The following is a 60,948-nucleotide window of genomic DNA, read 5'->3' on the forward strand; positions in this document are numbered from 1 at the left end:
CGAAGATGGTGAAGGGCCTGGAGGGGAAGACATATGAGGAGCGGCTGAGGTCACTGGGCCTGTTCAGCCTGGAAGAGGAGGCTGAGGGGGGACCTCATCGCAGTCTACAACTTCCTCACGAGGGGGAGTGGAGAGGCAGGTGGCCTATTCTCCGTAATCACCAGTGATAGGACCCGTGGGAACAGCGTTAAGCTGAGGCAGGGGAAGTTTAGGCTGGACATCAGGAAGAGGTTCTTCACCAAGAGGGTGGTCGCACACCGGAACAGGCTCCCCAGTGAAGTAGTCACTGCACCAAGCCTGTCTGAATTTAAGAAGTGATTGGACTGTGCACTTAGTCACATGGTCTAAAATTTTGGGTAGACCTGTGCGGTGCCTGGAGTTGGACTTGATGATCCTTATGGGTCCCTTCCAACTCGGGATATTCTATGATTCTATGATACTATGACTCTGCATGAGGGGTGAAGGTACAATGAGGTTAGAGGGATGTGTGTGAGAAGGAGAAGAATCTGGGCTGAGGAGTCTGGGCTTTGTAATGATATTAATTGAATATAAGAACTTAAATTAAGTAGAGTTGAAGTTTTATTCATTTGTAAAAGCTTCTGTCTCTGTAGTTAGTTTGCATGAACTGTCAGACTCTTCACTAGCATAAAAAACTGCAGTAGGCTGATAATGAGGTTTTATTACAGATCTTTATTTGGTTAAAAAAAAAAAAAAAATCTCTAGAACTGCCTAGAATTGTGCCTAGTATCAGCCAGAGAACTTTTTTCAATGGTTTTCACATTTCACTGAAAGTTTAGGATCACATTTCTTCCTATCACCACTAATAGCAAGAAATACGAACACATACTAGCATATGAAAAATATGACAGCATTTTCTTAACATTGGCTATTTAGAGCTCTTCAGAAGACAAAATCCTCAATAAAAGCTGTGAAATGAAAATTGGTAGAATGAATATTCATTCGTGCTTGCTCTTCTTTTGTCCTTCCTTTTATACTGTCTTTCCTGTTCATTTTTTTTTCCAGCTTCTTTAAGAAAAGCTTTCAGGTTAATTACTTTGTATTTCTTGCCTCTTTTCCTCATTATGGGAAGCCATATACCAAATTTTGTTTTTGCCCAAATGGCTACCCAAATGCACAGAACACAAGAGGCTGGGGAAAAAGAAAAACAAAACCAACCAGACAAGCAAACAACAAAAGAAAAACTATCAGAAGCGCTGCATAATACTGAGAGGAACAATCTGCACACCGGACACCTACATGTTCTGTAGTCTAAGCAGGCAGGAAACATAAATAATCAAGGTGCTCACTGGGTTAATAAATACGTGTTTGTTGAGTATGTGATGAGTATCATTCCTTATAAAAGGGTCATTATTCGAGTATAATAGTTTATACAGGCTAAAGTGCTCAAAATTAATGAGACATTTGTTATCAGGGAAGTACCTTGCTAAGAAAAGGCTTTTTTTATTATTATTATTCACTTTTTCTTAAAAAAAAAAAAAATAAATCACAAGGACTAATTAATACCAAATGACCTCATTTTTGCAAGAATGTGTTTTGCTTTTCTTCTGAAATCTGCCCCTGTAGTCTATACAGAGTCTTTATAACTAAGGAATTGTTTAATAACTATGGTACATCAAACAACTGATCTGCGTTGACAGCTACAGAGACCCATTTACTTCTGTGAAGCTGTACAGTTTGTAGCTAGAGTGAAAGAGCTTTAAAGTGCTAAAAGTTTAAAGTCACTTCTCTGACTCGGAAAGTACAAGACAGACAAAGAGTCATAAAATGTTTGGACTGGAAGCAGGGCTTGGCTTAGCTTTGAAAATTAAGTTGCCTGAAATGTTATGTCCTTTAGAGGTATAGGAGCCAGAAGCTTCAAGTAGAGAATGAGACATTTGCTGTTAGCAGCTCATCTCTGTAAGAACCCCCCCGCTCAGCACCAGAGACATAAGTAGGGTGCACTCCTGAAGTGTGGGACAAAGATTAACAAACATGGAGAGAAGGATGGAGAAGGTACCCTGGAAAAGAAAATCTGCAGACACCTGTTCACGATTTGATTTCCACTCTACATGCCTCTCTCTAGAAGCCAGTAAATGAAAATATGAACACCATACAACTACCAAATGGATAATTTACTTGCTACACTTAAACATAGTATTAGTTATGTTCAATTCCTAGAAGAAAGCAGCAAAACAGTTCCTTATTCATTGTTCAATCTAATGGATTCGGCCCCTAATAGTTAACATTGAGTAAGTCCCCTCTGAAAATGTAGAAAGAAAGCCTATGAGGAAGAATTTTCCCAGAACAAGGTTGGTGAACTCTCTCATGTACTTTCCATCTTACAAAACAAAGCAAAATATATATATTCAGAGCTGGAATACAACAGTCTTCAGCCCTGACTCGATCAAAATAAATAGGATTATCTCATGTTCCTTGCTTCAAAACTATTCCTAGAATAGTTTCTATAATACTGTCATTCTTTGCTCTTTCAGAATAATAACTCCCAAGTCTCTGGTGAGTGCACAGCCCAGTACTCTCATTTCATGCAATAACCATCAGACTTTGCAAGATAAAATTCTTGAACCATTATCTGTGTGGACATTTTCTGGATCTCTCCCTGTGTTATGCAGCCAGGAATATCCTCCTCAGGGCAGGTAACAGGTCATTGCTTATTCCTCAGGAATGACAAATTCAGGGTTTTGACTTCCATCCCAATGTAAACTTGGCCCTGGCCCACCAGCTCCAGACAGAGGTCTGATGTTCTGCTTTGTCCCAGTAGCTGCCCACCCATCACTGTGGTCTGAGAGCACAGTTTATCAGCTGCAGGAAGATAACCACCTCTTGTGTCCAGCGGGTGGTGTCTGTACCTCAGATTTGAAGTCAGTCTCAAAAGCTTAGCCATTCAAGCATATGCCAAATTACATTTGACAATGTGGGAGTGAGGAAGGCACTCATACTAATTCCAATCAGATATTCTGCCAAAGTGAAAAAAAAAAAAAAATTGAGAGAGCTGATGAAGCTTGGTTCCTCATGCATATCCCAATCCCTCAGTCTCTCACTGTCATTCATGTCTTGGTTCATTTGCATCTTGGATATAATTATATTCAGAGCAAGATCACAGTGCATGAATTCATTCCATATTTACCTTTCGGTCCCAGAAGGGTCACCAGTTCACATACTGGGGGCAGCTTTAAAAGTGCTGGTGCTTCATCACCTCTGTGTCAGGTTTCTTTTCACCCTGTAGTAATTCTGCAGGGACTTGGGGTTTTGTCAGTATGAGATTGTCAAACATCTCTGTATAGCTGCAATTATGAAGCTATTTACTTAGAACAGTTTTTGACATGCATTTTCTAATTTATAGATGTCTTGAAGATAATTGCTTAATTTTCTTAATACTAAATCTGAAATGGGAATACACTGGACTGCTACAGTGGTCATATTTCACTTCAATGAAAAGAGATATGGACATGTTTTAGAAGTAAACAAACTATGGAGATTTAATGAGTATGGCCACTTAGGCTGATTGAAAAATGAATGAAAATTGGTCTCACTAATGTGGGCAAAAGTGTCTTCCTTCTTGAAAAATAATTATGTTTTTCTGTTCAACTGCATCAAAGTAGGTGGGAAGCTTCGATTGTTTTGTTTTGTCCAAAGATAACAAGGATATGGCGGTAGATCTGTACATTTAATTTGGGTTATTTATTTAAATTATAAAATGCCATCTTGAAAAAAAGCCAAAGTTGAATTCAAATTCGCTGAGATGTCATGTTCAGATATTTTAATATTTTCCTTCACTTTTTGTGGCCAAAAATATTTATCAGATAGAATCTGAACTGGAAAAGCAGCTTATTTCTCTCCCTACAGCCCAGTTTTTATTTGAATCTATTACTCCTAAAAAACAATATCATTCTTTATATTGAATTTCACTCGTGTTTGAGCAGGGGGGTTGGACCAGGTGACCACCAAAGGTCCCTTCCAACCCCAACCATTCTGTGTTTCTGTGATTCTGTGATTCTGAAATTCTGTGATTCTGCCTCTATTAAGAGCATAAATAAATCACTTAAAATTCATTGTGTTCATCAGTTATACAACCATACTACATTTTACTATGAAAGGCATAAACTATTATTCTCCAGGGATATGGCATCAAATGGCCAGGCTGTCTTGCAAAATCAGAACACGATAATAGCCCATCCTTCTCAAGTAGTTGGGAGTAAAGTTATTATCTGTACTTGCCCTTTTGTTGTCATCATTTTTTGATCATATTTATTTCTATTCCAAGCAGTTTGGACAGGGAATATTTTATATTGAGGCCTGTCTTTTTCTACACCCTGAGTAAATGCTAAACAAGATTATGTCTTGCTCCAAGAATTTACAAAATAGATGAGACACAGTGGAAGGAGAAATTGCTCTAAGAGACTAGGAGACATGGCAGGTCAGTGGCTGAGAAATGTGTCCTTGTCTCCTGACTTGCCAGCCTGGTATCCCATAGTACCTCGTCTTACTGCAGGCTGTCTTCCTTCCTATTTGTCAGCACTGGACTAGAGGATTTCAGGTTGAAATCCAGATAGTCTGTCTCTGTAGCAGCTATAAAAAGAGAAAAAATAACCAGAAAACTACACAAGTGAAAATGCTGAAATGGGCTATGAAAAAATTGCCACTCTGCTGTCCCAATGGTATATTAATGACCATTTGATGCAGCATCTCACGGCTAAGTTCCTCATTTTGAATGGGGTTGAAGCTGAATTAATCAGTTTAAATATAAAGGAATTATAAATGATTTCAAAAGATTCTCTAAGGCCAACATACCTGAATATACTGGGAAAGATTTTAAATTGCTCCAAGCAGAATGTGAACTTTGTAGGGTTGTTTGATCATGATAGTTATCTTACATTTATAATCTGACTTCCCTCACCAAGGCCCATTTAAAATGCCATGGAGGATCTAAAATGTCTTGATATTAATATCAAGAGAAAATGAGCATTGAGAGGTCACCAGAGGTATACAGCTGTGACAGTGTGCTGACCTCTGGAATATGTTACTTGAAATCATAAGATAAGCCATTGTCACATCAGAATTGAATGCTCGGTTAACATGGATGTAAACAAAGAAAGCACTGTAAAAAATTGTTTATTGAGCAAATGATGAGCATAAGCTTGTTTGAGGGAAGCCACCATTCTGTCCTCCCCACTGGAAGGTATTAAATGCATCAAACTGCGCATCATTTAGCTCTCTACTGTAGCAGAGGCAATGCTGCACCTTCAGGTAGCATCCCAGTGATTGCTCATTTTAGACATCAGAGCCCTGATCTTGCACTATGGGACCCACTGCAGTATAAAACTTGGTACAACCATAATTGAAAGGAAATCTGGGGACAGAGGGGAGAAGAAAGCAAGCAAGCAAGCAAGCAAGAAAGAAAAATACTCAACCTTTCCAGAATTAGATGTCCCAGTCTAACCAGAGTCCCTGCAAAGGGACAGATCCCACAGCACTGGGAAGAAAGGTTCTGTCTGGGTTGGAAGACCCAGGTGATTTTTTACATCTGTGACTGTCTTGTTCTGAATCTTCCAACTCACTGTCCACAACTACCCAAAAATCCAACCATAAAACCCTTGGCCAATACATCCAATAAGCACAGAAACTGGAATTTCTACAGGTAGGATGAAGATGAAACAACATGCCAAATAGATGTTGAAACTGGAGATGTCTTGTGGGGAAGAACATAACTATGGTAATTGAAGTGGTATCACAATACATATACATGCATTAGTGAAATGAAGCTTTTATGAGTAGTTTTAATTCTGGAATGTCCTAGGTTTTTGTGCTTCTCTTTGCCATCTTCAAACTCTTTTAATGTTTTTTATTTTAAAGCAAAATAATACTTTCATTTATAGTTATCCATCAAACAATTAATATTATTTTCTGAGTGACCTCCATATGTAGGGCACCCCTCAACGTTTCGGTATCACTTACTTAAGAAAAAATAAGGTGATTACAAAGGTCTTCAAAACATGACAGTGAAGGCACTGAAATCCTAATTTGTGGAGTTCTGGGAGATCCGTGCTCTCTCTGAACTGAGTGGAGCAATACAAATGAAGTGAAATTGGAGAGCATTTCATGCTTTATGGGTTTAAAAGTATTTTTAAATGCAGGGATTTTAACAAGTATTAATATAGGAAATAAAATCAATCTTCTTTTATATTAGACGTGATATGGTCAACTGAAATTATTGAATGTAAAAACATGACCAGACTGCAAGACTGCTGAATGGCCATTGCCAATAGAAGGTTTATAGCTTCTAAGACTTACAGCAACATAGATGAAATGACATCTTGAAAGAAAATATCTTCCATCTTCACACAGGTTCGTGAAGCTTGCCAGGATGCTCATGTTTAACTGAGTATGAAGAGCAAAATTCTTTCAGAAGGAGGAAATGTAACTATTCTCAGAATATATTTGACCTAAAGGTTTAAGAAAAATACCAAAATGTTTCATCTCCATTGACACAAGAATGTAAAGATATCACATAATCAAATTTAATTGCCTTTTAGTTTTTAAGTTGCTCTTCAGGTATGAAATCAGTAACATCCATTCTAAATTAAAAAAAAAATGAACTAAGCATACATTTAGACAAGCATATCTGAGTCTGCTAGAAAAGTTATAGGAGAAGAGAGGGATGCCTTGTAGATAGCAACTTTACCTTATTGTACATCAGATAATCAGCAACACTGTACATCTCACATGCCTACAGTACTCTTTTTCTTCATATAAGTCATGCCTGACCAGCTGGAATAATCTTCCTGTGATAGAATGCTATTGTCCAATTCTGTGAAGACTATGGCTTAATATTGCTGGACAAGAGCTCCAAAATAAAGATACTGAAATACTTGCTGAACAAATTTCTCGTGGCAAAACACAGTGGATTATGTAATACTTGCACTTCAGAGTTACCGAAGGGATTTATCACTGAAAGTCAATGCTGAATATATGATCTTGTCACTTATTCATGGTTCACTCTCTACAGCGTATGTAAGGTGAATGCCAGTATTATGGAACTAGTATTCTGTTCCTCTTCAGGAGGAAGATCTCCTTGCCATAGAGGAAACTGCTATTGTATAATCTTTTGCAACCCTATATGTGAAAATAATTTTAGTTTTCAGTCCTTTCTGACTTCACAAATACTAATCAGTATTAGCAAATTAATCACTCGTATCCTCATAAGAAGCAATGGCTGGATCTCAATACAACAGTTGTTCTGGTAATTAAATTTAAATAAATAAATAAATCATTTAAATATACAAACTAACAGATACTAAAAGTAAGATGCCTTCTTTCTGCGGTCTTCACTGCTAAAGCCAGCCCTCAGGAATTCCTGACCAAGGAGACCAGGGACAAAGCCTGGAGAAAGGAATATTTTTCTCTAGGTAGAGGAGGATCAGGTTAGAAATCATTTAGGCAAACTTAACATCCACAAGTCCACGGGTACTGATGGGATGCACCCACAAGTGCTGAGGGAGCTGGTGGACATCATTGCTAGGCCACTCTCAATCATCTTTGAAAGGTCATGGCTAATCAGGAGAGGTGCCCGAGGAATGGAAAAAAGCAAATGTCATCCCAGTATTCAAAATGGGTAAGAAGGAGCACCCAGGGCCAGTCAACATCACCTCAGTCTCTGGAAAGATGATGGAACAGCTCATTCTGGAGACCATCTCTAGACATGTAGAGGAGAAGAAGGTGATCAGGAATAGTCATCATGGATTCGCCAAAGAGAAATCATGCTTAACCAACCTGATTGCCCTCTATGATGGGACAGCTGGTTGGACAGTTGAGGGGAGAGCAGTGGATGTTGTCTACCTGGACTTCAGCAAGGTTTTTGACACTGTCTTCCATGATATCCTCAAAGGTAAGGTCAGGAAGTGCAGGCTTCTGTCTGAACGTAAGGGAAAATCTTCTTTACTGTGAGGATGACAGAGCACTGGAACAGATTGCCCAGAGAGGTTCTGGAGTCTCCCTCCCTGGAGATATTCAAAAGCTCTCTGGACACAGTCTCGAGTAATGTGCTCTAAGGGACCCTGCCTGAGAAGGGAGGTTGGACTAGATGATCTCCAGAGGTCCCTTCCAACCTCAACCATTCTGTGATCCTGTGATTCTGTGATTTTGAAACTCACTTCTGCACTGCAAGGGACACCAAGGCCTGCCTCTATGCAGTGCTCAGATCCCGTGTCACCCCCTCAGTTCCCTTGATGCTGCGGGTGCCCTGATAATTTGGAAATACAGCCCTCACATGCTCATCTCAAATATACAGCCAAAAGGAGTGGAATCAGCATAGCAACACTTTAGTGTCCAGTGAGCAACCAACGCAAGGTCCGATCCCAAGAACTGGTACCTCCCTGGGCTCCATCCATACATTTGGTTAGGCTTTGGAACGGGTTGCCCAGGGAGGTGGTGGAGTCACCATCCCTGGGGGTGTTTAAGGAAGGGTTGGATGTGGTACTTGGGGATATGGTTTAGTGGGTAATATTGGTGGTAGAGAGACGGTTGGACCAGATGATCTTGGAGGTCTTTTCCAACCTTAATGATTCTATGATTTCTTGCACTTCCCCAGCTGATGGTCAAACAACAGGACAAACATTTAGGTAAAAAAGTCTGTATAAGAGCTGCACTTGCTCAGTTCTCTGGTGCAGTGTATCAGCAGGGATTATGTCTGTGGACAGTACAGTCCTAGAGTAGTAGTATTCGAAATAAATAAGATATTTACCCATCAGTCCATCATTTGAAGATTTAAAACCAGTCTCAGCTGGCCTCTCTTACATCCTACAGCACCTTCTGTGAATGGATGTATCAAAGTAATAACAAAAAGCAGGTAATCACAAATGTCATTGCCTTGTCAGAACATAGTGCGACTGCAAAGCTGCACTGCACCCATTTTAGTCTTAACATCTTGAGAGAAAAAGGGCCTTGTGAAGGTCAGACACATATGCCTCTATATGTAACCCTATAAACTGACTTGCTTAAATGTGTCTTACTGACTTTGTCTGAAAGCTATAATGCAGCAATATTTACTGAATGATACCTGGAAGAGGGGAACTGTTCACACTTGCTTATTTTGCTCAAAAGCCCACGGGTTTAGAGGATGATCCTAACAGCTCTGTAAATTAAACAGCAGATGTGATTTGATTGAAATGGCTCAAGTAATTTAACCAACCACTAAAGCTGTTTATTAGAATAACAAAGCAACAAAGATAATCTTTGGCTGGCGACAGGCTGTGATATTTTAAAAGATTCAGCATGACCAAGAGGCCAGAAAATGGGTCTATTCTCCCTCTCCTAATCTGTCTGGTGTATGCAGTACTCATGATGGATAATATCTATTCAGAAAATATCTGATCTGTCTGCATCTGTCCTAAAGATCTCTTCTATTTCACAAATGAGTTTTTTAGTTCAGTCAAAGGAAGAACATTTGTGAAATGTAATTTCTAAGAACAAGTTCTCTCCCCTTCACAGTGACAACTACAGAAATGGGAAACAAGAAATAGATTACCCTGGTAAACCCTCCCCACATCGTGCAGCCCCCCAGCAGTACTTCAAATGTGGCTTCACCCTCTCTTATAAAATGTGCTCATTTTGGTTAACAATCTTCTTCATTTTGCAGTATAATTCATTATTCTGTTCACATTTGAACTAACACATGAGATATTTTAGTCTCCTATTTTCCCTACAAGATAAATGCTTTTCTATCACTTATTCCCAGGTGACTCCACTGGTAGCTAAGAAGACACTTCTGATTTTTGCTCACATATATAAGAAAAAAAATCAGAATCAGACTCATAATTTCCTCAATATTGTTAGATTTATGAGCTCTTTTGTTCTCTGAATATTTCTACTTGGCTTTTATCCATTATTGCTTTAAATCTGTTATTGCTACAATATCATCCTCCCAGGAAGACAAATAGAAAGGAAGTCAGGAATGTCCTGTTTGGCCATTCACACACAGCTTTAATAACATTCTCTAATTTTTACTCAATATCACCATTAAAGATATAGTTTCTTTGATGTAGGTTGCTTCTAGAAAACAAAGCTACTCTTTATTACAACACAAGATAATGATTTATTTTCTGCTGTAAGTCAGGGCACATAAAATATTAAAAACATTTTTCCCTTCTAAGTGCTAAGGCATTTTGTTAATCTTCTGCAGTTTTGTAGTGATTTAAAAAGGTCACAGTCTTCTTTATAATACAGCGCACTGGCATCTTTCCATCATCCAGTACAGTGCAGCCTTCTCTGAAGTCAAGTGGAGCAACTCTTCTTTCTACAAAACATTAGGGTCTCTTTCCTATGAGAATTACTGTTCTTTATCTCTCTCATTTTGGGTGTTTGGTATCTCTTTTTTTTATATTATTCTCTGCTCCATTTTAATGGAACAGTAAGGGAGATACTGTCAATGCAGAATATCTCTCTACTAATAAATAGAAAGAATTTGTCATTTTGTTTAGCTATTACACCTTGATATTTCTGTGCTGAGGGAGTAATAACAATTTCTCCATATGGCCAAAGTAGCTTCTTAATAGAGATTTCCTAAGGAGAGAGTTTTATCTTTCTCATTGGGATTATATTGCCTATGAGTTTTGTTTTCTCTTTTGGTTTCATGCCAAGAACTTTTAAAGTCAGAGCAAAATACCACAGAGGAAAAAAAAATTAAGTGTATCTAACATACCCTCCATTCTAATATAGAAGTATTTACAACAAAAATCAATTCATTCAAGTAAAAAGGAACTGTGTATGACAAGAGTATATGATAAAATATACCACAAATTAAGACCTAATAGGTGACTTATTATGTTATTTTTATGATGTGCTGTCAGCCAGTGCTCCACTGTCTTTGTACTGTATGCTGAACATATACAGAGTAGCTCTAAAACCCTGACTGCAAATGTTATGTCAGCTTCAGTGGAAGAAACAAGTAGACTTCCTGGCCACAAGACAAGCAGGGCTATGCAGTTTGATAACCAACACTTATTTGTGTAGAACAGAAGGAAGACCAGGACTGTCTCCTTGCAAACCTGACACCCCTCCACTCTGCTGGGAATTACCTTGCAGCTCACATGGCCGCAGGACCCCATGGATGGAGCAGGAAGGTCCCAACCTCAGGGCCACTGAGGTGGTGTACAGCTGCCCCTTGCCTGATACAAGGCTGGGTTTCTCCAGCTCCTCCTAAAGAAAGAAGATCAGTGGAGCAGAAGCTGAAACCTTGCTAAAATAAATAAATAAATAAATAAATAAGTAGAACCACTTTGAGGGGAATCATGGGTCTGGCAAGTTGGCAAGTGCAAACTTCTCAGCAATTTTTGGACCATGCCTAGCTCCTACTGAAGACAGGAATGAGAGCAAGAACAACCCCAGGATCCCACTGATCTTGTTTTGCTGAAACATTCCACTTGAATTTCCCAGATCTTCTGTCAATAACACTGTTTGAGCAAGAGAGGTTTTAACTGAACCTCTGCTCTGCTCTCGTCAGACCCCACCTGGAGCCCTGCGATCAGCTGTGGGTCCCCCAGCACAAGAAGGACTTGGATGTATTAGAGAGTGTCCAGAAGAGGGCCACAAGGACAAGCAAAGGGCTGGAGCACCTCTCCTATGAAGACAGGCTGAGGGAGCTGGGGTTGTTCAGCCTGGAGAAGAGAAGGCTCCAGAGAGATCTTACGGTGCCTTAAGGGGGCTACAGGAAAGCTGGGGAGGGACTCTTTTTCAGGGGGTGCAGTGATAGGACAAGGGGGAAATGACTTTAAACTAAAGAGGGGAGATTTAGACTAGATGTTAGGAGGAAATTCTTCTCTCAAAGGGTGGTGAGGCACTGGAACAGGTTGCCCAGAGAGGCTGTGGATGCCCCATCCCTGGAAGTGCCCAGGGCCAGGCTGGATGGGGCTTTGGGCAACCTGGGCTGGTGGGAGGTGTCCCTGTCCATGGCAGAGGGGTTGGAACTGGGTGGTTTTTAAGTTCCCTTACAATTGCAACCATTCTATGATTTTATGAATCTATCATCTTGCACATAGTAGCCTTGGTGATGAGTTGGGTCTCCTCTTTTCTAGGACTTCCACTTAAAACAAAAAAAAAAAAAGATGGTCACTGCTCCAGGAATTTAGAACCATTGTGTTACATTAGGGATGAAAGACAAAAACATGCCTGGTGCAGACATTTGAAAACAATAAAACAATACAGTCAGCAAATGAGATGGCAGCTTCTGCCTGTCAGTGGTCCAACCCTCAGTGGGTTTCAGGAATAAACAGCTGAGATGTGTTCATGAAAGGTCCCTGGGCATCACATAACTAGGGGTGGCTTACACTACTTAACTCACCAGTAGCTCAGCATAAACACTGAATTCTGAACGCTATGTTACAAACACAGGGAAGAAAACTACCATACTGCCAAATACATGGCAATCATTTGCAAAAATGATGACATGGGTAAGGAAGGCCTTTATGAAAAAAAAAAAAAAAATGTCCAGCAAAAACAGCTGTGAGTAGCTTAGTATTAAAACCTGCACAGGAGGAAGGATGGATTAAAGCAAGCTGTCATCACAGAACTGTTTACCACAGATAGTTTCTCAAGCTCCCAAGGATCATAAGGTTTGGTTCATTGGTGAGAAATGAGTTTGCAGGCTTGACTAATGTAAATGACTACAAAACATAAATTGAATTGAATTCAATAAATTGAATTTGGGAGACACTTCTCTGAAATGGCAGAAGGAAATGCAGCGGCTGCATTTCATCAACAAAACCCTTGCTTAACCTTTCTAATTAGCAGATAACAGAGAGGCAATGAGCCACATGGAAAAAAAATACATTTGGGGATTATATGCTCTGATAGTTAACTGTCTTGCTAATTGAAACAAAAACTATGGTCGACACGGAAAGGGTGAACTCGCCTACATCAGTGGCATGAAAGCAGGAATGTGAGGGAATTAGCATACCTACTCCATAACATTTTGCTTACTGCAGAATTCTTAGTGCCACAGAAGGTAATGACATTTTAAAAGATTTCAACAACAAATCTGAAACAAAAAGCTATGTAGCAGCTTCCAGAAACAGCTGAATGCGATGTTTTGTGGGTGATGTGTGAATGCTGTCCCTCTGGATCTGTTTATTAATCCGAAAGAGAAATTGCAGAGCTGAATGAAACCTACAGAAATAAGTTCCTGAATGGCCTAATCAAAGCCCATCAAGGTGGATATGAAAGACTGCCATTTCCTTTAGTAGCCTTGCCATGAGGCACTAAATGAATTTGTTCTGTGTGCCTGTTCTTGTGTTTATCTGCTACAAATATTCTAGCTATTCTATGACTGAAAAATGGGGTAAGAAAATATTCAAAGAAAGCAAATTGCAAATCTGTAATATATGTTCCACAGGTACTCAATTTTAATACTAAAAATGTATTCCTTTTAATTAGAGAATGTGGAGAAAAAGTTTGAGATATGTCTGATAACATAAAAATTGTATTAAGAAATCAGAAAACATTTATTAGCTGCCTCTGGGTAGAGACAACATTCAGCATATAATTTTGTATTTATATTGAGGCCAATGATATGTTCATCTACAATCCATAAACAGAAAATACGTTGCTGCTTACTCTGACCTATTTTCCTTCTTTACGTAATTATTTGACCCGTCCTTAGCATTTTAGTTTGTCCAGTATGAGTCATATTATATTACTATGGTTAGAGCAAGTACAGATGTTGCTCTTGACACTTCTGGCTCTCCAAATCACACATATTCATTTTAAGACTTTCTTGCTGAAGGTATTACTGTAGCTGAAAAATAAAGAATTTACCACACCATATGATTATGAACCTAAAGAAGAACAAATATATATATATATATATTTCACAACATCCTTTGTGAAAAGGGGAGATTAAAGATAATACATATTTAATGATAAAAAATGAGGAGGCTATGGAATCTGATATATAATAGATTTTCTCTGACCAATACCTGGGGTGGTAGAAGGTCATTTTTAGTGTCACTGGCTGTAGGGCTTCACAAGCTCCTGTGTTAATATGCAATCAATAGATGCATCTCTGCCTTCCAGAAGAATAGTATTTTTTATCCCTGCAAGAAATATGTTATGAAATGTGAACAGCTGTTTTCTCAGCTGATAGGAAAAAGCAGGCTAACATTTCTATTCTAGTCTTGCTGTCTGGTTGAGGGATGAAGATTTAATGCAATTTTTCCCTATGGCAAAAGGCATATTTGCATCACTATGCAAGTCCAATGATCAATAAATTGGGGAACAGCTGTACATATAGAAATAACTTATCTTAAATACCTGGCAAATGCTGCAACATCACTCTCCATCCACTTTGTTATTGTAGTGTATTTTAATACCTTAATTGCATCATCATGATTCACTCAATTAGGTATTATTTTTGCTGTTATGGGAATAATACATCATCCGCTACACTCCTGGAAATAATGTTGCCATGAGTGCATTGGGAAGAACACATTTTACAAGCCAGCAAACTCTGCTCAGCACTTTCCAAAATCTCTGCTGCGTAAAGGTCTCCTTTGACCATGATTGAGACTCTTTATCCTCTTATTAACTGCAGAATGGCATGCTTGCAGTTGGGAAAACGGTAACCACTACAGGAAGTGCTCACTGAAGAAACTGGGCATTCCTCCCATATTTCAAATCCTTGGGTCACTGAAACAGGCCTAAATTAACCTGCATCTCCACAACACCACAACTGAGGATCCAAGAAGGGATCAATGCTTCTTTGACTTAAGCACTCACAGCAGCAGCTTCCTATTCTGCAGAGGAGGAAAAAAGTCCTAGAAAGCACTTTCCCCTCCCTTTGCTCCCTTTGGTCTTGTTTTATAAAATAAACTGTTGCTTTTTTTGGAAAGCTTTGTGTAACAGTGAAGGTAGGTGCAAAGAAAATTATCATGGGGACCGTGGAGAGCAGACTCTCTCCCATAAGCCCCACAGCACAATGTGTATTGAAAGAGGATTTTCCAGACCGTGAGGAAGGATGCTGAGCACTGTGCTTGCACCCTTCCTCCTCAACCTACCGTAGAGACACTGCCAACAGCATCCCATTGCACACCAGCTGAAGATTATTCACGTTCATGCCCACCTTGAAGTCATGAAAACAGGAAAGAGGAAGGGAATTAAACATTTGGAAGCAAATTCTCTTAAGAAAATAGAATCACCACCTTCAATGAAATTTTATCATCACTGGAGCTCTCAAAAAATACATGCAGAGTTAGAGACTGTGCATCACCTCAGAGGCTGCTGGAAGTAATGAATGATGCTGCAAAACATGCGGGAAGAAATGTCAACTCAAACAGGAATAAAAAGATATGTAAAGAGGTTGTATGCAAATGTATTTTAATCTTGTTGGGTTTTGTTTTTTTGGTTTTTTTTTATGCAGAAGAAAAGCAGTGGGGAGGACAATTAACAAAATCATATATATATATATATAATAATATTAAAAAAAGCCAACCAGAAAAAAATTACTTCCTGATACATCTTTCATTTTGTTCTGAAAGATTTCTCCTAGTGAAAAGAGTCTATGGCATGGAGTATACCTATTTTAAGTGCCTGCAGTATTAAGAGTTGAAAAGTGATATCTGGGAGAAAAAGAAAAAAAAAAAGGAAAATTTCACTGGTTTAGAAATACATATTTTACTTACTTATGCATTATTCATTAGCAAAAGCTTGCCTGTCTTTGGGCTGCAGTGGTTTCAAGTGGGATGCTAATCCCATGCCTATTATTATTTTCCAGGAAAATCAATGGTCAGAATAATAAATTAGATATCCTGAGTTGTCCAGGCAGAAGTGGAGGCTTTGGCAAAGCCAGTATTTCCTCGCCCCAGGAAGGTATGGTAGACTGGGTACCAACTCTGCTCTGGGTCCCCAGCCATATTTGATTTTCCTGAGTGACCAGGCACTTAGTAACTACATAAAGCCAATATCTACCATGCTCTGGAAAAAGTGCCTCCTTCTGCAATACCTCAGTCATGTGCCCACTTTCCATGGCAGAATAACATCTTTCTGATCACCTGTATAATTTGACCATGAGATCTAGGTTTGGTGCTCTCTCAAAGCAGCATATAAGTGGTACACTTCAGCCAGGCTAAGATAAAGATCTAGGTGAGCCAGTTACAGCTGCCTCTTCAGTTCTGTCATCTTTCATATCTTACTCTTTTCTCCCTCCTACAGTTTTCTTCCAGGTGAAATGAAGGATGTTCCCTACAGGGAGGGAGAGACCTCAAGGGACAAGATTAAGTGCAGGAGAACTGCTCCATTAGTAGCTTCCTGGGTGGACAAGTTACTGAGGCAAAAAAAGCAGCTGCAGTTTTCATTACAGCTTTGCTAACCACCTTTGTAACGTGCATTGCCCTCAAAAAGCACTGGATAAAATATAGGTGCCATATAGGTGCTACTATTTCCTGCTAGCTGCCCCGAGGTACATATAAATGTGGCCCTAAATTTGTCAGGCACCTTTTTATACATCCAGTATATCTTCAATTGCTTGTAGCAATTGAAGCTAGCTTACCACTCAGAGATACCACCTGGAAATTTCTATTCCCACATAAAACAGCTTATATGAAGGTAGGAACAAAGGTAAGAAGGAAGAGTGGTACAGAGAGATATGCAGTGCATCACTGGCATAGACACTGATTTGCATAACAAAGAGCTTGGTGCCTCTTATGAAAAGTGAAAAACATGAAAGACAAACAATTTTAACCCTACCAGCTATAACATTTCTTTTAAACAGTACATGTTAACTTAGGTAAATGACTTTGAAGGAGTGAGAGCCTTGTGAGTCTCATCACTTATTTGTGGGGGTGGCAGACTGCAAGACACTGCTATGCTACAACAGAATGAAGGATGAACTCCTCTTCACAGCTACAAAATAAAAAATATGTATTGCATTCAAATATGATTTTCTTGGAAGATTAGCAAACTTATTACGTAATGAGACACTTGAATGTGCATTTTAATAGGATAAAAAATAACAGTGGTGAATGCACCTTGGTCTGCTAGAAAACACTTATTGCAAAAGAATTCAGAAAAATATAAAAAAGAAAAAGAATTTAGGAACTGCCATACAATTTATCAATCTCTTCCAGCATCACTGCTCTGAAAGGAACTAGTTTCAGAGCCTTCAAATTAAACAGTTTCAGTCTTCAGATTAAACTATATCTACAGTGTGATTTACCCAGATGCTCTACTGTAATGCTAGACCTAGTTGATATATATGAGTGATAAATTTATACTGTTATAGTTAGATATCTAGACATAAAGTGATATACTGAAATACAGGCAGCAGATAGATATCTATCTGCAGCAAGTAGCTAGCCAGCCCCGAGGGTTTATCTCCTCCCAAACATTTGTACAACCTCCTTCTGTGGGATATTCCATTACAGACTCCAACAGGAGTTAAATTTTGTATAAGAAAAATAAGGGGGAGTGAAGGAAGACTGATTATTCTAATTAGCAGCCAGCTAGGACAGTGCTAAGCCTTAAGATTTCCATGAAGATGGCCAACATGGGCAAGAATCTGTCAGAGGCCATGACATGCAGAGAGAACCATAAGGCTTTGACTGACAGAGCAACAGTGATGTCCTGGGCTGCAGGAAAAGGTGAATGGAAGCGTTCAGAACTACTGGAACCACTCGCATTGCTTGGGTAGTCATGGCCATTGGGTGAGCCTCTGTTCTAGCTCTTCCACACTACATTTCTACACATTAGCTACATGATCTCAAGACACTTAACCATGTAAAGCACTACCAGTCACCACTGCTTTGTGGCCATTTCTCCCATTGACTCCTTCTCTTGACCTATGTAAAACTCTGCTGCATCTCTGCCAGTGCCCTCTGATCATGTTTTTCTAATTAAAGCCCTCTGAAGTATGTATTTACTCAAAAAAAAAAAATGTGTTCTAATGCATCTATCTTATTTATCCATACTAGAGCGTGTTTACCAGTATTTCTACTTGGCAGCTGTGTGTACATTTTCAAAATTAATATCAAAAAACAAATAGCTGAGACAGGTCATTGCCCTGGAAAGATTAAATAGAAAGAAATTCGAACTGATAGGACATCGTGACAGACTTTAATTTTTGCTGTAATATGTTTTAAATGTAATACAAAGAACAATCTACAATGAAATCTAAGAAGACAAAAGAGTGACCTATTCTGTGTAGCTACCTGACTTAAGTTTCAAAGCTAGTAATTTTATGGTTAAAAGAAATACTTCTTACATAAAATGTTCTTGGAACTACATTGTTCACTGGTTCAAATAAATAAATAAATAAAATTTTATTTCTCTCTTGAAATTCTCTGGTTTTATCCTTCAAACCTTGGATCTTGTTATGTCTTTCTCTGCTAGATTACAGTCACCTACAATCAGACAGTTTCTCTCACATAGGTACATATTGACTTTAACCTTCTTCTGGATAAACTGAATAGATGAACTTTTGCATCTTTTCACAGTCATCTGTTGTGAATCAATATATTGTGGAGGGATAAGGTGAAGCTGGAAAAGAAGATAAGTGAAAGGTGATTTCTGAAGATCAGAGGTTAATGTTTTGTAAGGAAACAGGAGCTGCTTCTTTCATCATTAGTCCTGTGTTGGTGTAAAATACTCGGTCCCAGTTCACTGACGTGGCCATATCTGCATAGCTCTCTTCTGCCCCACTCCCAGTAAAGCTTGCTTTGGCTGTAACCTATCTCCAAACATAGGCTGATGGGCCCCCCTCTGGTTTCTTCATAAACTGCTGACACACCACAACAGCAAATAATTCCTTGCTTGTGAGAAATGTGTGATAAATACTACTGGAGATGTAAAGCATATTAATGTACAGAAGTATTTGCAGTATTGGACAAAATGCCCAAGGAATGTCAGTTTGCATCATACCTGATATACAAAATATATCATAAGAAAGGAGCATCACCTTGGCTGCTCAGCAGTCACAGAACCATGTATCACACCACTTCTTCAAGTTTATAAATAAAGCACATCTGTATGGATAACACGTTAGTGTGCCATATAAGACCCTTCATCTCCCACTAAAATCAACAGAAAGAGTCTTTTATATTTGACAGATCTCATAACAGTATTAGGTTTTGTGCACTTTGACCTGGAGTCACATTCTCTTGAATTCATATTAACACAAGCCAACATTACCCAACAAGAAGGGAAGGGGAGGGGAGGGGAGGGGAGGGGAGGGGAGGGGAGGGGAGGGGAGGGGAGGGGAGGGGAGGGGAGGGGAGGGGAGGGGAGGGGAGGGGAGGGGAGGGGAGGGGAGGGGAGGGGAGGGGAGGGGAGGGGAGGGGAGGGGAGGGGAGGGGAGGGGAGGGGAGGGGAGGGGAGGGGAGGGGAGGGGAGGGAAGGGAAGGGAAGGGAAGGGAAGGGAAGGGAAGGGAAGGGAAGGGAAGGGAAGGGAAGGGAAGGGAAGGGAAGGGAAGGGAAGGGAAGGGAAGGGAAGGGAAGGGAAGGGAAGGGAAGGGAAGGGAAGGGAAGGGAAGGGAAGGGAAGGGAAGGGAAGGGAAGGGAAGGGAAGGGAAGGGAAGGGAAGGGAAGGGAAGGGAAGGGAAGGGAAGGGAAGGGAAGGGAAGGGAAGGGAAGGGAAGGGAAGGGAAGGGAAGGGAAGGGAAGGGAAGGGAAGGGAAGGGAAGGGAAGGGAAGGGAAGGGAAGGGAAGGGAAGGGAAGGGAAGGGAAGGGAAGGGAAGGGAAGGGAAGGGAAGGGAAGGGAAGGGAAGGGAAGGGAAGGGAAGGGAAGGGAAGGGAAGGGAAGGGAAGGGAAGAAGAATGTGAATCCCCAAGAAGAATGTGAATCCCCAAGGAACTGAAAACCAAGCCAAATGGGAAAGAATGCAGATCACTATCTATACTGAAAAGTAGAATTCCTAAGCTTCCTAACAAAAATACTGCTAAGTTATTTAAAGAAGGCTTTTCTTTTACTAATATTTCCATTCCCTTCAAAACTTTTCAGCTAGGAATAGATGAGTGTTTTATTTTTTTAACTGATGTTTCTGTCTTATTTTAAATGGGCGACTACATTTCCAGATACAGATAGAGAACAATTTATTCTGAAATATTTATTGGAGAATATTTACTGTCTTCCAAGTAGTCAAACTTCCTGTTACTTGTGAATACAGTGCATCTCACAAACCAGGCCCTGTCCCTTGACTGTAGTACTAAACATTGCTATAGAACAAGCAATAAATAACACCAGCAGCTTACTTTCCATATCTCTGCATGTATTTTCACTTTATACACCTAACTATATAACTCACAGTTTTATGGTGCTGTGCAAAGGATTAACTGGAAAATTAAAGTCCCAGTCTAAGCACTCAAATACTCATATATTTTCTTGTAGAGCCAGAGCCCTATCTGGGAACTGATGTGATCTCATTATGATTTCATAAAACTTTAGATTTTTACAAAGCATCCAAACAGCAGTTGTGAGTCAGCATTTTCTTGTATTTAGTACCATTTGTGACAATTCAAGTAATTTTGTACAATATTTGTTCCCCAGTGATATACCCACAGGATGGGAGAGACAGTGTTTGTGCCATACGGTTATACATGAATGTTGAATCTTCCTTAGAGGGAAACTTGGTTACAGCTCTGCAGGAGATTATAGATGAAACTGCAGAGATCAATGTCAGAATCAGAACAAACATACGAGGCTGTCACACCTCAGGAACAGGGAAAGGGCTTTTAGAGAAAAATAAAGTTAAACTTCTAATTGAGTTTCTCCATATGTAACGCTATATCTGCCTTCCACAATAAAACCATTAACAGGTCAGCAGTGACAGCTCTCTGAAAATCATTTCCAGAATCATCTGTTATTCTCTGCCCTAAACCTTTCACTTTTGACTTGAGTCTTGTGAGACTATTTCAAGTGGTCTAATTCAAACCAGGAATAAGATAATATTACCACGGTACAGTCACAGTAATTTTATTTTCTGAAAACTGTTATTTCCAGAATAATGTTTCTAGACTTTTGGGAGAAAGTATAAAACCTCCAACTTCAAACCTGATAAATGAAAATATTACTCTAGTTAAGTCCTTCTCTGTGACTGTCATTCTGTATGTTTGTTCTATGCATTTGGGATTATCTGACTAATACTGTGCTGTATCTTGATGTTTGCTTTATCTTCTCAGATATTTCAACATCGTGGCAGGTTCCTCTGCTACAGCGTTTGCTTCCAGGATAATTTATTGTGGCTGAAAATCCTGGAATGAAATGACCATCTAAATGACCATCTATTAACACCAGTGAGAAAGTTGCCACAGTCTTCATCAAGACCAGAATTTCATATTCATCTCCTCTGAAGAAGAAATATTGGTTGCACCTAAAAAAAAAAAAGAAAAAAGAAAAAAAAAATTTTGAATGAGATCAAGGTAGTACGAAACGTAGTATTGAATGAGATCAAAGATCTGCGTGGCATAGTATTCTGTTTCCACAGCAGACAGATACAAAATTCAGTACAGGGATGTTTTTCCCTCATTTTCCAGGTTCCAACTATCCAGTTTAGGGGATTCCTGGGCTATACATGTTTTTCTGTGTGTTTACTTAGTGTCAGTGAAGCTTCCATGAAATTGTCCAGTCTCCCTCTGTGCCTATGATATATTCAAGCCCTTTGAATTCATGCTAAAGGAGCCACAACATCCTGGACAATGATGTTCAAAGGTCTTCAACCAGACCTGTGAAGAATCACTTCTTCCTCTCTGATTAGAACACAGTTCTCATAATTTTCATTCAGGCTTCCTACTTCTTGTATAAAGAGCCAGAGAAGAGTCTCCATCTTATTTCTCCAAGCCTGCTGCGATTTTGTGGCTTTCAGCCTTACCTTCTCTATTCTAGTCAGATTACGCCTTTGATTCTTATTTGCCTTCCCTGAACTCCATCATGACAAACTCTGATCTTCCCACTGAGTGTTAATGCCAGTTTGGAGCCCATTATGTGAAGTTCATACAACTTTTTTCTATGTTCATCAATTTATCTGCACCTAATTCTATCTGACATTCTGTGACTGAATGACTTCTTTGTTCTTTCTGCCATTCCTCACAGTCACCTAGCACTTCAGTATGAACTATCATGAATACCTCTCCAAACTTGGTGCCCATGTTGTTCATGCCCTTTTCCAGGTGATGAGAATAAGAGATACAAGTAGGATAATGGGGGGCATGCATAAAGGACACAGCTTGGGTTGGCTCTCAGTTTTAACATACCGTGAACATCACAAGGCAAATGGCAAGATTTCTCCTAATAATTCCATGCACTTGACTTTATTTGCCCGTTGCCACCACATAGGCAAACATGATGTTATGTAAATAGCATATCGTATAAAGAGGAGAATTGTGTATAAGGTATAAAAAAGAAAACCTGAAAGGACTGGGGTGGTCGTGTATAGAGAAGGCAAGAGTGAGAAAACTTAATGGTCTTCTAGCATGTTAAAACTACAACAAAGAGGAAGACAGCAAACTGTTATTCAAGTCCACTGAGGATAGGACAGGGAGTAATGAGCTTAAATTGCTGCAGAGGAGAAAATGCTTTATCATTCAGGATAATTAAACACTGGAAGAGGCTGCCTGGAAAACCGTGGACTTTACATCACTGGAGGTTTTTCAAAAAACTTAGAAAAGTATCTGCTAAGAAAAAGCGGAGCTGTATTTTTCACATAAGCTTGGGGTCGCAGATGGAATAGGGTTAAACAAGCAAGCTTCCTAGTGAGGAAATATGGCGAAGTGTTCTAATTTCCTTGGTTAACAGAAGGACTTAAGCCGTTAATAAACATGATTTGGTTTTCAGAGCTGCTGAACTCCTTCAAATTTCACTAGCTAATAGAAAACATGTAGGTATTCCCAGTCTTTGGCACCCTGGACTTGTTCCACTGACTCCAGGTCTACCTAAACCTGATTCAACCATCAGCTACACAGGAATTACTTTTCTCTACACAACTGGAGCCAGGAGTCAGACTCAATGACTCAATCTTTGTGGGTCCCTTCCAACCCAGGCTATTCTGTGATTCCATGAAACAGGCAACTCACTTTACCTGTGAGACAGACACAGGAAAATTTTAGACTTTGGCTGATGTGGTATTTTGGGTTGGGTAAAAAAGAGTATTTTCCAAGGTTTTCTTCCTGAGACAGAATGGGGTTGTAGTGAGTCTTTGAGTCTCTTTCTTTGTTTTGGAGAGGTGTTTTTATTACTTTTTTATCCTGTCTGAAATGTAGAATATAAAGTCCCTTAAGAAGAGAAGGTAGCTTTCTTTTTCACTAATCACTACTGTCTGTGGTGTGGGGAAGCAGATAGCAAGGATATATCTGCCTTTGTGGGTGTATTACATAAATAATGCTAAATGGAAAACATGCTGATTGTGCTGAATGGTAACTAAACATGGACTGAAAATCTCTGTGCCTCCAAAACACTTGTCAGTACAAAGGCAGGAAAATACAATTACTTCTGCTCTGAATATCCCAGATATATGCAGACACTCACCGGGATATTTGTATGTTTATGTGATAATGAAGAGTAAAAAAATACCTGTAAATTTTAGACATTGCCATAAACAAAATGCAGCAGAGTATCTCTGCACTACACATAGGGTACCACAAGATGCAGTGAATTCCTCTCAGAGATTAGGATTCAGTGTAAAGAAGTAAATAGCTGAATGTTTGTAATAGCTACATTTGAACACCTGCAGGTTCTGGGAAGGGGCAAAATCTTTTAGATGGGGGGTTTAGATGAGGGAAACATAAATAAATAAATAAATAAAGTGTAATCAGAAACAAAGCCAAAGCTCCAGGCTGTTGAAGCTGGAACAGTGCCGCTGGAGTCATTTAAGCTCTGACAACTTGCAAAAGCAGAGATGCTGGTCTAGAATATTCTCAGAACACAAACCTTTTGTATTGTTCTGTCTCCATTATCAATGCAGAAATTGTTCACAGAAAAGGTATTAGCTCTGAAGCAGACACACTTGTAGCAGCTTTGGGAAGACTTCATGCCCTACAGCTCTTAAGAATCAAGCAGGATGTTTCTGAATCGGGACTTTTTTTTGCTAAATCTGTCTTCACTCAAAAGAGCACTACGAAATTAAAACTTCTGACAGGTATATATGACAGCCTGCAACATTCTTCTGCATCAGCTAGGAACCTGGACGGTCCTGTCGCTGTGATACAACTAAAGTATGAGGAATGAAACCTAACTCCCAGTTCATCTGTCAGTAGAGTAGGAAAGGTCAAAGCTCTTGCTGAAAATGAACATTGCATGGATATAGGTATGCAAATGAAAGTCTACCCTTTGGGAAGGATGGATAATCCTTTAGTTGACTTCAAGCATTACACTGAAATGCTATCTAGAATTTTTTTTCTCTTCACTAAAGCTAGAAACTGTAAATCTGATAGAAGGCAGGGTCCCTGACAAGATTTCAATCTTGTAATTGTGTTGACATGATATGTTCAGATTGCTAAAAAGCATTTCATTTTATGCCGTATAACAGCTTGATTTAAAAAATTCAGCACTACCTAAAAATTAATGTTGTCTCTATCAGACAGATTGAAAACATTCAAATTATGGTTAATGGAGTCACCAGGACATAAGGATGCTTACAGGAGAAAGCCAAAAAAAATGGAGTCCTGGACAATGCTGTTACTCATTGTTGCAAATTGTTACAAATGGCAAATCAGTAATGAGTTTGAAAATGGCAGAGTTTATTAGACATCAAGCCAAAGTCATTAACATTATAAGCAATCATTTCATTAGTGATGCAGAGTTGGTTTTGCTTTTAATGATTTAAAAAAAAAAAAAAAGGGTGCTCCTACTCTGAAAGACCAGAAAGGACCTTTGTGAAATCCATTTCTAACTTTCTGCATAAGGTAGACTATCAAACTTACCTCAATGTAACCATGCCTAAAGCAGAGCCCTTTAGAAAAAATCTCCATTCTTCACTTACGATTGCCAGTGATGGAGACTCCATCAAGCAATTCATAAATTACTCTACTCAGTATTTGTCTTCAGTTGTTTTAGTAAAAAACAAATACATACTCATTCAAATATAGCAGTGGTCCTCATACCTAGCCTAAGTGGAATTAGACTCAAACATCCAGGCTTCAGGCCTGTCGGTGTTATTTGCCTGCTTGACAGAAGAGTCCTGGTTACAGTCAACACTGTTTGAGTAGAAGTGATAGAATAAGTACAATAGTGCATAGCAGCCACTGTGACTCACAGAATAGAGTCCGTTTCTCTTTTGCTGCCTTCTGCAAGACAAAATAAAATGGTAATGGGTGAATTCTACACTGTGGATCTATAGTGCATTTCTTCTTGAGAGGACAGAGTCATGTTATAGAAAATATCCTCTTCTTTGCCTTCTGATGCCAGAACCCAGCACACATTGCCAGGGAGTGCAGAGGTCTCTCATGGTAAGAAGTGGCTTTGGCATCTACATAGACATTCTATTTTCTTTTTTTTTTTTATATAGGTTGAAGAACTAAAGGATTGAGTATATGAGTCAAAATATATGTCCACTCTTAATAGAGTAGCGTGCACCAAAAACAGTGTAAGCTTCATAACTGCTCTAAACTATATGAATACTTACTTTGAAAGCACTGTGTAATCCACTAAAATCCAAAATCTTTATGCTCATCTCAAAAAATGAAATGTACTGTCATAAGCTATTCTTTTTAGGCAAAGAAATAACAAATAACTGATAATTAAATGCATTAACAGTATAACGATGTTCACTGGGAATTTATTGACTGAATCTCAAGATGGCAAAAAGTGTATACCCCTGCTAGAGGTTCAAAAGCCTAAGAGAAAGAGTAAACAGAATTACATTAATAACTACTGACAGGAGTGAAGAATTTTATATTGCACAGAGATTTTCTAATTTGTTAACTCTGCCTAGTAGAATTGATAAAAATTACATTACTAGACAGCATGACCTCATGAAATGTCTATGTTGCTTTAAACCTTATGCATTTGACAACTGCATTCTACCTAACGACAACAAAAGGGCTATTTATTTAAAACTCAAAACAATATATATATATTTTGATCTTTGTCATACCAAGTCAGAAGAAATAAATTACATCTTTAGAAACTACATCTTTATTATAATCATATTTGCATAGTTATTAATGGACATAAGCATTCCTCATTTTCCTTTTTGAATTGGTTAAAAGCAACTATAACAATGTACATATTTTAAGCATTGAAGCACGTTTCTGTGAATTACATTTAACACTTAAATGATAACAAAACGTTTCATTACACACAGAACAGCATTTGTGATCTAATGTGCTATTACTGTGACTTTTCTCTTCTGAAATCTCTGAATATTCCCAGAAGTCAAATTATTTGGTGTAAATAATTGGCACATTTGTTTTCATATTGATCTTCCGTAAAGCCTATTATCTAAAAGAGAATACAGTCTAAAACCTTATGAAGAGTTAAAATATATCTGAGGCCTCATTTATTGTCTGGTTGAATAGTAATAATATAAATTATAATGATTGTTCCCTTTCTGGAATTCTGATGTACTTAGAATTGTATAGGTTGGTTTCCAAAGCTCTTATGAATTTAATAGGCCCCATTTCTGTGAGTTGTAAACTTCTGCCTGAGCTGATTTTTGGCACGTTATTCTGAAAGGGCAATAGTTGGCTAGGACACAATACAATAAATGGGAAAATGTATGACTTACCAGGAGGGCAATTGCTCATAACAGATTAATGGATTCACTTAATATTTCTGTAAATTCAACATCTCTTAGTGCATACAAAGTGTCAGCAACCTATTTTTGCCACATTGAACACAGGCTCTGAAACCTGCTATGGAAGCAGGTTCAGCCCGACTGCTGAAACTTCTGTTGTATGAGCAGAGAATATTAACACACATACCTGAATCTTTCCCCAAGGGTCTAGTTTTAGACTCAGAAAGATACCATGGAAGACAGCACAATGTGCCATGAAATGCTTGCAATAGCCCATTTGATCAGTAGCTTACATAGCAATCTGACACTATACTGAAACCTTTAGGATTTTTTTATATGTGTTGTTTCATAAATCTGCCAAATAGTCTTTTTAAAGAACATCTGACAGTCATAGACCCAACAAGGAAGCAAAATGATTGCAGGTTTGTTCCAGTCAAAGGGTTGAAAACTGTGGTTTTGAAGCATCACAGGAAAAGCAATCCATTCACATATCTCATTTTCAACACTGTTGAATCCTCTTTAAAAAGCCAATATAGTGTTTTAAAAGCTGTCTGTATGGCATTTTCACCTTCCTGAAGAAACCCTGTAGTTTCATGATATCAGTACATTTTCTGGTCCTCCCCTCCAATTCGAGGCTGGTCACTTACCTAGACAGAAGAGAGCTTCTAGTTGGATTTGCTATGCGTGATTAACACCCTTCTCTTCTCAAAAATGCTGCTGATGCCCTTCAAATTTTTCACAGGTATTTTCAAAATCCTGTGGCAGACAGAGAACAATCATTTATGTTTGTATGAGGACCTCTCCGACATGATGTCACTTACTACTAAACAGCCTGCTCTGAAGTAAATTGAAGTGAGCATAAAGTCTGCAAGGAATTAAAAAAAAAAAAAAAAAAAAAAAAAGATTTATTTAAAACAAGATTTGTTTGATAGGCTTAAATCAAACTCCTTATTCCAGCATCTCCTGTGACAATGTAAGCGTTCATACTGGCATGTTTTCTCTTTCTTTCATGCTGAAGTAAGGGCATTGAAATGCATTGCTTTTGTATAAAAGATAATTGCTGTAAAGAGGCATTCACGTAAAACAGGTGGGAGAAGAAATAGGAAAGCACTTATATTTGTTGTACACTAACATACAACAAGTAGTTGCAAAAGGCTGTGATCAGCTTGAAGCTATTAAAGCAATCTTTAAATTGGAGCTTCCAAATCACGTTATGTTTGTGCTTATCGGTTTGGAGTTATTTAGGGCAATCTTGATGATACTAGTCCTTTTGGAGATGTTCATTGAAAGGAGAGACCAAGCAAAATTATTCAACTTTAAAACTGACCAGGTGGACCACAGAGCACACCTATTCTGAAGGCACGTGAAGAAAACACCGCTATATGATAGGCAGCAGAGGGGTAGAATTTGGGGTATCTGGGTGTTTTCCCAGCTTAGAGGGAATGAGACAAGATGCTGGGCACGAGCTCTCCCTTGAAATAGCCTTCAGGCAAACAGGCTGCAATTCCCCACATTCTGAACATTCAACTGACAATATTTATAAAAAGCTTTGAGATTTTTAAACAACAGAGGAAATTTAAATGCAGCACAGGGGCTAACCAACTTTTATGCTTTTTTGTTGAGGATCCACAAACGAGTACCCTTAAGTTATTATTCACCAAACTTTACAAAAAGAATTAAGTATTAGCCCATTTTTGAAGATGAGGTAAAGACAAACGTTAGGCTTTATATATACAATTTCACCAATACAGGTGTATAATGAATTTAATAGGAAGACAATGCCTTTCATATATATAGTATAGCTCTTTATTAATGATATTATGCAAGCACAGATTCAGATGAAATCAAAAGCACAGTGGAAACAAAACATTTAGTCCTGGATTTCTGTCCCATAATTGGGGGGGGGGGGGGGGGAAGGAGCCTCAAATTAACCAGACGAAATTAGTTACAATTCATTTCGTAAAACATGCAAATGAAAATTTACTTTTCCTTTGTATCTGAGACTGAAACAAAATGTATTAATTTATATCTTTATTGCTACACGCAACCAATCCATCAGGGTTATTATACTTGCATTTTATTTTTAATCTTACCTGCATCTGCTTATGCTTTCCCTCTTGTTCCTTAGCCTTCTCTGGCTTAGATTACTTTCTTTACTATACTGAAAGGAGCTTGGCTTTTTGAAAAGAGGACATTTTCAGATGTACCCATCATCTGGCATAGTTAAGACCCTAAATCCACAGCTGGAACATTTCCAGCTGGCCAAGCAGTTGAAACTAAATAGTGTATCCTAAATAACTCTCTTATCACAGAAATGTAAAACTATGTGATATTGAAGTAGGACAAGATTACTATCAGTGTAACACAATTATCTGTATACCTCAATATCATTTTGTCTAAAGAAGCATGGAGATTTCTTATGGACACAGTGTGCAAATTTTGTGAACTACTCGACTAGAGAAACTGCACTGTTTGCCATGACAATTCATTAAAGCTGCACTTTCTGATTTTTCCACTGAGGTTGATTGAGAAATGTGAAAAGCCGACATTTGCTCCCAGACTTGCACAGCTGTGGGACAATAACACATCTGAAAACTGGAGGAAAAACAAATTCAGAACTAGCAGAGCCCTGGAGATTTCAAAAACATTGCCCATCATCTCAGTCAGAGCCCTTTCTTAGACAAGCATTATTACCAAATTGAGTATATACTGATGTGAATCATTCCATGAAACTACTTGCAAGACATAAACCATCACATGTGGCTGTAAAATCTGCAACTGCAATTTACGTTGAAGAGTTCTTTGATTGTAATTAAACTCTAATTCCAAGACAGGAAAAGCGAATTGTCATGTTCTCCACATGGTATTTCATTTTCAGATGCTGTTCCTTCACCTTTTTCATCTGGAGGCATGACTCTGGAGTACAAATTATCAAAAGTGAGCTATAATTTTGGATCTGACAGAAAAAAAAATATGAGTGACTCATAGACGCTATGCATCTGTTATCATAACCCTAAACATGATTATCTGGTTGATTGAACTCACAGTTTTTACATGAAAAAGATGCAGTTTCTGCTTTGAAGAACACTTTAGCTTCGATAAATAATCACAGGCATTCTTTTGCAGCTTATGACTACAATCAAGGTAAAGCATAAAGTACTTGGTAAGTGTCAGGTGTCTTTTAAAGAAAAAGAGATTATATGGGCTTGAAAGTTAAGACCCAAAAATTACAAAATAAGATATAGAATAGATATGATCTTTCAGTAAAGCACTGTATATGGTGTAAAGCCAGTAGTACTGACTTAAAATCAAGAGTTAAGGATTCAGGCAAAAATTCTAAGTAAGGAACTGGAGAAAGCCAAGTGCTGACAGTGAAGGCAGCTCTCTACTTCTTGGAATTTTTAAAGAATCAGTCTTGGGACTGATGTCAGATAATGTTTTCATAAAGGATACCAACTAAAAGAAAAATATGTCAATGAAGTCTCCTGGTGACCCAAAATTTGGACACTATACTGAAGAGAATCAGTACATCATGTGAGAACAGCATGACCTTTAGGAAATAAGCAATAAAAATTGGTCAAAATACAAATTTAACTCTACAAATAGACAGATTCTGATTTTCTGAACAACAACAAAAATTTCCAAAATTTTCTGAGCTGCAGACAATATAAAAAGAGAATAATAAGTTTGAAATTAGTTGGTATATATGTGGTAGAAGAAAAAAAAATAGTAATTATTATTGATTGTGGAGCAATTCACCCAATCTGTGACAGGCTCCCTGTATCTCCTTTGGGACTGCATCAGTGAGGTGCCTCCTTTCAAAATTTGGCCCCTCAAAACTCACGTTCAGCTTCCATCTAACCCCGAGGGTGCCCAAAATGGCCAGGACTCTCTCCACATACCCATCCCAGGTCTTAGCCCCACTCAGGTCACAAGGTAGCACAGCCCACTCCCTGTCCCACTTGCAGTATGGCTGAGACTCCCAAATAAAACCAGTCAAATCACAAAGCTGAACCAGAGAAGGGTGCACTCTCTCATGATCCTGTTTGCTCGCTGCTCTGTCAGTACACACCTAAGCTGTAAGTAATCTGTCTTCCCTTCCTAATTCTGCAGGAAGATACCCTAAGGCACTGCTCGCTTACAATTTCTTAAGAAAAGAAGGGCTTCCTCAGATCTTCTTACTAAATCTAGGCTTTTGAAGGAATAATTGAAAATTTAGAAAAAGGAGCCCCTTCCTCAACACATGCTCTCAGTATTTTCTATTAGGTATTCACTGACTGGAGTCTAGCACTGACCTTTCTCAGGGGAATACCATTGCTTGGAGGCTATAAACTCATTCTCACACTTATTTGCCATGGTCTAGAAAGCATTTCATTATTTTAAATACAGTGGAAGTGCAACAGGAGGAACTGAGAGCTGTGCCCTGTATTCAGGCCGGGACACCTCTGCAAAGCGAACGTTTCTGTTCTCCTTACAAACTGCCTTTTCTCATGGACTACAGCTGAAGGGAAACTTTCCAGCACAAAGCTAGCTGCAGCAAAGCCATGCTGTTCTCTGTACAGACTGCCAATGGCTCCAGCTGACTGGGCCATAGGTAAACGTTCCTTAATTTACTGCCGCTGCTAGTAACATAAACACCTCATAGGCAACGTCAGACTTCACCGTGCAGCTGCATTACTTATGGAAATCACACTTTCCACCAGAAATTTTTGGCTGGCAAAAGAAGTAACTTAATTCTGACTTGATACATTCCCTGAAGGATTTGTGGTTGTTATTTTTTTGTTCCAGTTGCTTCCTTGTTCAGCACAAGTGCAATGAATAGGCACCAGGCTGCCAAAAAACCTTCAACACCTTCAGTAATTGAGTGCTATCTCTTAGGCACCCCAGTACCCGTCACCTTGGGATTAATATTTAGTCCACAACAAAGTAGCTGAACTTTAATTCCCTTTTTCATGTGAATAAAGCCCCTGAGTCAATGATTAAATCAACCTGTTTTTCAAACACTCAAGAGCTGTGAAGCACGTGTTTTGTAACAGCAGCCAACCAAACTATGCGAAGCTTTGATTTTTGGTTAAAGCCTCTGCAATGTACTTTTTTCCTTCAGGGAGACTGAATTGCTAACAAAGTCAAGGAAACTTTTCTATCTTTACTTGCCAGTGTCAAACAATATTTTCTTCAGTTTAGAAACAATTGCAGCTGTGACCAATTTGGCAAATCTGATGAATACCCTGTGCATGTCTCCTAGCTGAGAGCTAATTAATCATTTCCTTCCTCCCTAATAAAATACATCTATTTAAATATAACTAAGTAAATAAATAGTTCCAGCATTGCAAACTTAATGATAGATTTTTCTGTACTTTGGGTAGATCCATGATAAGGCATATTCTTACCAAATAATACATCATTGGATGTGTCTTTGTACTTCACAAGGATCTGTACATGACAAAACTGGAACCTGAAATGCATGGAGAGTTATCTGTATGTAATTGTAATCATATTCTACAGTGAATATTTCCTGCTTAAGATGATCCAAAAGTCCTTCAGTTTCTGTACTCCTTTAAGAAAGTCATTTTTTTAACCAGGGATTTGTAAAAGGAGGTGTTCAGAAACTGCTATATTCACAACACAGAATTAGAGGATTTTCCAGATATTAAACTAAGCTCTCGGTTTCTAGTCTTTTCATTAATATCTCACAGCAATAATTCAGGTGTCAATAAAGCCAACATAGAGATCCAATAAAGTGATCCAATAAAGCCATCATGGAGATGATGTAGACCTCTTCCTAAACTGTTTGTGCTGGGATGCCTTTGTGTTTTCCCCACATAAAAAACCCTCACATTTCTAAAACTTCCGCTTGTCTCCAGACAGGAAAGTTTTAATGGTCTCAGACATCCTGTGGCATATTTAATAGGCAAAATACGTATTTATATTATGTTCTGCAGAAAACGTAACTTTGTCCCTTTTCGCTTATTCTCAGTAGGCAAAAATGAGTAACTTCTACTTTGTCTGCAGATACAGCATATGCAGCACAACCAGAAAACAACAATGGAGAGCAAGAAAAGGAATTTCTTGCTCATATCATTCCTGTAATTCATAGAAAAGCTATAAAGTGAATTCTACTGATAATCTTATTCAAGGAATTTCACCAGCGTCTTTGGATTTTTTAATTTTTAAGGCATGTTCTGAAACAGTTCTTTGCAAAATCCTAATATATAAAACAGTTGAAGAATTATCTCCTTTTATGAGGTAAAAAGTAAAAAAATAAAACAAACAAACAAACACCACTTTGTGCTTCCCTAATGTTATGTTTACCTACTTGGTAAATTTCTATTACAGAGAAATGTTTCTGGAGGCAAAATAAAGAGCAGTAAGAGAGTTCAGCCAATTAATTGGCTTTATTAGCCTGGACATCATTCAGCACCTTGTAGGGTTTTTTTTGTTTGTTTGTTTACAGGGAATACACAAAGTATCTTACTGTGTACCTGCTTCTCCATGGTCCCAAACTAATTGGGCCAATGTCTCACAAATTGCCTAATTGGCTGAACATTCCTAGCCTTCTGATTTTAATCAGGGACTCATGGTGCATATCAATAGCCTGCTTCATTACGCCTGAAGAAGATCCAGGCTACTGTCCATTTTCAATTAAATTGTATTTTAAAAGAAAAGCAACTTGACCTCTTGGAATACTGCATAATAGGTTTAAAAACTTAAGCTGCTTTTCCACTTTTTTTTTTTTTTGGCTTTCCTAGTATAACTAACAAATAGAAATAAGCACCCCTTATTGCAGTATATCACCAAGGAGCAGCCTTTCACACAGCAGTGGATTAGCTGCATCATTTTGTGATGATAACACCTGGAAAAAAAAATCAATTGTACAAGAGTATACAGAGTTGTGTCTCTCTAAAGCCTCAGAGCAACCTGTTAGTATTTATTTTATAGACAGACCTAGAAGCCACAAAGAAAGAGTAGGCCTGACCAAATCACATCAGAGGGCTCCAATCCCAAAAGTTTCATCCTTTAAACAGACAACCGCGGGTAAGAGAAAAACTTAGGAAAGGCATATAGCAGGTCTGTCACAGAGCTGGCAACAGAACACGCATCCTTCAATATCTATACCAATTCAAATGGTCAATTTTATTTATTTCTCCTTAATTGTGTCTCATATTGAAGCACCCATTATTCCAGGACTCTTGTGACATCCCTGCAAGGCTCTGAGGCAGCCCAGAGCTGCCTTGTTCAGCCCAGAGCAGAGCAGGCCGAGGGGAGGCCTCATGGCGGCCTGCAGCTCCCTCACGAGGGGAGCGGAGGGGCAGGCGCTGAGCTCTGCTCTCTGGGGACAGCGACAGGACCCGAGGGAACGGCATGGAGCTGGGACAGGGGAGGGTCAGGCTGGGTGTTACGGAAAGGTTCTGCACCCAGAGGGTGGTCGGGCACTGGGACAGGCTCCCCAGGGCAGTGGTCACAGCACTGAGCTGCTGGAGTTCAAGAAGCATTTGGACAACACTCACAGACACATGGTCTGATTTTTCAGGTGGTCCTTTGGGGACGCAGGAGTTGGACTTGATAATCCTCATGGGTCCCTTCCAACTCAGATATTCTATGATAACTTTCCTCCACTTCAGATTTCAGGGGTTCTTCTCATCTATGATTCTGTGATCTATCTGGGGTGACAGCAGTTGTCAGCCTGTATGGTTCTATGTGTGATCCAAAACGAGAACCAAATTAAGAGCTATACATTAGATAGCCAAAGGCATCACTGCTCTGGAACTTTTAGCGACTACGTAAGATTTAAAAAGCATCCTGTTAAATAATGAATAGGAGACATGAGAAGTTTTTGGTGTAAAATATCAGCAGTTCTGGGAAAGCTGGAAGCAAAAGAAAAATCATGTCCCTCCAGTGTGCGCTGGCAGTGTTGTTGAAAACCTCTCTGCTCCTTTAAGCTGTTGGGTTGTGTTGAACAGTTAACTGATTAGAGCACACTCTTCTTTGTAACAACAAAAATCTGTAATTCACGTGCCCCAGTGTTTAGGAACAATATTTTTCTTCAGATTGAATGTCACAATGTTTTTTGTGAGTGAAATGTGACTGTGCTTTCTAAAGCTCAGGAACAGTCCCACACATACTGTGCTTTTCCATCATCAAATGACATGAAAGCATAAGACAAAAACGAACACAACAATAAAACTGAAAAAAAAAATATTCACTAAACAATAGCCTTACTAAACGGTACACAGCATCCCTCCAGATTGAGGTCAGAGGAAATTTTAGTTCATGTAATTGATTATTACACACTTTCAATGTCCTTGACGTACATCAACACAACTATCCTCTAATGTACAACTGTAAACAAGAACCTATGCACCCCCACCTAGGAATTCATCTGGCAAAGACAAGAAAGCTACTCTTAACTCATGTTTGAATCATTTTTTTCTTTATTGACAGATTCTCCAATGAAAGTCAATCCATTCTCTTCAGAAGGACATTTTCTTCAAACAGTCCCCCCACATATAGCCAAAGGACTCCAAAAAAATAAATAAATAAAAGATGCAAGAAATTAAACCTCTCAGAAAAGAAGTGTACAATATGGACACTATGGAACTATGGAATATTTATAGAGTCTCCTGCAAGGTCTTTAAATATTCTAACTTGGATGCTTGGAAGGAATTACCATTCTATTTTCACTGATGACAGAGAGAGACTTGGACCGTCTTGGCTAACGTTAGCCTTTGTGAATTCTGCCACCTCTCACACTTCTGACCTACTTACCTTCATAACATAGACCCCCAAACACCAGACTATAACGTTGGGTGTGGTTTTTCCAAGCTTACACCAAAAATGTTTGTGGATAGTTCAACTAGATTGCTAAAGGCATCAGGATCCAGGAGAAACAAGACAAACTATTCTTTGTTGTTCTCAGGTGCTCTCTCCTGAGCAACCAAGCAGACACATCTAGATTCCATAGCAGCTATCTGACGCTAATTACATCCATGCTAGACAGAAGACAATTTTGAAGTGAAGCTAATTAGGCATTCCAAAGACTTACCAGATAATATAGTGAGTTTGTTGTCACTGAAAGTCTTGAAATAAAATGTACTGTCTTTCTAAAAGACACATTCTTCATCTCAAGAAAAATTGATGCTCAGATTATGGAGTTCAGTTCTCTGGTCTGGTTTGCACAAGAGGTCAGATGAGCCCATCTTAATGGTCTCTTTTAGCCTCTAAATCAGTAAATATTTCCATGATGAGCCAGAAAAATAAGTTGATACTATTAAAGCAAAAGAGTAAAAAGAATGAAAGAAGTTGGTTTTGCCTATTAACATTCAGAAGTGGGATAGAAATCAGCCTTTGAAGTAATATTCATTGTGAATTATTTAAAAAGCAGAAGAAAATGATAAACACTAATTAAGTAGAAAAGTACTATCAATGCTTAGCCACTTTCTTCATCCCCGTGGAGGACAACATTATCCGTGGTTTTCGTTGTTGTTTTGGTTGGTTCACACTAAAGTTCACAAAGTATCTTGCTTTCTTCATGAGGTTATTCCACACCTTAACAGATTTGGTTGTAAAGGCAATTTCTCTGACATTCAGTTGACACTTGACTCCTCCAAGAGTCAATATGTGTAGATCTATCTAGGAATACAATGTATGTGTAGCAGAGAGTAGACAAAATCTCAGAAAGTAACAAAAATCATCTTTAACAAGACCATTTTCACACATTTTGAGTGTTAGAAAACTGACACTCAGTGACTCAAAGAAGCGCTAATCTAATTCATCTTCAATATTTAAGGGTGAGATTTTAAAGTCGTGTAGGGGACTTTGAATACAGTGATTCAAGTAGAAAAAGGGACTGTGAAGGTAACTGAGAAAGGGATTTACCCAAGTACATACAAAAATGCCACCACTGACTTGGGTGGGTGACTGACTCCAGCTGTTTTATCTTCACCGTATATACAAAATAAGTGACATGTTAAAAGAATAAAAGTAGTCTTATCTAAGCGTCTCAACTGCAAAATGTAGATTCTCCCCCCTAAGCCCCCCCACGCCCACCCGAAAAAACCTCTTACTCAACTGGTAAAACTTAATTTCATCACCTCATGGCCTTCTTCATCACTGCCTGCCCTTTGTCTGAAGGAGAGCGGTGGTTGTTCTCCAGAAGGAATTCCATTCTTTTTCTCAGCACTTGACAATACCAGCTCCCAAAATGATTTAAACAATTTGGAAGATAATTGCCAAATTGGGTTACAAGCATTGCAAAGAACTTACAATTTTTATTGGGTTCCTTACCCCTTTGCCAATGCAAATGTATCAAAAATGTCAGTTTTGCTTTGGTTCCTGTTAGATGAGATTAAAAATAAAAGCAATAAAATTTATTCTAGCAAAACAAAAGACAATGTTCTGGATTATGAAACAAACCAACAAAAAAAAAGTTAAAAAATTAAAATACCACAAAAAAGAAATTTGCATTTAGGACATACCTTACACAACTGTTCATTCTTTCCTTAAAAACATTCAGAGGAAATATAACAACTTTTAAAGAGAAGGTAAGGGCAAGGGTCTCCACTTTTGCAGGCATGTCAGACATACTGTGTAAACTGCAAACTGAAAAACAGAAGAAAAAAACTCAGAAGAATTGTCCTTCCAAACAGGACCTCGTTGAGCCTTTATTCAGAAACAGAAGCTAAAAGGGTAGTAGATCATTCATTCCGTGAAACATTTTCATTTCCAGTTGACCTAAAAGGTTAGCTTGGAAGCTGGCAATCTATCCTTCATAAATATGCTTTTCTAACTTTTAATATGATTTCAACTTTTCTTGAAGACCTTTCCTGACATACTAATAACATAGATGAGAGAGTTTGCCCTGAGAAGCCTTCTTGTTCTTTTCTATTAGTTTGGGAGTTTGACTGTCTCCAGACTCAGGAGAAACCCAGACAAATTCAGGAGATAACCAAACTCTACAAATTATGTTCATGTTAATGTTTAAGTATTTGAAGTAATGTATGGTACTTAAGTAATGTATTAAGTGCCCAAAGGTACTCACAGAAACATCTAATTTCTCTGACAAACATCATCCTCACGCTAAACTCTCAGACAGTGTAAACCAACTAATCCTATCCCTAATAACCTAACAAGTTAGAGTCCTGTTCCTATGTCTGGATCTTAATACAGAAGAACATGCCCTCGGCCTCTGGGCAAAACAAAGAAATTTCAAACTTTCTTAAGCAAAGAAAGAAAAATGAGACCCATGCTTCTCAGCTAAATAGTTCTACCAGTATTAGCAAGAGTCACACACTCTTACTGTGCTCAGTTAAAGTCTCTAGGGCATTTTGAAACAGCTGCAGGACAAGGGGCAAAGAACCCTCCACCAGCGCCATGAGGGGCTGCCATATTCACTATTGCATTGCCTGTGCCACCTCTTGGTCTGGTCTCCAGTTCACAGTGTGGTAGGAAGGAGGGCAATTTAAACCAAGGAAAGGGAAGCAGCAGTTCCTTAAATCTTATTGCAGCTCTCAGTGTCTGTGCTGCAATTTGCTCTCCTGAAAAGATGAAATTCACAGCCGTGTTGGGAGCACTAGCTGGTCGACACTTATAAACATAGCTTAAGGCGTAAATCCGCTTTTTGATCAATATGACTTCAATGACTGTTAAACACGATCAATCCTATTCTCCTCTCAGCTACCTGTTTGCAAATTAGATTTTCAGTGAGTAAAGCATGTCAAATTTATTATAGAACAGTATTGCCCTCCTGTGGCCAAAGACTATTCTGAAGAAATAAATCTTAAGAGATTCACTTCCCCTTTATTTATTTATTTGCTTGCTTCTTGTGCATCACCCCAGAAACAACAGGCAATCTTTTTGAAAAGAACTCAGAACTGGGAAGCTCACCTCCAAGCCACTCCAAAATGTAGATCCAGAGCTGTGTTTGGCATGTTATGGCGTAGCAGCTGAACACAAAGAGTACGGAAGTAGATATGATGCCAGGCCCTCTGGCTCTTTACATTTCTCCTGATGATGTTATTCACATAAAAAGTTATGATTATCTTTGTCATCTTCAGTGGTCATATTTAATAGCAACAGCATGTCTTTCTGTGCACCATCGATTATTCAGTCCTCTTCTACATTAGATTCATTTGCATTTTTATTAATCCAGAGTAGAAATATATCCTGCCCATTTTCAGACTGAGAGACAGCCGTTTAACCCTTCCCTGGGAGTAAGCATGGGCCTTCCAGACCTTACCGCAAATCCATCTAAGCAAGCAGATTCCATCTGACTTTAATGTCTTTGGATTAGGTCCCTAGAGTCACACATACACACAAAGCCTGACGACGGAGACTAGAACGCAGTGTAGACACATGCAGGTCAGGGAGCAACACAAGGCTCCCTACAGCAAAAGGAAGGAAAACCAGGCTACAGAATTAGCGTGCAGAGCAGAAGAGAACATCCCACCCATGAATACAAACAGCATTCTGAGATCCCCATAATTTAGGCAACCAGTACAACTTATCGAAATGAACTTGCACTTTCACAGGTAAAAAACATAGGAATTGAACTTCTTAAGTATTGGATCAGCCATACGCCTGGAGAGAAAATTGTTGCAACAAAGGACCCATATATATAAATGACAGGATGGGTGTAGATTAAAGCAGTCTAAATTTTTCACTATTAAGTCCAAATGCTCTTAAAAATCAAGTTACAGTTTCTGTGAAGATTAATTGCATTTGATGTAGTTCATGGAATGTGCTTGACCTGATCTGTTTTACCTGCCAATAGCCAGTTAATATGACTCAGCTTTTCTGTCCAGCTGTCAGGGCTGAGAAAAAAAAAAAAAAAAAGGATTTCTACCTTTCTTTTATAGTTGCCAGCTATGACGTGCAAAAATAACTTACCTTTTCTTTCTCACAGACGGTATTTTTCTGACAGTCTCCTCGCTGATATTGTCAGTGCTGCAACAAGTGTAAAGAGATTATTAAAAGTAATTATGGTGATTTTACTTTAAACTTTAAACCACGACTACTCATGCCTGACCCTCATGGCTCTTCTGTGGCATGGAACAGAAATAATCCCATGTGATCAAATGCTCTGTTACAGCAAAATAAGAGTCAAATCTTATCACTAACTCTAATTTTAAGAAGGGTGCAAAGACCTATTTTCTGAAACTGATTTATGATACGGTGATAGCAAGGAAGTCCCCTATGAATTTTAATAGGTTAAAATCAACTCCAAGAAGACAAGGAGTCAATCAAGTCTGGCTTCAATTTATACATGTATTTCAGTATTTCCTGCTCCATGATTCTTGTATTCTCCATTGAAGTTGGAGACTCACTTGCAAATAATCCATACAACCAAGGAAAGTCAATAAATACATCTGAATTCAAAATTCCTCAAAAAAATAAAATAAATAACAGGATGTTTCTGGAGAACATACTACCCAAAACAGAGGACGAATAGGAACCCTGGGCCATGACCTAATTACTCTGCCTTGGCTGTAAATAGTCTATGTACTGCAAGGTATTTAACAATGCACAATCTATAACAAAATTTTGTTCCAATTAAAATAAAATCTACTTTCCTTTTGGATAAGTATTGACTGCAAATTTTCCTAGCTGCTCAATATTTATTTCTGATAAATGAACTTTACTGTTAATCTTAAGAGAAATGGTATCTGCTAGTATTAGATTCCAGAAGAGTCTATAGTACATGATGGGAAAATAAGGATTATATACCCAGCTGGGTATATTTAGAGAGAGGGCAGGATAATGAATAACTCCTATTCTCTTGGAAGTATACTAAATGGTCTTTTACCTATGCTTCCCTTCCAAAAACATTTTGTGCAGACCAAGCATGCAGAACTGCAGCCTGGAAGCAGAATGTTTGAAAAGGTTTTATCGAGGTCACAGTGAACATTGCCCACTTATTACACTTAATTCAGTGTAATAAATGTTTATAGATATGTGCCACTTAAGACAACGCTAGAGAAATTAGGTTTATTAGCATTTGGTTTAATTGGGCAGATAACCAATGTCTTCTAAATGGAGGTATAAAAACAACAGCATTTTTCCAGCTCAGGCTCCACTGCTGTGTTACAGCAAAGATGATTAGTGGCCACATCTTCCAGCAACATCCTCTAGCACAGATGGAAATAGACAGACATTCAAATTTCATTCTGGGAACCCTGAAGACTTCTTCCATTTCCTTTTGTGTACCTTGTTCCTAACCTTGTACCAGTGAACAGGCACATTTGGATTTTCCTTCTCGCTCCCAAGGTCAGCACATTTTGGATTGTTCACTTTACTTTTCCATCTTTCCTGATCAGTTTTTATTTGGATGTTATCTAGGAGAAAAAAAAAAAAAAAGGGAAAAAAAACAACAAATAGAAATGATTAAGTGGCTCACATTTAGATTTCCATTTATTTATATTTTTGGCTGGTAAATATGTCATCTGTAGTGTTTAATATTAGTTATGCTACATTTAACACTATGCAGAACTATTCTTTTCATTTAACCACTTTTCCACCAAAAATAATTTTCTTGACAATTACACTGATTTCTTTGTTGTTAGTCCATCTTGCAGAAGCAGGAGAATCCAACTGAAACAACAGGGTACAACAGCAGGATGCCTCCAGCTTGTGCAGGTTTGTCTGCCTCCCTTCCTGCTTTTTGACTCAGACTATAGCAAAGAAAGTCACTTTGTCATCCCTCTCATAGCTCACACTGATCAGTTATCTTGTATTTGTTCAGTACTTCTTGCTCTGTAGTGCAACTCCACCTGCACTCCTCCACAGCATGTCTCTACTTGGACTGCATATATATCAGGCAAGAAACAAGTCTTTTTCTCTGGCTTGTACGTTATTTTTCAGGCTGTCATAGCACTATAAACTAAAAAAAAGATTAGAAGTGTTCTCATTCTTGGGACTGGTGTAATCTCATCTCCCTCTACAATTATTATCCTCTTGTTTCATTCCGCCCAAGCAAACATCCAGCCACTGCTACTTACATATTTTTCATTTGAATGCCTCATAGCCAATATGGATAACAAGACACCCTAAAAATTGGTGTTTGGCTTGTGAAATCCTAACTGAACTGTGTTTTTTCCTTCCTTGGAGAATTTCTCTGATGCTTATTGTGAAGCACTAAGATCTCAAACATAGCAGGTGATGTAGAATTTTTTTTAGCTCTAAAATCTTCTTTGTCTTTTCTGGAGGAAGAGTATTTCTTTCAGCTGGACTAGAAGATCCCATCTGTTTAGTTGGCTCAGTTTTCTACAGCTCCCATGACCCTTCTTCTGCCTAAACAGCTGAAACTTCAGGAACAGTAATTAGAATGAAAACAACTCCTTTTACACTCTTGAGTGCTCATGCCAGAGCTCATAACACTCTGAAATGGCAAGCCAGCTTTGAAGGCTGCTCACCAAAAATTCAACCCCCACATAACAGTAACTTGAAAATTACTGCTGCCCCACTGTGAGAGGTCTGACAACAAATACCCAGAAAATAAAATGTTTATTGTATGGTTCAACAGATACTAAAAAGATGTCGAGCTACATCTGAATAATGCAGAACTGTGACATACAATTCTTCCTTCTGCATCTCAGAAGAGTGTGGCAGTTCAAATAAGCTTTGAAAGGTATAGCTATTGCTTGCTAAAATTTGAAAAGTATATAGGCAATGAAGGGGGAATGGGAGGAAAATAAAGGGATGAAGGCATGCATTATGCAGCTATACTTGAAAAGTTGTGTTGTGACAATAACAGAATTTGAAGGAAGCTCATGAACATATCTAAACAAGGAATGATATAGCCAAAGTTAGATGGGAAGAGGAAGAAAAAGCAAAAGAAGCAAGAGACAGAAACTATTCAAGGTGGCAACATAGCCAAATAAAAACACATACGTTTGCTCAATACTGAAGACCTCCTGTTGTCATGCTTCATAGTGACAGTCAGCAACATAGAAGCCATCAGGATTCCTGTCCTACATTTCTGCAGGAAAAAGAAGGATCAAGTTAAACGGCAAAAATACCTTTAAGGAGCCCTTGACTAAGTTCCCAATAAAAAAGATACAGTTGCTCTGACAGAAACCTGAAGTAAAGGAGCACATCTGTCAGGTTTGTTTCTATTCTGCACTGCTGAATTCCCCAAAGGATCATTCAGGAGGAACAGAGTTCCAGTCAATTATTTGTTATAGTTTTATGAGAGAATAATGCAGCACTTGGTATTCAAGGACATGACACTTGGCATTTTTCAGAATCCTTTCTGTTATTCCACGTTCTCTTTCATTAAACTGTTCTTGCATTTTCTATTGAATTACACCAAAACACGAGTTGCACTGACAGGCTCCACCTCAGAGAGCAGCTGCATTTCACTGCCAGGTGAGACACCTGTCAGCAATTAGTTTGATTGTGGGGTGGGTTTTTGTGCACTTACTGTTTATTTTATACTAATAATTTACACCATAATCTCTATTTAAAAAACTTACCTATATACTTACTATTAAAAATTGAAGCAGTCACACAACGGAATAGTAAAGTCCATGGTGGTACCAGAAGGATCACAAAACAATGAGGGTTTCCAGGATTCTGATATGAGTGCTTGAGAAAATGTCTCTCACTCCAGATCTCAAGCTTATTCAGTCCCTAAACTCCCACTCATTAAAACAAGTCAAGATTCCAACTACAAGATCCATATTATCACCTCAGCAGTCATGAAGAAAGAGCCCCTAAAAGCATTCATTGGGAATTGGATAAAAAGGAAAGCTGAATCCACCACAGCAGCCTGAAGTCATCTAGAGCTGTAGTAAGGAGGACTAACACAAACAGATAAGAATGCCAATAAGTAGTAGATTTCTTCCCAAAACAACTCGAGGTTCACTTGATTCAGACAGAATGATCTCTTCTAGAAGGGCAGAATTCATAACCTGGTTTTGATACGTTCATCTTTAGCAACAGCCCTAAACAGTTTAGCTAAGGAAGCAATTTCAACAAGATAATAGTGATAGAAAACTGTTAACACATAAAAGAATTACCTACTCCAGAGAGATGTTTTACAATAACATTATCCCAACACTTGTTTTCTTCTATCACTAAAATTAAATGCATGGGAGAAATGATACACTTTATGAGAAAGCACATTTAAAAATAAATTTCAAGCTGGTTAATTCTCCTTGATGTTCCAGTAATTCCATGAAAGACATAGGTAAGATGTTAATGTAATAACAACCATTTCCCCTGTCTATTTTTTCTGCATGTTATAGGATTCATTTTCTTCAGGTTGACATTGTTTAACTTCCTGCTTGAATGCACAGAATTAAATCCAAGGAAAATAAAAGAAGTTGTTTCAGAAAAAGAAAACAGTTGCATAGCTTAATTTAACTTTAATGGATCAAGTAAAAAAAAAAAGCTTCATTCACACAACAGTTTTCCTATGATTCAGACATGGAACAAAGCAGACCCAAAACGTCAGAGACTGGAAAAGGACACATTATCTGGGTTTGCTTAGACAGGGAGTTGAGAGTCACCCATGCAGAGAATCAGAGAGACAGATGCTGTGATGAGGGCTGCTCGTCAAATGGAGTTTGCAAAGAGAAGGAAGGTTTACAATGCTCTTGTAGGTACAGATGTAAGCCTTCAGGCCTTCTGTGGAATGAATGCATTTCAGGCAGCTGTGACGTCCTATCACTGTGAGCTGTTGCAGACTCCTGAAGGGAACATCAAAAGAATCCAGCTACTGGTAACCTGGCTGAAGTAGTCAAAATTTATGTCTAGAAGCTGAATCTTACCAGAATATATATTCTTACAGAATCTTCCATAAGTCAGAGACTTACAGAACAGAACCCAGTGAAGGAACAGGCTTAATCCCTTGACAAACAGGATTGTATCTTCAATGAGAGATTTCAGCTCAGTTAGTCCAGATATGATTTAGGTTTTCCAGCCCTGTAAAACCTAAAGCAAATCTGAATAAGTGCTCTTTAATGTAAAGCAAATGAGTATATAAGGAACTATACATCTCTATGAAAAAGCGTGTGTAAGGTCCAGAAAGATGCTCTCTCTTCTGTTACTAAAAGAAAGTAAAACAAGAAATAGGATCCCTCTGTGCTTGCAGATCTATACTGAGAAGCAAACACCAGACATAGATGTTGTTTTGGGTCACTGAACAAAGACAATCGGGAAACTCCAAAGCCGTCTTGATTTGAAAGGTTCCTGTGCTATTAAAACCCAATATTAACTCAAGTGTGTTTTACCAGCATAGACCTGGATCTTTATATGGCCAAAAAGCTTTTGAACTGTTAAGACCTAATCCTAAATACAAATAAAATCCTGCAGAGCCAAGCAGAGCCAGCAAGACTGCAATGGTATTAAGGTACACTTGTGGTTTTCTTCACAAGATCAGTCTATAGCTAACTGCTGTGATGTGTACCGCGGGGAGCTTTGGTTTGCAGCCATCATTAGAATAGGATAGATACTTTTGAGCCAGTTTTACCCTTCTATCACATTTCTTACACTGCTCTGGGACTGAATCTAGTCATTTAAAGAGCACGTACACTCTCCTGCAGAATAACAGCTGATTTTTACATTTGGATGGATCTTTAGTTATATCAGGCCTTGGATAAACTCTATTAATTAACACACAAAACCAAGAGAAAAATTCAAGATGCTCAGGGGGGTGAGATCTACAGTGGTTACCACCAAAACTGTATTATTACCCACTGTAATACCCCAATACACCAGGACTTACCTTGGTATGTGTAAAGGTACTATAGTATCCCAGATGAAGTTACAGGTAAGTAACAGGTATTTGGAGACCCATTCATATATTCTCATATTTTTATTCTGTAATATTTAATAATCAGGGAACTGTGAAGTTACTACAGATATAAAGCAGACTACTCAAAAAAAGCTGCCTAAATAGTATAAAATGCTAGATTTCATAGACGAGAACAACTGTATAGAAATCTATAACTGGGTAAACTTTTGAAATAGACATTACCTGACCTTATTTTTCTAGGTTGGTACTACATTCTCTAGAAATGTGTAACACTATTGTTTCTCTTCCAAATGGGTAGGAACAAAAAGTTAGTTGAGAATCTGTCAAAGATATCTGTTATGATGTGGTTAATTTACGAAACCACTAAACAGTGTTGGACATCTAGATTAATCTTCTTGTAAATGAGGAAAAGAGCATTTATAGCACAGATATAATAAAGGCCTGATAACTATTCTTAGTCAAGAAATGTAGGATTCACAATTGCTTTTCATCCCCAAATCTTTCATTGACTTTTGTAGTGCATCTTTCTGAATGGGACTAAAACTATATAGATATACATATAGACAAGAGCCAATTATCATTCCCTTTACAGTTTGGACACACTTGTCAAATTTATATGAACACAAAGGATCTATTTATTATATTAGCTCAAAGAAGATAAAAGGTCTGTCAAAAGGCAGTTTCTATTTTTACTAAAAAGGAGAATGGCCTCAAAAAAAAAAATCACAGAATCACTGAATCATCTAGGTTGGAAGAGACCTCTAAGATCACCCAGTCCAACCTCTGACCTAACACTAACAAGTCCTCCACTAAACTGTATCTCTAAGCTCTACATCTAAACGTCTTCTAAAGACCTCCAGGGATGGTGACTCAACCACTTAATAATACAATTACAAAATTATTTGCCTTTCCTATATACGAATTTCCTAAGATCATTTAAATTAGAAGTGAAAGACAAGTGTACATGCCCTTTTTACCAAGACAGATACAAGAAAGGACGTGTTAAAGGAGTTAGGTTAAAGAGGAGCAGTAGGACATAATTTGTTGCCCAGTGCACTGATGAGTCTTCTCAGCAGAGACAAGGGTATATGATATTAAAGTAATTAAATCAATTTTATAACTGTTACTGACTAAGTCTAGCTCAGGCTTAATCTTGCACTACTGACTGGATAGGCATCTAGAAAAATAAGAGTTCATGATTTTAATAGATATATTGTCAGATACTGCCCTCTTACAAAAGTGATCACAGAACCACAGAATGGCCAAGGTTAGAAGGGACCTCTGAAGATCATCTAGTCCAACACCCCTGCCAAGCAAGATCACCTAGAGCACGTTGCACAGGAAAAATTATGATAAATGGTGATGTCTGGGTCTGCAGACACTAAAGCTACATTCATTTTTGGTCTTTATAGAGATCCTGAGATTACGTTTAAGGTTCTGTTAAATCCGTGTAAGACCTTTCCATGCTTTTAAGTATAGAGAAGTAAGAAGCAGAAAGTTAGTTGAATTCAAGTTACTCGGATCACAAGAGCACAGACTAGAGTATCGATGATAAAATATTCTGATGGAATTACTTTTCAATAGATGGAGGTTTGCAACCTAGGACTTTCATTGTAGTATATTATACATTGGGAAATTAAACTTCCCTAGTGAAATTTCACTGGTGTATGATGCATACTTGAAAAACTAAAGATCACTGAGGAGGGATAATGGATATGTTTAGCCTGGGGTTGTGTTTATGTCTACAGTGAGAGTTAGGTTTAAAGACAGGAGTAGAAACAAAGAGAATTAGAAAAGTAGAAGTCAGTTTATTGCTGGATCTTCTAACCCTCAGAAACAAAGGAGAGGGAGTGATAATAAGAGCTAGTAATTACTTTAAAAATCTAATAGAATAATAAATCATAATTTGAGCTCAGACTAGGAACAACGGGTTTGGGAAATTAGACCTTTATGTATTTAAGTTTATGGATGCTGCATACCTCAGAAACTTAGAACAACAATGAAATTGTGAAAATATTGTTTTTCAGAGTTTTCAGGTACAAACCAGTCTTCAGTGTGTACTACAACCTTGAAACTCTTAAGTTGTGATGTCTAGAGAAGCAGAGCGAGAAATACGGCTTAGAAGACATACTAACCTTTAAAAAAATGGAAAATATAACTTTGGTCTATTTGCGTGTACTGTTGTTATGGTTAGGCTAACACTTCTAGAAGTAGAGTCAAAAAATGTTTATTGCAGGCTGCACAGACAACTAGAATGCAGAAGGTAGTTCAACACATGCTGTGTTTTCTGTTATTGTTGTTGTTTTAATATAGATATATCTGTCTTGGTTTATGTTCTGGCAGGATGGACAAACAGCTTAAGTTTTGGAGAACGAGGACTTTCTCCAAATAGAGTTATATTTATTACTGATCAGAGTGGGCTTTGAAAGATTAAATGCAGTGGGAAAACAACATAGAAGAACTCTGGGAGAGGTAAGTCTCCCGTTGTCCTGGATATTAGCAAAGTTAAGATTTGGGCTAGATTTTGGAGAACTGAGGGGTCGAAGTGCATTTGTTACAGGAGAACGAACCATACAGAGTGCTGTTTTTGGCAAAGGTAGAAAGAACCAGGGTTGAAAAAATGAAAGGTAGAAAAGGCAAGCCCACTGCCAGAAGAACTGTTTTGCCATGCATGTGATGAGGGCTGTGGTTGGGAAGAAGCAATGCATTTGGTAGAATTTTATTAACTCTCAAGAATAAGAAAATCATTCATTACAGAGAGGACTGAGAGGCATAAAACAAGCTTTTATATTTCACATCAATCTTACGTGGGTGGAAAAAAAGGATGCAACAGTACTGTTTTTTTGCTAAAATTTAACTTGGGTAGGAGTGTGGCAATGAAAAATAAGTCTAAAAACTTGTTGTAGGGCCCACGTTACCACACAGAAATATCTGTGGTCTTCCAGAGGAAAAAGCATGTTGTTTTCCAGCTGGGGAAGACTTTTGGCTAAGGTTAACATTTGCAAAATGTTCCCAGACATCACTTCAGTACACCCTCGACAGGGTCCTGGGAAGGCTGAGGAAAGGCGTATTTGGAAAAAACAGCACCTTTTCAAACCCACAACACTTACCCTACCTTCTCTGCATCTTAGCTTGCTAGGCTCAGCATGCAGGCCAGCAGACTGAATAGAAGATGGAGATGAGAAATGCCACAACAGTTTTTTGTATTTTTTTTTTCCCTGACTTCAGCAACAGAGTATTTGAAATGCCAGGCAGTTTTTATTTTTATTTATTTATATTTTTAGATGTATACAGAACATGTGAATGGGCAAATTCAGTGGTAAACTGATTTTGGTAAAACTGAAACCAGGACCAACAGATCCAGCTCTTAAACTGAATCTTAAAGGTAAAGATCTCCCCCAACACTGTACTCAGAAGAATGCAATTTAGATCACCTTCAAGCCTCTGAACATAAGGCTTAAAAGCCCTCCTCTCTGTTATTCTACCAGGAGCTCTGAACTGTTCCATAAGTGCCATAAGACTTTCTTTTAACCAAAACTTTCTCTGATCTTTCTACTGCTTTGCAGTGTCATCCTCATTCCAAATTTCTCTAATTTTGTTTTTCAAGTGAGCAGAGGGCAGAAGGAGGACTTCTGAGTGTGGTCTACATCATGTTTTGTTATTCTTTTTTTTTTTTAAATAAGGATAATAAAGAACAAATAATAATAAAAAAAGCTATGGTCTGTCAACTCAGAAATGGTCCTTTGGGACAATGCAATCAATAGACTCCTAGACAATAGGCTTAACACTTCCACTGCTTGTATCAGTTTTGGCACAGTCCCAGGGATTCAGCTGAGCTGCTTTTCTATTATGCAAGGGAAAAAATGAAGGGAGAATTTAACCGAAAGTGCACAAGGAAGGCAAACTATAATAGAGCTGATTTTCCATTACCTCCCACTGCGTTTTTTATTTACCCTAAGGTGCACTCTGTGATGAGTTTGGCCTCATCTATACCAACAAATCCCAAGTCTCTAAACAGAAGTCAGTGGAATCATTTTGGCTTTTTACTTGCGGGAGTGAAGCACTTGGGCCAACACATACACAACAATACAAAGTGGTGGTACTAAATACTCAATTTACACAGATGTTGTATCTGACTGTCCAGTGCCCTTACAGGCTATCATAACCAAAATAACAGTGCTGCACTCCTTACTCCTAAAATTTTTCCCATTGTAGTTCAAAACTTCAAGCAAACAAATGCACAAAGCTACCCATAGCTAAGCTTAATACAAGAAAAACAGTGGGAATCTATAAAAGTTTATAGAGCATTGAGGTCTAATTTCTTTGCAGAGAGACTACAAATTCAATCAATGCTTCAAATGACAGACAATACGAAACCATCTGTTCCAAAATGACTCAACAATACGTAGATATGCTGTAATAATGAGACTAAAACAAGCTCTAGAACCTAAAACTGATGTGGAGCAGCCTAGAACATTTGGATAAATCTGATGGGCATGTTTTCCCACCATCATTTCACTAACATACTACAATGTTCAAAAAAACAACATATTCTTCATTTTATAAATGAGGCAAGCCTGTGGTACTTTTGCCTGCTTCTGCAATTCAGTTTTACAGCAACAGCTTCTAGGTCCATATAACTGAGAATTAACTTAAGAAAATGTGGAAGAGAAGAAAGATGATTTATATTGCTTATGAGGCAAAAATAAGTCCAGTAAAATTCCTCCTCGGGGCATCGTTCTCAGAAATCTCATTATAGTTCACGCAATCTATTTGTTTTCACAGTACTGATTTATAATGCATGAAGGCTTGGTGCTGACAGTACTACAGCGCTATGCTTTGCTTTGCTCAAGGTCACACACGAGGTCCACTTAATGAAGTGAACCTTTGCTTCCACCACCAGCCAGGCTCTGGTACCATTCTAAACAAAACTCAATACAGAAATGTCCAGCTATACCAAAGACCCTATAATACGTAAGCTTTGCAGTGTGCAGAGGATTTATCAAAAAGAGAAGACAAGAGAAGAAAAAGCTTTCTTCACCACCTTCCCCTCAAAAACATCCACATGAAGTGTGTTCTGCATCTCAGTGCACATCCCCTGGGCTTCCGTCATAGCAATGTTCAATTTTAGTGGATTTTTTTTAATAACCAGGGAAGGATTTATACCCATCCTGGATTAGTTATTGGATATCTTCCCAGCATTACATACTTTGTGAGACTTAATCCCCTCCAAAAATGTTTAATGGCCTTCTATACCTCTTGGTTGCTTGCAGTGTACAGGAAGTGCTGTGATGGGAGGCAAGTGCCATGCAACAGGCGCTCCTGCCCCAGATCTGCCCTCAACAAGCACCACCAACCTGGGGGTGGTTCTCATAGTTGATCCCCTTTGCTAAAAAAAACAATCTACTCGTTATTATGTTTCCAACCACGCTCCTTCTCCCCACACCAAAGCCAAAGGGCTGTGCTAGTCAGGGCTGCCCTCTGCTATCACCTCCAAGGGAGGACCAAGTCCTTCCCCCTCACGGGGATATTCAGGAGCTGTCGCTGTTCTTGGTTTCCACACTTCCTCAGCGGCCTGTTCTTTTTTCTGTACACTCTTGAATACTGTGCTAATAGCAGAAAACTTTGTTCAAGCAAATGTGCAGTGCATAAACCTGCCATTGTCCCCTTTGCCTCACACAGCTGATAATGACACCTCGCTGAGCGAAGGACAACACGGCCACTGTACGAATTGGGCAAAGGAAAGTGCTCTCTGAAACTACAACATGGAAAATAAAAAACCACAAAACTGAGTTTCCAGCCCCTTTTTCCGACGTAAACGCCCCCCACCCAGCGGCGGAGGCCGCCCCTCAGGGGCCGCCCGGCATTTCGGGACTTGTAGTTCCCCGCGCTGCGCGACATGGCGGCTCTGCGGGCGCTGGTAGGTTTGGTCGCCGCGTTCCTCCTCGCTGCCAGCTCCCGGGCCAGCAAATACTCCCGGGAGGCCAACGAGGGGCTGACCGCCGCCGCCGGGGCCAAGCGGCGGGAGACCGGGGAGTTCCGTGTGGTGAGGCTGAACCAGGTCTGGGAGAAGGCGCAGCGGGTGAGTGGGGCCCGCGGCGGTGCGAGGGGAGGGATGGCGGGGGCCGGGGCCGGCCGCGGCGGCTGGAGCAGGGCGATTCGGCCGGAGGAGAAAACCCGGGGCCTCCCGGAAAAAATCTGGCCGTGCTTCAGCGGACCCTCGGCGTGGGGTCAGACCTCGGGGTGCTGTGCTTTGTGCCCGGGTTTTAGGCCTGGCTGCCTCTGGTAGGTACCTCGGAGCAGGAGCCGCAGCGCCCTGTCCCTAAACCGACCCCGCGGTTTTCTCTCAGGTGTCTCGTTTCTCTTTTCTGTTGTGCATACCTGTGTTATAGAAGCGTGTCAGCCCATCATTATATCCAGGGTCAAGCCAGCAAGAGAAAGATGGAGAGTGAAGTCCCTCAGGTACCAGGGAGGATCTCAGATGTCCCCTACACCCGCACCTTGAATGTATTACCTCTTTTAATGGCCATGATGCGCTCACTCTGCCCTGCTTGAAGGTAGTGGCATTTGTCCCTGCTTTGCACAGGACAGGAGCTCACTGGAGGGTAGAAACCTCTCACCTAGCTGGTTATATCACCTATATTTCATTTACACCAAATCACATGCAGGTGGACCAGCAAATGGGTATCACTGTGCTCAGGTGAGAGCCTTAACTGTGATTGTTTAGTACTAGAGTTTCTTTCACTCTGAGCTAAAAAAAAATAATTATTTCGTTACACCCGTATTCCTGCCCTCAGTATTGTGGAGCATGCAGAAAAGGGTAGTGGCTGGTAAGAGCTCAGTTCTTTCAAGCAAAGGAATTAATCCTGGATGGGCATTCCCTAGCCTAAGTTACTGGATTGAAGGCAGGGTATTCCTTGTTGGGCTGTGTTTGGCGTCTCATAAGGGTTAGTCAAAAAACAGAGCATATTAAGTCCACGCTAGTTGACTGCTGACATTAGAGTACAGAACTAGTGAGATGATTAGTCATTTCCTTTACAATTAATAGCAAACTTTTTACTCACTTTTCCTCCCAGAACATCAGGACACAATTCTGCTGAGCAAAGCAGTGTTACTTGTGACCACCGCAGCACTGACGCTCTGGCTGTCCAGGTCAGCCTGCTCCGGAAAAGTAAATGAGTACCTGACTAAAGTTTAGGGTTGTTTGTTCGCTTGTTTGTTTTTAGCACATAAAAAATAATAACTAAATTGGTTTCTGCTAAGTGCTTAGCTTTTATCAAACAGTTCTCCAAAAGTAGACGGTAAATTAGAGTATAGAGAGGCTTTAGTAGTGGAGGGTTCAGAAGTTTTAGTATGTTCTATAAATTTTATATTTATCTGTGATTCTAGCCACTCTAAATCTTGGTAAGTTATTTCAGTAAGCTAAGTGCAAGATACAGAGAAAAACTTGGTTTAAAAATTGCAATAATTAAGTTGTCTTGTGACGCTGAATGTACTAGAACAGACTAAACTGAAACCAGAAACAAGAACGTGCATAGGTTCCTAAATTCCTGTCAAAAGGAATGTAGTGCAGGAACACATTTATGACATTTTTCCGAATTATTTTCAAATAACCTGCTAACAGCCAGATGAATGGCTGTCTTTTCAGTAGCATCAGTTTAAACATCAGTTTCTGATGTTGAAAAATAAAACTGAGTTCTGAGTCTGTGTTTATTAAAAATCCTGGATTCTCACAGAAAATTAGAATTTTTGTATTCTTCAATTTGATCTTAATGGAAAAAAAACACCAACTAGTAAATACATTTATTCTAGGACAGATGAGCCTGGCTGTTTCAGAGCTGGATCCAAGCTCCCAGGAGCTGGCTGCTCGGGGACCTGAGGTAGAACAAGTGGGAGAGCTCAGGCAGAACGCCATTGGAAGTCATGCTGCTAGCACGTTTTTGATTACCGCTCTTCTCTGGGCTTTTCTTCACCCCACCTTCACATTATCAACACACATGCAAGAAGTTTTAAACTTTAATATGATTTATGTCATTTCTTTGTTTTAAAGTGAATAACTGAAGTGCCAAATTTGAACATTTTGGCTCATTTTACAGCAGTGCCGCTTAGCCAACTGTGTATTAGTCATAGTCTTTGTTCCTGTTTTCTCTGCGTATTTCACAAAATTTCAAGCTGACATATCATACATTTAAATCTTTTTTTTTCTTTTTTTTTTCCTTCAGTATCTGCTCTTTTTCTTCTGTTATGTTGGAAGGGAATGTCTCCAGGTTTTCTATGGTTTTAATGTGCATAAGCCATGTTGAGAAGTGATCTGGGTAAACTGTGTGCTTTGTTTCTAGTAAAAATTGAGATAAAGTAGTTCTGTGACCTGTAAGGCCATCCTCAATGTCCTGCTAGTCTGCAAAACTGTACTGACAAAATTTACCAACTCAATCGAACTGTGAGGTTAGAAAGCTGAGGTTAGAAAGCGGTCCACGAGAAAGCTTGTGTGGTGGCAGTGGCACATTGTTTGAGATGTTTGGTCATAAGTGCATTTTGTGAATTAGTGAAACAGAATGGATTTAATTCTCTGACTCAAATTTAAATCTAAACAAAGATAAGAAAGGGGAACAACAGGTTAATTTTTTTTTTCTTTCATATTCCTTGTTATTGTTACTGGGCATTTTTACAATAGGGTTGTTTTCAGAAGGCAGTCCTGTTAAAAGAGGGGGAAAATCCCATGTAAATATTACTTGAAGGAACTTGCAAGAAAGATACAACTTTTTAACCCCTGCACAATTTCACTCGTGTCAACATAGCTGAAGAGCTGAGAGAGAAGGCTACATTATCACAGTCTGTTAACATTAATATGCAGAGGGCATAGCCCTGTTCACAGGCAAGAGATGTATGAATGCTGTGGCTCATACCTTCAGACCTGCGTACTCGGATGCGTAGCATTAGGGTAAAAGAAACAAATGCTGTGTTGTACTGGCTACGTGTGCTGTACCGGCTTCTAAGGTAACTTTGCAGCAAAAGATGACTCCATATAACTGAATACAAACCTTTCTCTGTTCTCCTTAGCTTCATCTCTCTGCTGTGAAACTGGCAGAGTTGCACAGTGATCTAAAAATACAAGAAAAGGATGAGCTAAGCTGGAAAAAACTGAAGGCTGAAGGGCTAGATGAAGACGGAGAGAAAGAAGCCAAGCTTAGACGCAATTTAAATGGTAAGGTACAGCTTTGCAGAAGAGGTTTAAGCTTTGCATCAAATATATATATGGTTAGACACCTGTGTGTTTGAACCATTAAATACTAAGTTGTCTTTCGAGATGCTGAGCATGCAGCAGTTCTTTGGAGGTCAGTAGGGAACTGCAGGTGGCTAACAGCTTCCTTTGCTCCTGGTGTTTTCAGAAGAAGTTGTTAAACCTGGGGCCTGTGTGTCTTAAACCGTTAGCCTCTCCGCTGTAAGCTGCAAAATCCAGCTCTGGAAGTTAAGGATGTAGCAGCCAGCCTCTCATCTTCCATACATCCATAGCTGGTTTTAATGTATCTTCTATTCCCCTTGCAGTCATTATGACGAAGTATGGAATGAATGGAAAGAAGGACTCTCAACTAGTCGATACCAACTACATTAAAGACGGTACAGAAAGTGATACACTGGATGACCCAAGACTGGAAAAATTATGGAGCAAGGTGGGTAAAATTTCCAGGAATTGTCACGTAGAAAATCTGTGTTTCTTCTCTTCTGAGTGCCATCGTATTTGGAACTGGGTAGCTTTACTGCTCTGTTTTTTAAGTACTGGCCAAGCTGCTGTGCTCTGTAGCTCAGATCGTTGTGCACTAAGGGCATCCCACCTGCATCCAGGTCACTAGGTGTGGCAGGTGCTCTTTGCCAAAAAAAAACACCCACAGCAATCATGGAGGATAAGATCATAGAATCATCCAGAGTTGGAAGGGACCTGCTAGGATCCTCGAGTCCAACTGCTGGCTCCACACAGGACTACCTAAAAATTCAACCATGTCTGAGAGTGTTATCCAAACACTTCTTGAACTCCAGCAGCTTGGTGTTACGACCACTGCCCTGGGGAGCCTGTCCCAGTGCCCGACCACCCTCTGGGTGCAGAACCTTTCCGTAACACCCAGCCTGACCCTCCCCTGTCTCAGCGCCATGCTGTTCCCTTGGATCCTGTCGCTGTCCCCAGAGAGCAGAGATCTGCATCTGCCCCTCTGCACCCCTGGCTCCATTAAAGATGAACACAATTCTTCCTCAAATTTCACTAAATTCATGATTTCTCTTTGTTATTTGTTTTTTTTTCCTGTTTTTCTTCTTGTTCTTTCTGGTCTTTTTTAAAAATTATACATTTAAAATATAACGTATTCATGGAATTTTTAGAAAGGTGTTTGGGGGGTGTTAAATAAGGACTTAACCAACGTGGTATTCAAATGAAACCTTCCAGGATCTGCATTCATGCATAAAAACAGAAAGTGTATGGTCTGTTTGGGCATTTAAGACTGGCAAAGTAATTTACAAAAACGAGGTAATGCAGTTTTTAGAAACAAGTAGATACAGCAAAGAATTCTTAGACTTGGGTAGTGTGGTGGTAGCAAAGCAGAGAAAGAGATTTGCTGGGTTTTAAAATGTTACTGTAACTACATGCAGCTCTGGCAAGGAACGTGATGTCATGTGCTCTGGGGAACAGTAAAGTGCATCACTTACAAGTATTCCCTAAGCAAAAAAGAAAAGAGTTGGGATTGTGTAAGTATCAAAAACATTCACTTTTTGGTCATACATTGCAGGAAGTATGTCACCAGAATTGTGTGTGGTGCTCCAGCTGTCTGACCAGTGCTTCCCTCATTGCTAAAAAGTAGTCCTGTGAGAAACAAATCACTGCAGAGCATGGTAGTGATAAAATCTTCACTTGCCAGTAGAGTAAGATTTCTTGAGTTAAGACTGTGCTTAATATCATGCTGCAGCCCTCGTTCAAACAGTTCCCTTATGGTTGCATATGCATCTCCGCAGCCCTTATTTATGGATCAAACTGTTTTCCACAGAATAGAAATGACAGAGGCTTTTCACTGCGTAGTCCATAGCAAGTCTGGCTTTGTAGGTCTGAAGCAAACTTCCTTGGGATATGATTAAAGCCACTAAGTCCCCATCATGTCTAAATCTCCTGCCCTCATACTAATACACAGGGGTTCAAAACAAAAGATCTTACAGAAAAGATGGGCTTAATAATTTTCTAAATGTCGTGGGAGGTGGGATGTTTTGATAGATGACTGCATGTCAGAGCATTTGGCCAGGGAAATATAATGAGTTCATGTTTCTTTCAGGCCAAGACCTCTGGGAAGTTCTCTGACGAGGAATTGGATAAGCTTTGGCGAGAGTTTAAGCACCACAAAGAAAAGATCCATGAATACAATATTCTGCTAGAGACCGTGAGCAGAACAGAAGGTGGCTGAACATTTGTCTGATGTTTTGAGATCAGTACAACTCTTTCTCTGTCCATTGCCTCCATTGTTTCCAAGTTTCTTTGAAACTCCTTAAGTCTGACATTTCTGCCAGAACTGCTTTGCAGATGCTGACATTCCCAGATACTTGCTGGGTTTAGGTCTGCATTAGCTGCCAAAAATCTTGCAAGCTAATGAAAGTGTTGCCATTTCAGTTTTCTGATTCTTGCCTGTGTTTCAAGCAGGGACGGTATCATCAGACTACCAATGATGGCTGTTGTAGTTTACTAGAAATTGTGCAGTAAGCATAGGTACGCTGCTGCAAAATGTGGTCCTAAATCTACAGAATATGCATTTTTTTATCTCCCTAATGGGAGCCCAAGAGGATATATATCTTTGGCACTGGGCCACATGTTAAAGCATTGAGGAGCTGAATCCAGTTTGCTGTACTTATCCAAGCAAAAATTTTTTCAGAGCCAAAGTTTTCTAAAGCTCACAGGCAGCCTGACATTTTCATTGTAGAGCTGAAGCTGCTGGAAGTCATTTCAACATTGGATATCCCGACTGGCTCAAGAAATGCCTGGGGGAAGGGCATGGGACATATCAGCCATATCTATCCCATTTTCTTGGGATATTGCTAGCCTAGGAAAATAAGAACATTGCCTTACTAAAACTGGGGCTGGTGGTCATAAGAGGTAAAAGGCATTTCTGTAATAGCACCCTCCAGAGCACTGAGGAGCATTGATTATAATATTAACCTGCAAATGGAGTTATTGCTTCTCAGAGTCTAGTGTCAATGCTTTATTATACTCAGCTCAGATGCTGATCATATTTTATTCTCCCCAGATTTGAAGGATTTCTAGGGCTTTAGACCTATCAGGATTTGACCCACAATCAATAACACTTCCTCTTTCAACAGATATCCACAAAAATGTCATCAACCCATCTGAAGAGAACCTGGTGAAAGAGGAAATCTTGCACAACAAACACAGAGAGCTCAAAGACAAGCTAAGAAGCATCAATCAGGGATTTGAGCGTTTGCGAAAAGTCAGTCACCAGGGATACGACGCAACCAGTGGTATGATACAGTATTTTTTATGTTTATTTGGTATCAATTTCATTTTTTAAAAAATCAGTGGGAAAGCAATGATTTATTCAGTGTCACAGTACATGGTGTTGCTACAAAGAGCTGAAAAGATAGAGCCAGGCTGTTCTGTTTACAAGCTGACACTAAAAGCCTAATACAAGGAGAGCAACAACCTGCAAAGAGCGTAGTTCTGTATTCCATGCCCACATGGGAAGGGATATTATGCCTTCTGTACCAGGAGGGCAGATGAGACAACATGCAGGGCAAACACCATTATTCAGTTCCTAGGGTTTGGGGTTTTTTTGGTTTTTAAAAAATACTTGCTATAATGCTATAGTTTTAAATTAAGTGCTTGGATTTTTCTCCCTTTTCATCCATGTTGCTAATGCAGTGTTTAGTGTATCCTTTTGTATGTGTGTGCAAAAGAACACTCATGCATAGGAGGTGGGCATAAAGGCGTTGTCTGAATTTTCATTTGGTGGTATGTGTTTGTTTAGAATTTGAAGAACCAAGGGTGATAGATTTGTGGGACATGGCAAAATCAGCCAATTTCACTGAGAAAGAACTTGAATCTTTTCGGGTAAGTAGTAAGATCTCCTATGGAAAGCTATTTTCCCACTTAAAGAAATGTTCCGTGTTACTCTTAATGCAGTCACTTCTATGTTGCTCTTTAGACACCAAATAAAAAAATCTTTTATCATAATGTTTGAAATATATGAAACTAGTCATATGTATGGTTCCATTATAATCAGCAAAATGGAAGTGTCATCTTACTTACTCATGTGTAGCCCAATGCCCAATTCTCTTGGGCTACAAAAGAAGCGACTGTGTTTTAATTACACTAATTTCACTGGCCCTGCTTTTACAAGTGTCAGAGGAAAGTCTGCTGAAGTCTGCAGCCTCAGTGAGATGTTTTTGTCAGAATTTTACAGTAGCATAAGAGGTAAATTTTGCCTTCGTATCTGCCCCAGCAAAAAGAAGAACTCTATTCCAACAGTAAGAGTACATAAACCTTTATTTGATATTCACTGCTGTCATCTCCTAGCACCTTAGAGACATCAGCGGTCTCCAACTGAGGTCTCCGCAGCAAGTTGTTTTCAACATCTTCCTTCAAAACTGGATGTCTGGGTGGTGGTGATAACGTATTGTCCAGACATTCTTAAGAAGCAGAGAGCTGAAAAACTTTCGGTGCCAAATTCAGTAGAATAGTATTCAGGGATGTCTTGCAATAAAAGAAAGGGAAGAGGGAGCCTTGGAAAGAAAATACTGTGAAGCTGTTTGTATTTGTTGTCTTAGGAGGAGCTGAAACACTTTGAAGCAAAAATCGAGAAACACCATCACTACCAGAAACAACTAGAGATTTCACACGAGAAACTGAAACACGTAGAGGGAACTGGAGATAAGGAACATCTGAACAGAAATAGAGAGAAATATGCCATGCTGGAAGAAAAAACAAAAGAGCTTGGGTATAAGGTATGTATAAATCCAGCATACATACATGTTGAAAATTTAACTCAGTAGTAGAGGGAATGCCAATTATCCAGTGCTGATTTCTCATAAAATGTGAACGGCTTTAAGAGCAGGAGGTTAAGGCACACCTGTGCTCCATGTTTATTACAAGATACACACGATTGTTTTTATAGACCTAATTCTAAAATGCCTGAAAACTCCCTGGTCTCAGCCCTTCCTGAAAGCTGTCATCACAAATACTGATAACAAACTCTGAATACATGATATTAATTTATTTACTTGTTCATCATTATTCATGGTCTTATTAAAATTTGTTTTCTATGTTTTGTTTTCCTGCTAGGTAAAGAAGCACTTGCAAGACTTATCCAGCAGAATCTCTCAAGGTCTTCAACACAATGAATTATAAACATCTGTTCTCCTTCGTGGGATCCATCTATGAACACAAAACAAATAATGGTGGGTTTTCTTTCTGAACAGGATTCACAAAGCCGTGTTTCTGAAATACTAAGGATTGAAGAGGGTTGTCCTGTAAGAAAACTTCTTATTTGGTCCACTTAATTTTGTATTTGCACTATTAAATTAAATGATTACATTATAAATTTAAGTTGCACATCTTGGATCATGTAAATCATACGCATGAATCAAGCAACAGCGGTTGAAATAAGTAGTCATTTCAAAAGGAAACACGTGTGAACTTTCAGAACATTCGTGATAGTGGAAAAAAAATACTAATCTTATAATCAGTTAAGGTATTCTGATAAATGAAAGCAAGCACTGAGGTACGGGACGTTAAAACAGAGGTCAGAGAAGTATTTTATTTCCATGTTTGACTTAATGACTTTCCTACTGAAGGTAATTAAAATATTTCTATTGACTTGAGCAGTGGTTCAGAGCTGCATTGTATATAAATCTTTAATGTGAGAGGGGGAGGAGGAATAAGGAGGAAAAAAGTAGTGAGGTCCATTCACACAACTTACAGACTAACACATCGGAAGTTTCTGAATGTATATGTACAATTGTCATTCATTGTTGCTTGGTTTTGTTACATTTAGTCATTAAAAATCAAAACAGGATACCTGTGAGGTGTGTTTTTTTTAAATTCCCTCCTGTTCAGTGACAAGTATTCAGACCTTTTTCTGAGATCTATGTGTATTGCTTGGAACTAAGGTTCACTCATACACTAGTTTTTAAGACAGGAAGAGTAGTTCTGCGCCACAAGAATGTGTTTCCGTATTCTGAATAGAGTAGGCTTTCTTAAGCAGCTTGTCTCTGAGTACATACTCCAGTAAAATCTCCAGTAAAGGTTATTATCACTTTGCCTTTCAAGACCATTTCATTCTGTTGGTAAAGATTAGCCACCTGGGTTGAAATTTTCTACAATACTAATGCTGACCCTTTTGTTCTAAGGAATGTTTCACGTGAAGCTGTGCCAGCAACAAGGCTAAGGCAAAGGTCCTGTGTGGGTAAATCATTACAGCTACTTGGTT

General features: G+C 39.0%; 2 protein-coding genes across 4 annotated transcripts; one reads left to right on the forward strand and one right to left on the reverse strand.

Moving 5' to 3' along the window:
• Positions 1-20,467: 20,467 nt before the first annotated feature.
• LOC310898192 (uncharacterized protein) lies at positions 20,468-52,306 on the reverse strand. Of its 3 annotated transcripts, XM_083832753.1 has the most exons (8): positions 43,206-45,425; positions 42,610-42,697; positions 40,927-41,054; positions 39,610-39,666; positions 39,484-39,533; positions 37,200-37,323; positions 27,372-27,480; positions 20,468-21,366 (listed from the first exon to the last, which is right to left on the reverse strand). In XM_083832753.1, exons 3-7 carry the CDS (start codon positions 40,959-40,961, stop codon positions 27,390-27,392), a joined length of 357 nt encoding a protein of 118 aa, XP_083688879.1. In that variant the 5' UTR covers positions 40,962-41,054; positions 42,610-42,697; positions 43,206-45,425; the 3' UTR covers positions 20,468-21,366; positions 27,372-27,389. The 3 variants fall into 3 exon arrangements, 1 of the variants encoding a protein (XP_083688879.1); XR_014583068.1 differs by lacking the exons at positions 20,468-21,366; positions 27,372-27,480; positions 37,200-37,323; ... (1 more) ...; positions 39,610-39,666; positions 43,206-45,425 and adding exons at positions 40,609-40,847; positions 51,860-52,306 and having other exon boundaries at positions 40,939-41,054; XR_014583069.1 differs by lacking the exons at positions 20,468-21,366; positions 27,372-27,480; positions 37,200-37,323; ... (1 more) ...; positions 39,610-39,666; positions 43,206-45,425 and adding an exon at positions 51,860-52,306 and having other exon boundaries at positions 40,609-41,054.
• Positions 51,324-60,534, forward strand: LRPAP1 (LDL receptor related protein associated protein 1). The gene is made up of 8 exons (XM_083832752.1): positions 51,324-51,560; positions 54,539-54,683; positions 55,025-55,149; positions 56,788-56,908; positions 57,824-57,982; positions 58,489-58,571; positions 59,288-59,464; positions 59,802-60,534. Exons 1-8 carry the CDS (start codon positions 51,378-51,380, stop codon positions 59,865-59,867), a joined length of 1,059 nt encoding a protein of 352 aa, XP_083688878.1. The 5' UTR covers positions 51,324-51,377; the 3' UTR covers positions 59,868-60,534.
• The last annotated feature ends 414 nt before the right edge of the window (positions 60,535-60,948 follow it).

This window comes from Anser anser (genome assembly GCF_964211835.1).
Source record: "Anser anser genome assembly, chromosome: 4".
NCBI classification, from domain to species: domain Eukaryota; kingdom Metazoa; phylum Chordata; class Aves; order Anseriformes; family Anatidae; genus Anser; species Anser anser.

Coding starts and splice junctions, on each gene's coding strand:
- LOC310898192 (XM_083832753.1), bottom strand. CDS start 40,961: ATGTGCCTGTTCACTGGTACAAGGTTAGGAACAAG. Junction 39,534..39,609: donor CCGTCTGTGAGAAAGAAAAG/GTAAGTTATTTT, acceptor TTTTTTTCTCAG/CCCTGACAGCTGGACAGAAA. Junction 37,324..39,483: donor TATTAACTGGCTATTGGCAG/GTAAAACAGATC, acceptor TCTGTTTTTCAG/TTTGCAGTTTACACAGTATG.
- LRPAP1 (XM_083832752.1), top strand. CDS start 51,378: ATGGCGGCTCTGCGGGCGCTGGTAGGTTTGGTCGCCGCGTTCCTCCTC. Junction 54,684..55,024: donor GCTTAGACGCAATTTAAATG/GTAAGGTACAGC, acceptor TTCCCCTTGCAG/TCATTATGACGAAGTATGGA. Junction 55,150..56,787: donor TGGAAAAATTATGGAGCAAG/GTGGGTAAAATT, acceptor TGTTTCTTTCAG/GCCAAGACCTCTGGGAAGTT.